At 34.3% G+C, this 72,089-nt stretch overlaps 4 protein-coding genes across 6 annotated transcripts; 2 read left to right on the top strand and 2 right to left on the bottom strand.

Annotated features, from left to right (window-relative positions):
* Positions 1-10,710: 10,710 nt before the first annotated feature.
* On the bottom strand, positions 10,711-12,200 carry LOC108326009 (P34 probable thiol protease). Its single transcript, XM_052872616.1, is given in 7 exon segments — positions 10,711-10,888; positions 10,890-10,998; positions 11,001-11,031; positions 11,098-11,235; positions 11,337-11,569; positions 11,752-11,953; positions 11,955-12,200. Coding segments are annotated over 7 exon segments (1,137 nt in total).
* Positions 12,201-29,338: 17,138 nt separating this feature from the next.
* LOC128195350 (uncharacterized) lies at positions 29,339-30,469 on the top strand. The gene is made up of 5 exons (XM_052872619.1): positions 29,339-29,435; positions 29,528-29,638; positions 29,738-29,819; positions 30,196-30,294; positions 30,374-30,469. The coding sequence occupies exons 1-5, from the start codon at positions 29,350-29,352 to the stop codon at positions 30,467-30,469; spliced, it is 474 nt and encodes a 157-aa protein (XP_052728579.1). The 5' UTR covers positions 29,339-29,349.
* A 17,734-nt stretch (positions 30,470-48,203) lies between these two features.
* On the top strand, positions 48,204-50,160 carry LOC108342066 (CBL-interacting serine/threonine-protein kinase 12). The gene has a single exon (XM_017580147.2). It carries the CDS (start codon positions 48,318-48,320, stop codon positions 49,845-49,847), a length of 1,530 nt encoding a protein of 509 aa, XP_017435636.1. The 5' UTR covers positions 48,204-48,317; the 3' UTR covers positions 49,848-50,160.
* A 9,520-nt stretch (positions 50,161-59,680) lies between these two features.
* On the bottom strand, positions 59,681-65,895 carry LOC108334117 (protein MALE DISCOVERER 2). Of its 3 annotated transcripts, none has more exons than XM_052871462.1 (14): positions 65,571-65,895; positions 64,954-65,364; positions 64,709-64,841; positions 64,438-64,509; positions 63,643-63,786; positions 63,436-63,567; positions 62,681-62,779; positions 62,520-62,581; positions 61,994-62,428; positions 61,071-61,261; positions 60,824-60,956; positions 60,586-60,743; positions 60,318-60,506; positions 59,681-60,224 (listed from the first exon to the last, which is right to left on the bottom strand). In XM_052871462.1, exons 2-14 carry the CDS (start codon positions 65,051-65,053, stop codon positions 59,964-59,966), a joined length of 2,109 nt encoding a protein of 702 aa, XP_052727422.1. In that variant the 5' UTR covers positions 65,054-65,364; positions 65,571-65,895; the 3' UTR covers positions 59,681-59,963. The 3 variants fall into 3 exon arrangements, with proteins under 3 accessions (XP_052727422.1, XP_052727421.1, XP_017425296.1); XM_052871461.1 differs by having other exon boundaries at positions 62,681-62,815; XM_017569807.2 differs by lacking the exon at positions 62,681-62,779 and having other exon boundaries at positions 65,571-65,894.
* Positions 65,896-72,089: the final 6,194 nt, after the last annotated feature.

Raw genomic sequence — 72,089 nt, forward strand, 5'->3', positions numbered from 1 at the left:
TGTTGGAGAGTCTTCCAAGCTCATTTTTAGCTACAAAATAAGGGATTATTGATGAAAGTACATCAAAGTAGCCAAAAACACAATTATTAAGAAAACAAGACAAAACAAGAGGATTAAGCAAGTTATAAGTTAGAAAGGAGTTGATTTTGCTACTAAAATGATGCTTAGATAATGGTAAGAATTAGCATTATCAAACTCCCCCAAACTTACAACTTTGCTTGTCCTCAAGCAAAAGTACTTCACCTAGTAAACAATTCAACCACAATGGTCTAACAATCCAAGAGTCAATTTAAATCAAATAAACAAAATCAATCATGCTTGCTCAACTTATAAATCACATTCAAGAGAGAATATAGTCTTAGCAAGCTAAACTTCAATCATGGTGCTCACAAATTCAAAGTCACATGATAGATGCAAATGATAGATCAACAAACATGGCAAGTTGTTTTCAATGAGTGCATGGAACCAATCCTCACCAAGGAAAGTGTCTCACTCAAGCACAATGGTGTATAAGGATGTGTGTCTAACTCTCAAATATCACAATGTTACACAAATCAACTTTGCCATTTGTTTCAACAATTTCAAACACATTTACAAGCAAGTTACATCACAAGGACTTTGATTGGCTTGTATTGTGGCTGGGCTAAGAAGAAAAATTGGTTTTTCTGGACAACAAAGCACCTTGAGATAAGAGACCAAACAATTTAATTCATGATATAACTTAGTATCTCTTTTTCTCCAAAATTGAATAACCCACTTCTCAACCTATTTCCCAACTCTTTTTCATTGAATTCATGTTTTTGTCTTTCTTCTTCTTTCTTCTTTTTCTTTCTTTTTACTCATCTTATTGTTTTTCTCAATGCTCCCCTTTTGACAAGAACTCCCCCAAACTTAGACCATTCTCCTCACTCTAACATATATGTTCATCTCAACTCAAGGTAAGGAGGTTAAGGATTTTTCAATAGGCTTAAGGTTTCGGGAATGAGAAAGTTTTCTTTAAGGTTCAAAGGTTATACATTGGCTTTTAGGTTCAAAATGTAGAAGAGGTGGAAGAACAAGATGGCCTTGATCATTTGTAACATGCAAGTAACTAGTTCAAATAGAGAAACTCAGGCAAAATCAACTGTGATTCCAAAGTAATAACATTCAACAATAAACTCTGAGGCACAACATCTCACATGTTTACTCAAGGTTCCAAAATTTGATAAACATCATGCCAAGAATATTGATCACAATTAAAACCAAGCATCTATCTAAACATATACAAGCAACCACAATCTCTGTTCAACAGGCTCAACCACATAATCTCAATTAGATTTTCAAAACAATTCTCATGGATAAAGAGCAAGCACAACAGATTTGTATTCAATTCAAGCATAGAAAATGATTCACTCAAATCACCAGACCAATTGCACAAGAACTATTCACAAGGCAAGTAAAAAAGAAATCCAAAACACAAATACTGAAAGCAAATAAAACTTCAAAATTAAAACTGAAAAACCGAATTTAGAATGGACTCTTTGCAGCTCCAGTAGTGTAGGATACTAGCTTCACTTTCATCTGCAACATCTTCCTCCCACAGTAGCTTATACTCCGCAACTGCTCCACCTCCCCCATCAGTAGGGGCCTGGCCCCCAGGCCATGCTACACGAGCAGCAAAATTTTCAAGTCATAGGTTGCTCTGCTCTAGCCTGGCTCATAGGTTGGCCAATGGTGGTTTCAAACTTGTTAAGTCCTTAGGAAGATCTTATCCTGTAACAACAAAGCTCAAAGCAAACTTAGTATCTCATAGTCAACAACTGGAGAGAAGAATCCATAAAACAAACTAAAAGAAATATGCAAAAGAAAGCAAAGAAACAAAACAAAGAAATCCAAAACAAACAAAGACAAAAGTACAAGAACAAAGAGGGAAGTCTTAGAATTAAGCTTCCCAAAGGTACCACAACACAAAAAGGTATAAAAACACAACAAAAGGAGTGTGTGAAAGAGTGCAAAAGAATGGGAAACTCATCATAATTCAAGAAAAACAAAAGTGCAGAACCAGAATTTTTGGTGCAGCTCGCGCCCGGGCGCCCCTCAGCAGGGGGCGCTTGGGCGCCACTCGGTCAAGTTGGTGCAGGATGGCCCTCGTGCAGCTCGCGCTCGGGCGCCCCTCAGCAGGGGGCGCTTGGGCGCCATATCAGTTTTCTGCATAAAGCAGATTTCTGCAAAATTGGCCACTCACCATGTGATTTTTGGTTCTAGACCTTCATTCAATGCACTCACACACCAAACAAGCTAAAACTAACCTAATACACTTATACAAACCACAAAAACAACATTACAACTCAAAAATCACAACAATGCAAAACTACACAAACATACAAAACATAAGCTACTAAAGCACATAACTCACAAATCACACAAACACAAGTAAAATAGGTAATAAAATTGGGTTGCCTCCCAAAAGCGCTTGTTTAACGTCATTAGCTTGACGGATTACTCAATGAAGTGCAAATGTTGATGTTGGTGTGCTCCTTCCACCAACTCCTCTTGAATCACAATCTAGCCACCAAATCAACTCTCAAAGCTTAATTCTCTTCATCTTAGTCCTTCCACTACCTTGACATCTTTAAATACTCGATCCTCTTGATCAACTTTGGCTTGCTAGGCTTGAGTTCTTTGTCTCTCATCCAAGGGTGGTGGTGACTAGTCTTTCTCTTTTCCTTCTCCCTTTCTTCATCTTTCACTTAGCACTTGGAGCATCTTCAAAGGAAGAAGAAGTTGGGGCAGCTTGTGATGCTCAACATAGTTGTCTCCTTGTGTCCTATAATTCCATCAATCTCAGGGTCTTCATGATGCTTTTGAGGCTGCAGTCCTCCATGTATGAACATCCCCTGCATACACTTAGACACAACTAGGCTAAAGCCACAAATTAGCCCAAGTAAAACTGAAAATCTATTTACAACAAAAGAGTTAGTTCTATATACAAAATCAAGTCTACATAAGTTAGAAACCTCACAAAAGTCTAGTATTGACACGAGTCCCCGGCAGCGGCGCCAAAAACTTGATGTGGCCCAATTTAACTTGTTAGCCGTTGCTAGGACTCGGGTTCAATCCCCAAATCCTTGGCAACGACACCAAAAACTTGATGGCTCAAAAATACTCGTTGGGCTCGATTTCGGCAAGTGCACCGAATCGTTCAAGTAATAAACCGGTAAGACCGGGTATCGTTTTCCCAAGAGACTCGTAATACTAGAGAATTGTGCGATTAACAACTCATATAGACTCAATAACATAACATCAATATACAGAACAAGTGCAGGAATGTAAATTCATACATAATTACAAGGTTGGACTTTGGTATTGAAGGCACTTGGAAATGGAAAAGACAATAAATGGTATGAAATGACATTGTTAAGGTTAGTTTTCACCAATGCACTCTTGTGTATAACCAATTTTCTCTCCTCTCTATCAATTTACTAAAGTCAATCCACTAAAACACTCTAGCCCTAATTCCTTAGGTGAAAGAGCCTAGGTTTTCCTTATCAAACCCCAATTCCTTGGCAATCTAACAAGCAAAACCCGCATTAAAGAGCTGGGATCTAAGACAACATGTGAATCATCTTCCATTCCTAGAATCAATGACCCACAAGGACTCCTATTTCAGTTCCGGGTTTCATCTTACGTTCCCATAATCCATAAAACCCCAAAATCAAGTCATGGACGTTCCCATTACATGCAAGCTTTAAGATCGGAAACAAGAATACTAGCAATTGATAGAAAAGGCATATATATATTCAAATCATTCAACAATTACACAAGAATTCAAAGGCTACAACTAATCCCAACAAGATGGGTTTGGTTCTCCATTTCCATGGAGAACCCTAAAGCTTACAACATGGAAGATGGAAGAAGAAGGAGAACCCAAGAGGAAGAAGGGAGTGTTCCCACGAACCCTAGCAGCCCTCCAAGCTCTCCTCTGAGTGAAATCGCGCCTCCAAAAAACCAAAAAGACCTAAACCCTTCGCGTTTCTGGGTTAAATAAGCTGGATCTGACACATCAGCAAAGTCGCGCCCGGGCGCCCTCTCAGTCGCGCCCGGGCGCGAGACTCTCGGAAAAAGTTGCGCCCGGGCGCCCCATTTCTCACACCCGGGCGTGGGCTTCTCGCAAAAAGTCGCGCCCGGGCGCCCCCTTTTTCACGCCCGGGCGCGACCAGCACACAAAACTGACACCTGGTCACAATTCTGTGCAGAAACTGGCCCTGGTGCAGTCGCGCTTGGGCGCCCCTCAGCCAGGGGGGCTTGGGCCTGACTTTTCAGCACTGCATATTTTCAATTTTTCTGCAGATCTGCTTGCTTCTAGTGGTTGGTTCAGCCTTAGACATTGTTGGAGAGTCTTCCAAGCTCATTTTTAGCTACAAAATAAGGGATTATTGATGAAAGTACATCAAAGTAGCCAAAAACACAATTATTAAGAAAACAAGACAAAACAAGAGGATTAAGCAAGTTATAAGTTAGAAAGGAGTTGATTTTGCTACTAAAATGATGCTTAGATAATGGTAAGAATTAGCATTATCAACTGGGCGCCCGGGCGCGACCCAGTAAAACTCAGAAGCTGGTGCATTGGCGCTCGAGCGTCCATGGAAAAAGGGCGTCCGGGCTAGCTTCAGCAGAATTCTAGTTGTCATTTTTGTTATTTTTCTTGCTTTCGTTGGGTTTCAGTGTCTTCATTTGATGCATAGACTTCTTCCAACTACTTTAAACACATAAGAGCAGTGATTAGTGAACAAAATATCAAATTAAAGCTTAAGGTGCCTCCACTTAACAAACTAAAAGAAAACTAGGATTGACAAGGGAAAAAGCTAGAAATAATTGATATTTTCTCTTAATTCAACATTGAAATAATGATAAACTATGCCATTATCAACTATAGTACCCAGCTGTGGGAACGTCACTCCCGAATTGCAATTTAAGTATTTTTTTCATATTTCTTCAATGGATGAGACTTTTTTTTAGTATTTAAGTGTGAGTAGACCTTGAAAATAGAGGTTTCATGGTAGAGGAAAGACACAATGTTGGTGTGATGACCAAGTTAGGTGAAGTCCTGAAACAAGTGTAGGCCATTTTGTCCCTTGTAATTGATTACAAGGACTCTGTAAACGATTACACGAAAAAAAATTTGGTTTTGTACAAAAACTTGTACTGTAGTACCCAATTGTGGGAACGTAACTCCTCAATTGCAATTTAAGTATTTTTTTTTTCATATTTCTTCAATGGATGACAAATGTATCTCATGTTTGAAGCTAAGAAGATCTTTAAAAGTGTGGTTTTCTTATATGGTTGATTGATTTAAGTATTCAACATAAAAGATTCGCAAAATCTTCACTTAAACATTGATGAAGAAAACTTTCAATAAAGCACTTGATTCTTAAGAAAGTATTTAAGAAGCAACACAACAATCATAATTTTCCTAATCAAAGTAAATAACATTATACTATCAAATCTAACTACGAGGTTGTTCATCAAAACAACTGCGCAAGTAATTCAATTGTTCCTCAATGTTCCTAACTCGCGTTTTCAACGCGTCAAATCTTGTCCCCACGTCAATGTTTCCAACTCGCATTTCCAACAGGTCAAATCTTGGAGAGCAGGAAAGATATGTAGGAAGAACGCGAGATTGGAAGAACGTGAGAGTGTCAAACAAAGCGAGACATTGTGCGGTTCGTTGGAGACAGTGTGGGAAAACACCCCAACCTTCGAAAAAGAAGAAACATTTAGGAGTAAAACGAGAGCTTCTTTGACAAAAAGCAATGGTACATGTGAAAAAGAGAGATGAACAATGGTGGTCATCACCGAAGAGACGAACAAGAGAACGAAAGATGAGAGGGGAATAAGAGAAACCACGAATGCAAGAGTAGAGTTGAAGGAAACCGCAAAAAGCAATTGGGTATTTCTCTCTCTACCTTCCTCTTCACAAAATACTCCTAATGTTACATTCCCCAACCCTAAAATTCAATTTTAAAAGCTCCAATAGACAATCGCCACGTGTTGTAAAAAAGTTGGCAACTTTAAGTTGTCAAACCAACGTTTTCCTTTTGTCTTTGATTTAAACTATTGTTTTATTTTGATTATTATAGATTATATTATCTTTTTCTTTCTTCAAAATTTGTCTCTTTCTTTAAGATTTGTTCTCTGATACCAAATTAATTTTCATTAACTACGTAGATGACAAAGACCAGATAATTTTTAATTATTTTGGATTATAATTCGGATACTATTCTCTTTCATTATTTAAAACATTATCTTTTCCTCTATTTTGTTTACTCACAATCTGTTTCCATTATAAAATAATGGTTTAATGTTTCGATAGGTCGTTATTTTCGTCCAAAATCTCAAATAGGTCTCTTACTTGTTCGGTATCTCAATTGACTCCTTATTTTGTGAAAATTATGGCAATTAAACTCTTGCCGTTAAATTGAACCTAATGGCGTTAATGGAAGGTTGATGTGGCATGGTGATGTATGTTTTAAATCACTTTCAGAGTACCCTATTTAGAGAATTTATTCTTTCCTTCTTTGAGTTTCGTTTTCGTAAATGGACACCATTTCTCTTTTGGTCAGTCTGTTGCAAGCTCCTCACTTAGGGGAGGAATTTCTTCTTCCTATTCGTTTTGGTTCAGCTCGCGACGCAGGGAGAAATTTCTCCTTTCTTCTTCTTTGGGGCTGGGTTTCGCGGGAGAGAGGCGAGCTCCAACGGCAACGGCGTTGCACTGGCACTACGATGACGTGACGATGGCGCATTCTCCCTTCTCATTTCGCAGTGAGTGTTGTAGTGGCGAGATTGATTTTTTGGTGATGTCGCGAAAAGGGTTTTGATTTGGGTTTTTTGAATCTTCTCTGCAGATTTTTTATTCTGTGATTTGGGCTAGGGTTTTAATTTGGGTTTCTCTATGCTTGTAATTTGATCTTGCAATTGGGGGTAGGTTTTCGAATTGAGATTTGGGATTTTGATTCGCATTTTGGGTTCTGTTTATCGCGATTACGGGGTCTTAGTGGTGGTTGATGGTGGTGGCGTCAATGGGGACGTTGGTGGGTGCGGCCATGGGTCATGGTGACTGGGGATGGCAGCAACACCTGTGAAGAAGAAAAGAAAAAAATGATCTTGTCTAAACCAACATCACTAGAAGCCGAGCGGAAGGTAGAAGCACCATTGACAACAATCTCCAAGTCACCAAAAACATCTTTTAACTAGTAAGGATGTTAACTCAGCCTGTAGAAATCGTGATGCATACTTCGCGATTGTATCAATGTTAGTTGTGAATAAACCCTAATTTTTCAAATTGAATCTCCAATCTGTACAATTGATTCCCAATCCATGAATCCCTACAATTTCAAAACGAAGTTTTCCCAATCCCAATCCCTAATTCGAACAATTTAAATCCCTAATTCATTCCCAATATTATTCATTCTTTCCAATTTCTTTTTTTTAAAAAGAAAAGAAAATATCCACATCAGAATCACATACATCAAGTGATACAGTCCACCTCAATTAAAACATAGTCCACCGTATCACGTCAATCATAAACTAACATCGTTGGATCTAATTTAATGGCAAAGGTTTAATTATTACAATTTTCACAAAATAAAAATCCAATTAAAACACAAAAGTATGAGACTTATTTAAAATTCTGGATGAAAATATGATCTACCGAAATATCAAACCTAAAATAATCCACTTGCATATACCCTTTTTCAAAAATTCTATTGACAAATATGTATTCAATCTGATTTCCACATTTATAACATAAACACGAAGACATTTTTCTAATTATAGCATCATTAACGATATTTTTCAAATTATAGCATCATTAACGATGAAATACTTTTGATCATGATGGCAAAAAAGACTTTATATAGATTATTCGGCAGGGTAAGAAAAAGTATAGTGCAATAACGGATATACATATCGCTGCATGTGATCGATCTTTTGTCTGAGCACATATGAAAAATCAGAAAACCATCAAATATTGCAAGCCAGCCACCTAAATGGTCCATATCCACAATGCATCGATAATGATGCGTATAATAGTGGCCGTTCGTTTTTAATCTGCACAGTTAACACAATTGTTGTGTAGTGAAAGCAGTTTTATTCTCCGTACACGTTGAATCCTTCAAAAGCAGCACATCACCCTCATCAGCCTAACGTGTTGTTATCATAACCTTACACATGTGCTATATGTGCTATAAAATTTATTATATTTTATACTCTATATGTACAAAAGTATCTATGTAGTTTAACAGTATAATATCCGAAAACATATACTTTTCAAGGTTTTGTGGGAAATCTGCCTCAAAATTACAAAAATTTAAATGAAATTACAAGACACAATACATTTTGGATTACATAATAATTGAATTACATTTATATGTGACCTTCATTGTCACATGTTAGTTTCTTAGATCGTTTTTGAGGTTGTTGCTTAGAGGATTTATTATCTTCATTATTCTATTCTATTCAGCTTGAGGAAAGTGGATATCTTGTGATCTTTGAAAAAACACTATTGGGGATAAAAAGACATTGATGAACTGGATCGTGTAGATGGTTTTGCCATATTTGAGGTGAAACATATGAGATGAACCTACAGCAAAGGTTGAATGAAGGACAAAAATGTGCATGAGGAGTAGACTTAGTGTGGAGGATACATATATCCAAATATTTGACTTTGGATCATACGAGATTAGCAAAAAGATTATTATGATGGTTAGAGTTGTCAAAATGGTTACCTAGTATATATAGGTTGGCGAAAAATTTGTATTAGCTTTTATAAACCAATCTAAACTTATACTTAATTTAAATACTCTCAATCTTAATATTTTTTATAAAATAAAAGATAAGCGTTAAGTTTTATAGTTTTGTACCGCAATCAATTTTTAAGAATAAATATTTTAATCAACTTGTCGTAAAATAATTTTATGAAAGCGTCTCCTTTGCTTTCTTGTTCGAAAGAAGGCATGATTTTATTATTATCCTTTGATATAAATTTGAAATTAATTTTAATTTTAATTTTTTAAATATGATTAGGTAGTTTAACATTTATATAACAATAAATTATATTAATTACCATCTACTTGTCTATGATAACCGAACACTTTTCATTCTAAATCTTTACACTTACATGTTCTTCGATTAAATCTTACAATTTTCAATATTACAATTATTTTACAATTCTTCGATTTATAAACGGAACACTTCATATATATTTATTTATAACTAGCACTACAACCAAGTCAATCATTTCTAGTTGGAAAATAATATGTTGACACTCCTAAAAAAAATACACTCGACAACTCTCTTTAATAATATAATAATATATATTAAAATTTTAAATTAAAACATAAAATAAATATCATTAAAATATCATTATTTTGCATTGTAATATAAGTAGTTTTTTTTTTTAAGTTGTGTCATCTTATTATCACACTTTCTCTCTTTTTAATTATTGTAATTCAAATGGAATAAAAGATAAGAGAGAGGGGAGGGGCAAATGAGAATAAAGAAAGAGAAAATGTTGAAGATTCTATATTGATTAGGGATAAGAGGAGTTTATAATATATAAATTGATGTCAATATCATTTTACAAGCTAATTTTGTAGGGTTGAATTAGACTAAAGTATATTTCTTAACATAATATCAAAGTCATGAGTTAGAGTGTATCCTACGAAATTTATTGTCTATTGGACTTATTATGTCACCCGCAATCGAGAAATTTGTTATTTGTGACCGCTTTGGACAACTCATTAATATGTAATTTCATGCTTGATATGTATATGTCTCAACGTGAGAATGAGTATTAGAGATTGCACATTGACTAAAGACAAGATGAGTGTGCAATATATAAGAGGATGTAAACCTCACTTTACAAGTCTATTTTATAAGGTTTAATTAGGTTTAAACATCATTTCTTAGTAAGAAAGAAAAAATATGAGAAAAAAAAATTACAAATAAAAAAAATGGTGTTAGATTGATTTGAATTTGCATTTAATTTGTTGATTTATTGGATTTGAAAATAGAAATAATTGAAAGGTTTATAATTTATCTCACATGAATAGGAATTTTTTGTTTAATGTTTTGGATCATGAGAACTTATAATCATTACTTTTGTCTTAGGAGAGTTAAATTATATTTGATCCGTTATGAAAAGAAAATATAGTATTAAAAAATTTTATAATCATTATTGTTTTTGTAGACCGATAATTGATGTATCTTAATGTCTTATTCAAAAAATCATATTCACTATTTATTTGTAAGTATACATTAGTTCATGATGATAATAAAAAAATTATCTTCTTTTATATAGTGTAAAGATGTACACAAGGCCTGCAAATGCAATATTAATGATTTCTGAATTTTGTTCATGTGAGACAAAAGTGTAATCATGCAAGTAAATTAAGGATGAAATACTCTGTACCTTTCATTTATGTGTCCCGTTTTTGTTATAAAAATAATAAATTATACATATTGCATTATTGCATCATATGTTTGACATGTAACAATATAAGCATTTTGAGAGACGTGAGGTTATTAATAAGACAACCTCAGAAGTTGTGCAAAAGTTCATACAGTGTCAAAGAGTGTTCCGTTCCATTATTGACGTTTAACATTATTATTCGAAGAAAAACAAGTTGTTTTATTTTTGCCTCTCACAATACAAGTAGAATGTGTAAGGCTTCACACAGAATCAAACATAGGATGCTTGTTTCTAAGCAAACAAGCACTGATGAATACGAAGTTCATAGTTCGAAGAGGAGAGTAATCATCCACTCTTTGATCAGGTTTAACGCGCGGAGAGACATGTGTCGCTGTTGGGAAAGCAACAAAAAAGTTCATCCCACAAACTCCCGCCACTTCTTTGAATCCAAATGTAACCATCCATTCCCCATGAATTTTTCACGATCCAATAATCTACACCATCCACTGAGCCATAACCCACAATTAAAACAAAGTGGTTTATCCCTATGGACTTGAACAATTTCCTCCATCACATACGCCCTGCACAAATCAATCAAATCAATAACAATAACAACACTGAAACTATATTATACTGTCACTACTTACGTCGGTGTAGAAAAAGAAATCCCTTCCGTCCATGGCCGCACTAATTGGTTGCTCAAAGGTGGCGCACAACAGTGCTGCTGAACTATAATTTGTTATTATTAGACCATCAAAACTGACAATTGTAACCGTGTTTTGTTCCTACTTCAAGAAAAGGTGCACAAACAAAAAAGAGATCAAAGGGTAATTAATGGTTATGTCAACACAATTTGTCAAAAGAAGGTAAAAAAGGATTCACAAACCAAATTGGCTCTGCAGGGGCCATTTTCTGCTGTATAAGGATAATCAACTTTTGTGGCAATCCCACCATTTTCTATAACCCATTCGAATGCATGGAAGTGATATCCACCCTCACAACCGCTGGCTTTATACACACAATCTATGATTTCTTGTTCAGAAACGCTAACAAGGTTGCCTGTAACTATTGCGTTTGTTGCTTCTATGGCTCCAGTAGCAGAAAAGGCCCATCCACTTCCTATATTCACATGGTTTCGTACTCCAAAGTCATTTCAGTGGGAAAAATAAACAAAAGTTGTTCTTCTATAAATCAAATTAGCCTAAGTTAATTAACAAAAATTTCTCATATAGTTTACGTAAATATTTATTTTTAACTCATACATATCTTAACTATTATTAACATCTACCGAAAAAGCGTACCGCAGTGCCCTTGGTTCTTTACTTCTGTGATGACACCCTTCTTTCTCCAGTCCCATGATGCAGGTGCATCGTCACAAGAGAATTTTTCCTTCTTCATTTTCTTGTTGGCCATGTTGACGTACACATCCTTCGGATCTTGCAAGTACATTTTGCTCAACTCTTCTAGAGTCATGTCAGCGAATTTGTTCAACCCCAAACGATTGGGAATGGGTTGATTTTCTGTTTGCATTCATTTGTCTGATGCAGTTCAAATTCTTATGAAAAACCTCAAGCCTTTTTGCATCTTCTTCTTGGCTCTGGTAGACACGTTCATGCTCCTTTTTCCACAGTTGGAAGAGTGTTGACACCTATTCCTGTGTCGTAAACTTGGCTAGGTCAAGGTCCAATATGGAACTAGAAGAAGAAGAGAGACCCAAGAGGGAGAAAAGAAGAAACACAAAGAAATCCATGATCTGGTTGAAAATTTTATGATATGTTTTGTTAATTAAGAGAGTATATACAGGGGTTAGTTGTAAAGATGAAGTTTCTACTGGGTGTATGCCTTTGGTTTGGATCTTTTATATGTTGCAAATTTTATATAAAATGAATCTGATAAATAAAACAAAGAGTTTAATACCGAAACAACTAGGTTGAAATTCAATAAAATTATAGATGAAGATAATGAAGATGTGATTCTTACGTTATTACTTCACCAATTCGCATAGATTCGGTGTTTCTTCCCACATATTTTGAATAACATAGATCTCCACGATTTCAAATTAACTTTGAATTTTACGTTATTTTCATATATATATCTTTTTCTAATATCTATAGATATTATTTGCCTCCGTAAGTTCTCGTATTTTTGTTGAACCAAGGGACCTAGACATCACTATAAAATCTTTCTTGGTGTTCTTGTGTGCGAGCGATGTGCTCCTTGTGATGCGGAGGACTCCTGACGTTCAAGTTAACAATTATCAAATATAATAATTCACAATAAATAAGTGAACCTTTTACCTAGTAAATAATGTCTCTTTTTACACATATTACATGGTTTTTTCCTGAATGGGTTAATATTAGGCCTAATCTTACGACACCTATGTAATGTTCTATTTAGAGTGTTTAATGTTTAATATTTTGATTATTTAAATCATGTTCTTTATCAAGGTTAACATGATTTTTTCTACTTGAAATGACATCTCATTTGGATAATATCCTGTATAATAAAGTATCTTTTTGTTAGCTTTTATTGGTTCTTAATAAAGAGATTTTAATTCTAATTGAAGGTGAGAGATCTCCAAGATCCTGTCATGCAAAAATATATACATATCAAGTATAAGACTAGAAATTAATGATGATTCAATAGCAGGTGACACATAAACCTAATAAAAGATAAGTTTCAATAAGATAAACTTTGGATGACTCAAATATTATCTTGAGTAGGATTGTTAAAGTGAGTCAACTTGGTTCATATGGACTAACTTACCATTGAGCTAAAATAGGTCAACTAAATCTGAGTCACTTTTTGGTTAGTCAAAAATCTTGTAATTTGGTGTAACCCATACGGATTGGTGTTAGTGAGTTGCATGCATACGAATATTTTATTTTTGTAATTTATTTTATAATTTTATTACAGTACAACAAAAATTGATTAAGTCGATTCATTTTGTTTATAATAGTAAAATCAAAGTTTTATCTAAATTTTCAAACATTATTATAAAAATATACTAGTTAAAAATTAAAGTATCGTATAACTTGACAAAAAAATAAATTAAATATTTAAACTATTCAAATATTATTATATTATTCTAATACTTAAAAAATCAAATCATAAATAATATAATTAGAAGTTGTAAATAATTTTAATAATAAATTTACGAAAAATTGACAAAATTCTGATAAAGTGTTGTTTGTGGGTTAAGGATTAATCCACATTCAACTTGGCTTAAACATGTTTAACCTATGAGTTAATTAAGTTGGACTCACTTCAACTCTAGTTTAAAAAAACTATAATTTTTCTAATTTAATTTGACTTGAATCCATAATGACTCATATTACAATCTATTTTAACATTTTAATCTTAAAATATGAATTTTAAATGTAACTCAATTTTACAAAACTAATTTAAATTGAAATGTGACTAGAAAGTAATCGATAGTTTGATAGTTAAATATATTAATATATAGTTTGTGTAACATCCCAAAAATATAGCTAAAAATGTGCTTGGAAGGGTCTCCAATAATGTCCAAGGCTGAACCAACCACTAGAAGCAAGCAGATCTGCGGAAAAAGTGAAAATGATGCAGTGCTGAAAAGTCAGGCCGGGCCCCCCTGGGTCAGGGGGCGCCCAGCGCCACCTGCACAGAAGCCAGTTTCTGCACAGAAGCCAGTTTTTGTGTGCTGGTCGCGCCCGGGCGTGACAAAGGGGCGCCGGGCGCGACTTTTTGGGAGAAGCTCGCGCCCGGGCATGAGAAATGGGGCGTCGGGCGCGACTTTTTCCGAGAGGCTCGCGCCCAGCCGCGATTGAGAGGGCGCCGGGCGCGACTTTTGCTGATGTGTCAGATCCAACTTATTTAACCCAGAAACGCGAAGGGGTTTGTGTCTTTGGTTCATTGGAGGTGCGATTCTACGACTAGAGCTCATGGAGAGCGTGAGGAGCTTGTGGGAACATCTCCTCCTCTTCCTTTGGGTCTCCTTCTTCTTCCATCTTCCATGTTTGTAAGCTTTAGGGTTCTCCATGGAAATGGAGAACCAAACCCATCTTTGTTGGGATTAGTTGTAGCCTTTGAATCTTGTGTAATTGTTGAATGATTTGATTATATATATTCCTTTTCTATCAATTGCTAGTATTCTTGTTTCCGATCTTAAAGCTTGCATGTAATGGGGACGTTCATGACTTGATTTTGGGGTTTTATGGATTATGGGGACGTAAGATGAAACCCAGAATTGAAATAGGAGTCCTTGTGGGTCATTGATTCTAGGGATGGAAGATGATTCACATGTTTCTTAGATCCTAGCTCTTTAATGCGGGTTTTGCTTGTTAGATTGCCAAGGGATTGGGGTTTGATAAGGAAAACCTAGGCTCTTTCACCTAAGGGATTAGGGCTAGAGTGTTTTAGTGGATTGACTTTAGTAAATTGATAGAGAGGAGATGAAATTAGTCTTACACAAGAGTGCTTTGGTGAAAACTGTTAGCAAAATGATGAAGATGAAGTTTTGATGATGTCCAAATCAAGTCAAGAACAAACAAGACTCATGAAGAATGATCTTTGAAGACTTGTAATCTTTTGTAATAATTGTATGAACATAGGAAAATTAGTAGTTTTATGTATACATTCAAAAGTGATGTAAAAATAAGCCATAAGCAAAATTCTGTGCAGTGTTAATCGATTAACAGAAGGTGTTAATCGATTTTTCCAGTGAGCCATGAAGAAGCCCAGCAATGCAGTGTTAATCGATTAACAGAGGGTGTTAATCGATTAACGTTAATCGATTAACAAAGGGTGTTAATCAATTAATGTTAATCGATTAACAAAGGGTGTTAATCGATTAACATAGTGAACGTTTGAAAAACTAGCCGTTTTTAGAGCCGTTGAACTATCCGTTGGGTTGTTAATCGATTAACCACTGTAGATAATCGATTAACACAGTGTGAAAGGCTGAAAACGAAAAATGGAAGAGTCTTTGGATGAGTCTATAAATAGACTCTCATTTCCTCTCAACAACAACTTGAGAAACTCTTCCCTTGTGCTCAAATACTCAGAAACTCTTGAGAATTGTGTGCTCTTGCTCAGCTAAGGAAACTCTGTCTGTAGAGTTGGTGATATACTGCTACGGTGATAGAGGAATAGCTGGTTCATCCTTGGTGTGTCTAAGGAGGTGTTTGGAAGAGGAAGTTCATCCTTCGTGAAGTATTCGGAGGAGGTGTTCATCCTTCGTGAAGTATTCGGAGGAAGTGTTTCATCCTTTGTGAAGATTCAAAGGAGGTGTTGTCTCATCTCTTGTGGCATCAAGAGAGGTGTTTTCTAAACTTTTACAAATTGTATCTTTGTGATTGTAGTTTGTAATTGTTTTGTGTTAGTGAAACTGTTTATCTTGTTTTGAGATAAGCGACTGGACGTAGGATTGGTAAGATCCGAACCAGGATAAAATCATCTGTGCAAATTTCTCTCAACCTTACTCTCTTTGTTTGTCAATATTAATTGCTAAGTAAGTTTAACTGAGTAGAAATTAAAAGGCACAAGTTAGTATTAAAAACCCTCTTGGTTTGTTATTCCACGCTAACCATTCCGCTGCAGCCGCTCCTGACAAAAACTAGCCTTAACAATGTCATTTCATACCATTTCTAGTCTTTTCCATTTCCAAGTGTCTTCAATACCAAAGTCCAACCTTGTAATTATGTATGAATTTATGTTTCTGCACTTGTTCTGTAAATTGATGTTATGTTATTGAGTCTATATGAGTTGTTAATCGCACAATTCTCTAGTATTACGAGTCTCTTGGGAAAATGATACCCGGTCTTACCGGTTTATTACTTGAACGATTCGGTGCGCTTGCCGAAATCGAGCCCAACAAGAGTTTTGGGTTAACAAGTTTTTGGCGCCGTTGCCAGGGATTTGGGGATTGAACCCGAGTCCTAGCAACGGCTAACAAGTTTTGGGTCAACAAGTTTTTGGCGCCGCTGCCGGGGACTCGTGTCAATACTAGACTTTTGTGAGGTTTCTAACTTATGTAGACTTGATTTTGTATATAGAACTAACTCTTTTGTTGTAAATAGATTTTTAATTTTATTTAGGCTAATTTGTGGCTTTAGCCTAGTTGTGTCTAAGTGTATGCAGGGAGATGTTCACATAAGGAGGACTGCAGCCTCAAAAGCATCATGAAGACCCTGAGATTGAAGAAATTATAGGACACAAGGAGACAACTAGCTTGAGCACTACAAGCTGCCCAAAATTCTCTTTCATTGAAGATGCTCCAAGTGTTAAGTGAAAGATGAAGAAGAAAGGGAGAAGGAAAAGAGAAAGACTAGTCACCACCACCCTTGGATGAGAGACAAAGAACTCAAGCCTAGCAAGCAAAATTTGATCAAGAGGATTGAGTGTTTGAAGATGTCAAGGTAGTGGAAGGGCAATAATATGAAGAATTCAAGCTATGAGAGTTGATTTGGTGGCTAGAATGTGATTCAAGAGGAGTTGGTGAAAGGAGCACACCAACAACAAAGTTTGCACTTCATTGAGTAATTCGTCAAGCTAATGACGTTAAACAAGCGCTTTTGGGAGGCAACCCATTTTCAATACCCCTTTTACTAGTGTTTGTGTGATTTTTGTGTTATGTGCTTTAGTAACTTATGTTTTGCATGTTTTTGTAGTTTTGAATTGTTGTGATTTTTGAGTTGTAATGTTGTTTTTATGGTTTGTATGAGTGTATTAGGTTAGTTTTAGCTTGTTTGGTGTGTGAGTTCATTGAATGAATGTCTAGAACCAAAAATCACATGGTGAGTGGCCAATTTCGCAGAAATCTACATTATGCACAAAACTGAAGTGGCGCCCAGCCCCCCCTGCAACAGGGGTGTTAAGGCCCAATTTAACTTGTTAGCCGTTGCTAGGACTCGGGTTCAATCCCCAAATCCCCGGCAACGGCGCCAAAAACTTGATGGCTCAAAAAATACGTGTTGGGCTCGATTTCGGCAAGTGCACCGAATCGTTCAAGTAATAAACCGGTAAGACCGGGTATCGTTTTCCCAAGAGACTCGTAATACTAGAGAATTGTGCGATCAACAACTCACATAGACTCAATAACATAACATCAATATACAGAACAAGTGCAGGAATGTAAATTCATACATAATTACAAGGTTGGACTTTGGTATTGAAGGCACTTGAAAATGGAAAAGACAAGAAATGGTATGAAATGACATTGCTAAGGCTAGTTTTCACCAATGCACTCTTGTGTATAACCAATTTTATCTCCTCTCTATCAATTTACTAAAGTCAATCCACTAAAGCACTCTAGCCCTAATTCCTTAGATGAAAGAGCCTAGGTTTTCCTTATCAAACCCCAATTCCTTGGCAATCTAACAAGCAAAACCCGCATTAAAGAGCTGGGATCTAAGACAACATGTGAATCATCTTCCATTCCTAGAATCAATGACCCACAAGGACTCCTATTTCAGTTCAAGATTTCATCTTACGTTCCCATAATCCATAAAACCCCAAAATCAAGCCATGAACGTTCCCATTACATGCAAGCTTTAAGATCGGAAACAAGAATACTAACAATTGATATAAAAGGCATATATATATTCAAATCATTCAACAATTACACAAGAATTCAAAGGCTACAACTAATCCCAACAAGATGGGTTTGGTTCTCCATTTCCATGGAGAACCCTAAAGCTTACAACATGGAAGATGGAAGAAGAAGGAGACCCAAAGGAAGAGGAGGAGATGTTCCCACAAGCTCCTCACGCCCTCCATGAGCTCCAGCCGTGAAATCGCGCCTCCAAATGACCAAAGACCCTTAACCCTTCGCGTTTCTGGTTAAATAAGCTGTCTGCCACATCAGTAAAAGTCGCGCCCGGGCGCCCTCTGTCAGTCGCGCCCGGGCGCGAGACTCTTTGGAAATATTCAAAACTGGCGAAAAGTCGCGCCCGAGCGCCCCATTTCTCACGCCCGAGCGTGAAACTCTCTGGAAAAATTCAAGTCTGGCGAAAAGTCGCGCCCGGGCGCCCCTCTGTTTTCGCGCCCGAGCGCGAGCCTCTCGCATTTGGACGAACGTCCTACAATCTGGCCGAGCGTCCTCCTTCCTGGACGAGCGTCCTGGACGAGCGTCCTCTTGGCTGGACGAGCGTCCACTTCTGCCTGGCTGGACGAGCGTTCTCTGCCTGGGACGAACGACCTCTCCTGGACGAACGTCCTCCTTCTGCATGGACGAACGTCCTCTTCTGCATGGACGAGCGTCCCTCGTGTCTGGCTGGACGAGCATCCTCTTCCTGGGCGAACGTCCCCTTTGGACGAGCGTCCTCCTGGACGAGCGTCCTCCTGGACGAACGTCCGCTCTCTTGGACGAGCGGCCACCTGACTGGACGAGCGTCCTCAATGTGGGACGAACGTCCTCCAGCTCCTGGACGACCGTCCGCTCGTGCTACCACTCTGGACGGGCGTCCACTCTTCTGCCTTCTGGGCGAGCGTCCGCTCTCCTGGGACGAGCGTTCTTGCACTGCTGATGGCATTTCTTCGTGCTAATTTCGTGGTCCAGTTCTATCGTTTGTTGGAGAGTCTTCCAAGCTCATTTTTAGCTACAAAATAAGGGATTATTGATGAAAGTACATCAAAGTAGCCAAAAACACAAATATATAGAAAACAAGACAAAACAAGAGGATTAAGCAAGTTATAAGTTAGAAAGGAGTTGATTTTGCCATTAAAATGATGCTTAAAATATGGTATAATTTAGCATTATCAAAATACCCCCAAACTTACAACTTTGCTTGTCCTCAAGCAAAAGTACTTCTCCTAGCAAACAATTCAATCACAATGGTCTAGCAACTCAAGCATAGTTTCAATCAAATAAACAAAATCAATCATGCTTGCTCAACTTATAAATCACATTCAAGAGACAATATAGTCTTAGCAAGCTAAACTTCAATCATGGTGCTCACAAGTTCAAAGTCACATGATAGATGCAATTGATAGATCAACAAACATGGCAAGTTGTTTTCAATGAGTGCATGGAACCAATCCTCACCAAAGAAAGTGTTTCACTCAAGCACAATGGTGTATAAGGATGTGTGTCTAACTCTCAAATATCACAATGTTACACAAATCAACTTTGCCTTTCGTTTCAACAATTTCAAACACATTTACAAGCAAGTTACATCACAAGGACTTTGATTGGCTTGTATTGTGGCTGGGCTAAGAAGAAAATTTGGTTTTTCTGGACAACAAAGCACCTTGAGATAAGAGACCAAACAATTTGATTCATGATATAGCTTAGTATCTCTTTTTCTCCAAAATTGAATAACCCACTTCTCAACCTATTTCCCAACTCTTTTTCATTGAATTCATGTTTTTGTTTTCTTCTTCTTCTTTCTTCTTTTTCTTTCTTTTTGACTCAACTTATTGTTTTCTCAATGCTCCCCTTTTTGATAATAAGAACTCCCCCAAACTTAGACCATTCTCCTCACTCTAACATATATGTTCATCTCTACTCAAGGTAAGGAGGTTAATGATTTTTCAATAGGCTTAAGGTTTCGGGAATGAGAAAGTTTTCTTTAAGGTTTAAAGGTTTAGCATTGGCTTTTAGGCTCAAAATGTAGAAGAGGTGGAAGAACAAGATGGCCTTGATCATTTGTAACATGTAAGTAACAGTTCAAATAGAGAAACTTAGGCAAAATCAACTGTGATTCCAAAGTAATAACATTCAGCAATAAACTCTGAGGCACAACATCTCACAGGTTTACTCAGGGTTTCCGAATTTGATAAACATCATGCCAAGAATATTGATCACAATTAAAACTAAGCATCTATCTCAACAGATACAAGCAACCACAATCTCAGTTCAACAAGCTCAACCACATAATCTCAATCAGATTTTCAAAACAATTCTCATGGATAAAGAGCAAGCACAACAGATTTGTATTCAATTCAAGCATAGAAAATGATTCACTCAAATCACCAGACCAATTGCACAAGAACTATCCACAAGGCAAGTCAAAAAGAAATCCAAAACACAAATACTGAAAGCAAATAAGAACTGGAAATTAAAACGGAAAAACCGATTAAAATGGACTCTTTGCAGCTCCAGCAGTGTAAGACACTAGCTTCACTTTCATCTGCAACATCTTCCTCCCACAGTAGCTTATACTCCGCAACTGCTCCACTTCCCCCATCAGTAGGGGCCTGGCCCCCAAGCCATGCTACACGAGCAGCAAAATCTTCAAGTCATATAATGCTCTGCTCACGCCTGGCTCAAAGGTTGGCCAGCGGTGGTTTTGAACTTGTTAAGTCCTAAAGAAGATCTTATACTGTAAAAAGAAAGCTCAAAGAAAAATTAGTATCCCATAGTCAACAACTGAAGAGAAGAATCCAACAACACACTAAAAGAAATGTGCAAAGGAAAACAAAGAAACAAACCAATGAAAGCCAAAACAATCAAAGACAAAAGTACATAAACAAAGAGGGAAGTCTTAAAATTAAGCTTCCCAAAGGTACAACAACACAAAAAGGAATAACAACACATCAAAAGGAGTGTGTTAAAGAGTGCAAAAGAATGGGAAACTCATCATAAATCAAGAAAAACAAAAGTGCAGAACCAGAATTTTTGGTGCTGGACGCCCCTGGTGCTGCTCGCGCTCGGGCGCCCCTCAGCAGGGGGCGCTTGGGCGCCACTCGGTCAAGTTGGTGCAGGATGGCCTTCGTGCAGCTCGCGCCCGGGCGCCCCTCAACAGGAGGCGCTTGGGCGCCATATCAGTTTTCTGCATAATGCAGATTTCTGCGAAATTGGCCACTCACCATGTGATTTTTTGTTCTAGACCTTCATTCAATGCACTCACACACCAAACAAGCTAAAACTAACCTAATACACTTATACAAACCACAAAAACAACATCACAACTCAAAAATCACAAGAATGCAAAACTACACAAACATGCAAAACATAAGCCAAGAATGCAAATAACACAAAAATCACACAAACACAAGTAAAAAGGATAAGAAAATTGGGTTGCCTCCCAAAAGCGCTTGTTTAACGTCATTAGCTTGACGGATTACTCAATGAAGTGCAGATTTTGATGTTGGTGTGCTCCTTCCACCAACTCTTCTTGAACAACTATCTAGCCACCAAATCAACTCTCAAAGCTTGAATTCTTCTTTTTAGCCCTTCCACTACCTTGACATCTTCAAACACTCAATCCTCTTGATCAAATTTTGCTTGCTAGGCTTGAGTTCTTTGTCTCTCATCAAAGGGTGGTGATGACTAGTCTTTCTCTTTTCCTTCTCCCTTTCTTCTTCATCTTTCACTTAGCATTTGGAGCATCTTCAATGAAGGGAGAAGTTGGGGCAGCTTGTGATGCTCAAGCTAGTTGTCTCCTTGTGTCCTAATATTTCCTTCAAACTCAGGGTCTTCATGATGCATTTGAGGCTGCAGTCCTCCTTGTATGAACATCTCCCTGCATACACTTAGACACAACTAGGCTAAAGCCACAAATTAGCCCAAACAAAACTGAAAATCTATTTACAACAAAAGAGTTAGTTCTATATACAAAATCAAGTCTACATAAGTTAGAAACCTCACAAAAGTCTAGTATTGACACGAGTCCCCGGCAACGGCGCCAAAAACTTGTTGAGGCCCAATTTAACTTGTTAGCCGTTGCTAGGACTCGGGTTCAATCCCCAAATCCCCGGCAACGGCGCCAAAAACTTGATGGCACAAAAAATACGTGTTGGGCTCGATTTCAGCAAGTGCACCGAATCGTTCAAGTAATAAACCGGTAAGACCGGGTATCGTTTTCCCAAGAGACTCGTAATACTAGAAAATTGTGCGATCAACAACTCACATAGACTCAATAACATAACATCAATATACAGAACAAGTGCAGGAATGTAAATTCATACATAATTACAAGGTTGGACTTTGGTATTGAAGGCACTTGAAAATGGAAAAGACAAGAAATGGTATGAAATGACATTGCTAAGGCTAGTTTTCACCAATGCACTCTTGTGTATAACCAATTTTATCTCCTCTCTATCAATTTACTAAAGTCAATCCACTAAAGCACTCTAGCCCTAATTCCTTAGATGAAAGAGCCTAGGTTTTCCTTATCAAACCCCAATTCCTTGGCAATCTAACAAGCAAAACCCGCATTAAAGAGCTGGGATCTAAGACAACATGTGAATCATCTTCCATTCCTAGAATCAATGACCCACAAGGACTCCTATTTCAGTTCAAGATTTCATCTTACGTTCCCATAATCCATAAAACCCCAAAATCAAGCCATGAACGTTCCCATTACATGCAAGCTTTAAGATCGGAAACAAGAATACTAGCAATTGATAGAAAAGGCATATATATATTCAAATCATTCAACAATTACACAAGAATTCAAAGGCTACAACTAATCCCAACAAGATGGGTTTGGTTCTCCATTTCCATGGAGAACCCTAAAGCTTACAACATGGAAGATGGAAGAAGAAGGAGACCCAAAGGAAGAGGAGGAGATGTTCCCACAAGCTCCTCACGCCCTCCATGAGCTCCAGCCGTGAAATCGCGCCTCCAAATGACCAAAGACCCTTAACCCTTCACGTTTCTGGTTAAATAAGCTGTCTGCCACATCAGTAAAAGTCGTGCCCGGGCGCCCTCTGTCAGTCGCGCCCGGGCGCGAGACTCTCTGGAAATATTCAAAACTGGCGAAAAGTCGCGCCCGAGCGCCCCATTTCTCACGCCCGAGCGTGAAACTCTCTGGAAAAATTCAAGTCTGGCGAAAAGTCGCGCCCGGGCGCCCCTCTGTTTTCGCGCCCGAGCGCGAGCCTCTCGCATTTGGACGAACGTCCTACAATCTGGCAGAGCGTCCTCCTTCCTGGACGAGCGTCCTCTTGGCTGGACGAGCGTCCACTTCTACCTGGCTGGACGAGCGTTCTCTGCCTGGGACGAACGACCTCTCCTGGACGAACGTCCTCCTTCTGCATGGACGAACGTCCTCTTCTGCATGGACGAGCGTCCCTCGTGTCTGGCTGGACGAGCGTCCTCTTCCTGGGCGAACGTCCCCTTTGGACGAGCGTCCTCCTGGACGAGCGTCCTCCTGGACGAACGTCCGCTCTCTTGGACGAGCGGACACCTGACTGGACGAGCGTCCTCAATGTGGGACGAACGTCCTCCAGCTCCTGGACGACCGTCCGCTCGTGCTACCACTCTGGACGGGCGTCCACTCTTCTGCCTTCTGGGCGAGCGTCCGCTCTCCTGGGACGAGCGTTCTTGCACTGCTGATGGCATTTCTTCGTGCTAATTTCGTGGTCCAGTTCTATCGTTTGTTGGAGAGTCTTCCAAGCTCATTTTTAGCTACAAAATAAGGGATTATTGATGAAAGTACATCAAAGTAGCCAAAAACACAAATATATAGAAAACAAGACAAAACAAGAGGATTAAGCAAGTTATAAGTTAGAAAGGAGTTGATTTTGCCATTAAAATGATGCTTAAAATATGGTATAATTTAGTATTATCAAGGGGCGCCGGGCGCGAGCTGCACCAGGGCCTCTGCACTAGATTGACTGAGTGGCGCCCACCCCCCCTGCTGAGGGGCGCCCAGCGCAAGCTGCATCAGGGGCGCCCAGCACCAAAAATTCTGGTTCTGCACTTTTTGTTTTTTCTTGATTTATGATGAGTTTCCCATTCTTTTGCACTCTTTCACACACTCGTTTTGATGTGTTTTTATACCTTTTTGTGTTGTTGTACCTTTGGGAAGCTTAATTCTAAGACTTCCCTCTTTGTTCATGTACTTTTGTCTTTGTTTGTTTTGGATTTCATTGTCTTGTTTCTTTGCTTTCTTGTGCATTTTTCTTTTAGTATGTTTGATGGATTCTTCTCTTTAGTTGTTGACTATGGAATATTAATTTCACTTTGAGCTCACTTTGTGCAAGATAACATCTTTCTTAGAACTTTAAAGGTGTCAAAACCACCAGTGGTCATCCTTTGAGGCATGCGTGAGTTGAGCAATCATATGACTTGAAGATTTTGCTGCTCGTGTAGCATGGCCTGGGGGCCAGGCCCTACTGATGGGGGAGGTGAAGCAGTTGCGGAGTATAAGATACTGGAGGAGGAAGATGTTACATATGAAAAGAGAAAAGTGAAGCTAGCACTACTACAAAATTGACTATAGATAGCGCTGCATAAATAGCGCTTTTTCTAATAAGCACTATCTATTAATGTGCAGAACAATAGATAACACTTATTTAAACAAGCGCTATCTATAACTATGATAATAGATAGCGCGTATTTTAAAAAACGCTATCTATAATTATTTAATATTATTTTTTTAATTAATAAATTGAAATATATCCATAGATAGCGCTTGTTTGAAAAAGCGCTATCTATGACAATTGAATAGATAGCACGTTTTTTACTAAGCGCGGCGCGATGTATTGTGACCCAATAGATAGCACGTTTTACAGTACGCGTTATATCTATAACGATTAAAAAATTTTCCTCTTCGCGCTACTAGGAGTCTTGAAATTTGACGTTCACTCACTTCATCACTGCTTAACGCTGTTCCAAGGTTTCATTTGCGCTGCTCCTTCGTTTCATTCGCGCTCCTCCTCCGTTTCATTCGCGCTGCTCCTCCGTTTCACCACTGGTTAGGGCTCTTCTCCTCTGTTTCATCAGCGTAGAGGGCTCCTTCTCCTCCGTTCATCAGTGCGTTAGGGCTCCTTCGGTAGTTCTCCTTCAATTTGACGTGTACGTCTTTGCTCACTCTTTCAGTGCACTCCCGTTTTCAACAGTGTGTGTGGCCTTTGCTCCTTCGTTTTAGGACTTTCGTTTTCAGGTATCACATTCCCTCTCCCTCCTCTTCTCGGCTTCGTTTCTCCTTTGCCTTATTTTCATGAAAACACGTTTTTATCAGGTGGTGATTGCGCCATTGGTGTAGATTCTGTGTTCGTGCAGTGGGTTTAGGAACCCATTGTCACTCGCTTCTGTGTTAGGGCAAACACTGAGGGAGAACGACAGTCCTCTGGTGAGTTTTTAAATTTTGCAATTTTGTTATAGTTATAGTTATTTTATTTTAGCACACATAGGTCGCGTGAATATTTGAGTTTGATGACTCTGTTTTGCATGAGTGAGAGTAATTCTTAGTGTAAGTATGGAACAACTTGGATTAGTGTGTGTTTGAGTGTTAGGAAGAGGGAATGTTAATGTAACAGAGGGGAGAAGGGTAGTTGTAGAGAAAGGTTGAGAGAAGGTGAGGTTCAATGTTTGATTGGAAGTGTGAGGTGAGAGAAAGGATTGGAGTGTCGTAGATCATGTTCAGTCAAAGGAATTTGGATTTTTTATTCAAATTTCAGCATTCAAAAATAACTATTTGAATGATAGTTCCAATAAAATAGAAACATAATGATAAACCATAGCTAGATGTTCTATTGTTGTTCCGAAGGACAATAATTATTAGTTGTGTAGAGGTGATAGATGATTCAAGCTATATAACTCTGGTCATACATGTTTGCTGGTATGTTCTCTACTGGTTTCAATAGGAGAGGATTAGAGATAAATGATAAAATAGTTTTACCGGGCAATTAAAGTAGTATGAGTTGTAGGAGGAACAAAGTCTTTAATCTGGCTGTGAACTTTTAATTGTGTGAAGCCAATGGTGTTGATTCTCGAAGTTGTCATGTGTTAGTAATAGAAAATGTTGTTCCTGAAATTAACAGTGTAAAAGTGTCACCATTTTGCTTCAAAATCAGTCATTGTACATCAACCGTAGCCTTCCACTGCTGTGCTCCTCTTCACGTTCCAGCCGTCCACTTCCACTGTCCACTATCCAGCTCTCTGCATTCTCACGGGCTGCTCTCCCCTCTGGAATGTCCCCCTCTATTCTACTGTATACTATACTACACTACTGCTACTGGAATCTAAATTACTCACACTTAACACTACACGGCCTTCTCCTTATATTCTTGGAAGTGCACACTTTCATTTGTTCCAGCCAGCTTTCCCATGTTTTTGGTCTCCCATTATCATCTTTTAATTAATTTCTTCCATCAATTGCTGCTCCTGGATGCCAAATAAAGTAAGGTGGGGCCCTTCATTTCTCATACACTTCCGCATGCTACTGCTTTGACCGAGAACACCACTTCTTGGATGGGTGGTGTTGTGTGCCACCGTGACAAAGCTTTCTCGCTTCCCCTAGTGCTGCTCTGTGCAAGCCGGACACCACTCCCCTTCTTGCTGGACGCTGCTTTTTTTCCATCCAGCCATGTCGTGAAAGCTCATCCAAGCTGCTGTTCCGTGGTGAAGGGCTAGACTTTGTTTGCTGGATTGCTTCCGCTTCTTGCCACTTCTTGGATGCTTGGTGCTGCACCTTATCTGGCCGTGATGTTCTTCTTCCAGCAAGACCGTGAGCTTCCTGGATGCAAGACTTGTTGGACATGCTTGCTGGATGCGTGAAGATGGCTGGATTGTTCCAACACGTCCCAGCTCTTTGTAGACCGGACGCTGCTGCACCTTAGCTGGCCGTGAGCTCCTCTTTCTTTACATGGAGCAGCTGGTTCTCCTGGATGTGGTTGGACATATTGAAGGTCTGGCCCTGACACTTTCTCTCTTCCAACATCATGGTACCTTCATGTGCCAAGCCTGTACCGTGAACACCGATGCTGTTGCTGTTGTTCCAGCCGTGAACTTCTCCAATGTGCTATTGTTTCTGACTTTAAAAGAAATACAAAACGGTGCTCTCCATTGGATGGCTGCGTGTTCTTTCCAAGTGCAGCCGTGACACCTCCATTCTTTCTCTTTGCCTCTCATTCCCGTGCTGCAGTTCTTGGACGTGTGAATCACCGTACACAACCAACAAAACACCACTTCTTCCAAATGAAATCAGCCATGCTTGGACTTGCTATTGCCTCTGCTTCCTAGCTGGAATGTAACTCATGCTGCACCAATTGTCCAATTGAAAAGCTCTTTTTCTGGACCACCATGCTGCTACTGGATGATAGCTGGACGTTATGCTCTTTTCCTCTCATTCCCGTGACATGCTAGATGCTCCAAGAGTGAGGCTGCTTGCTGGACGGTGTTCTCTTCAAGGGCCGTGAGTTCTTCAAGCTGGACGGTGCTGCTGTGTGGCTGCTGGACCGTGGAGTCCTTCCTCATGCAGCAGCCGTTCTTCTTCTCCAACCTCTGCATGTGCTGGACTAGGCCGTGGAGTGTGCTTGTGTTGTGTGCAGCTGTGTGCTCCCTGCTGGCAGCGTTGGACGTGGCTGGTGCAACTGCCTTCCTTTCTCTCCACCAAGAAACTAAGCATTTTGCTGCTGGAAAAATAAAAGAAACGTGTCCCCCTTTCCGTGACAGAGAGCCCTTCTAAGAAAGAAAAATTCCAAAACCTCCATGCAGTAAGCGTGCAGCTTTTCTCTAACGTGTTCCTTTGCTCAAGGTGGCTTTTGCTGGACGTTGTGTCTCCTGCGTGCTGCTGCCTGCACTCCTTTCATCTCCCACCATGCATCTTCAATTTATTTAATATTCATTGCCCATGGGCTGCCAAGCCATTGTAAAAGAAACCGTGAGTGGTGCCCACCTTTTTGTATTGTCTCCCACTTCTTAAAAGAAAGAAGATTCCCTTTTAATTGGATGGCTAGGCCGTGTGGTGTGATTCTTCAATTGCTAGAGTTAATGTGACGGTGTAGTAAGCATTGGCAGCAAATAAAATAGGAAGCCTTCACAATTAGTGTTTCATCCTTGCTGTTGTCCGTGTGAATAAAATTGTTCCAAGTAATACATATATAATCTAGATATTCCTTATTATAAAGAATTTGCTCCTCATTTCTATAATTACAGAACTTACAATATAAATTAGAGGAATGCAAGGAACTAAATCTTTTCAACACACCCTTTTCTACTGGTTAAAATTAACTAACTATAGAAGTTGTGAAACTAGCATTTCTATAAGCTAAAACTTCATATAATTATTATTAATAAAATAATATTATTAAATTTATACTAAAATTCATTAAATATTTTAAAAGAAATAAATTTTATTAAATTATAATTATTAAATTTTAATTATTTTGTAAATTAATAAAAGTATATATATATATATATATATATATATAATATGGATAAATAAATAAATAACTGTTTTTAAAGTTGTTTAAAAAGTTAATATAATAATTATTAAAATAAAATAATATTATTAAATTCATACTAAAGTTTATTATATATTTTAAAAGAACTAATATTGCTACTTTTTAATTAATCTTAAGGCTACTTTTAGGTAGACAAATACACCTTACCACACAATATTGACCTTACTGCTTCTATTTAATTAACCATCTTACTACACATTCTTCTTTGAATTTATAAGTAGATAAATACTACTACATTTTAATTTTAATTAACCTTACTGCTACTTCTAGGTAGACAAATACACCTTACCACACAATATTCACTTTGCTACTTCTCTTTTCTTAAGTGACCTTGTTTTCTTTATTCGGGCTCTGATAGAGTATACACTCAACATCAAAGCTGAAGCCTTAATGAATTGCTCTTTCCACAATCATTGTTGCTCCCAAGTAGGCAGATTGTAGTGTGATTTTTATTTGTTGAATTTGAAAGCAGGGTGCATTTTCATTTTCTTATGATCATCTGAAATTGGTTTGTTTAATTAGATTTATAAATACTTGATTTCATTTTTACTAATTGCATTGTTATTCTTTTTGTAAATTGCAGTTGTGAACTTTTCTTACACATACGGTGTGTTCAAAGTTGAGGTAGGATGAATATTATTTTATAGTTTGTTATTGCAAATAGTGTTAACTTGTATATATTACTAATACTATATTGACTAATCTTGATAGATTAATAAAATATGGAACGAAAAAGGATGTTTGCTAGTCGATTATCACCCCAAATCACAACACATGAGCTACCAATGAAAGACAGAATGCAAAAAATAGTTACTCTTTTTCTTGATAATGGGGTGATTGATAAGTTTGTTCTTGCACCTATTAATACCGGGTAATACTTTACTTTACAACTTTATCAACAATGTATTATTTTCAAAGTTAAATGTACGAATTCTAATTTTGTTGATTCATTTCAAATTGCAGCCAACATTGGGTTTTGCTAGGAATCAATCTTAAACTGGAGATAATTCATTATCTTGACCCAATAGCGGTAGACATTAATATGAGGCAAGATTTGAAAAAATTGTTTGACATGTAAGAATATATGTGTTGTATACTTTTACTTGACATATTCGTATACTTTTAGTTTTATTGTTGTTACTTATACATGCTTTAATTTTATTTATTCATTAGGGTTATACAAACCTATCGAGCTCAAACAGGAAACATGGTTTCAAAATCTAAGTCAAACAATATCAAGTGGACAACAATTAAGGTACATTACTCTAGTATGTTTTGTGTAGTATAGTCTTGATTGTGATAATTAAATTGTTGAATGACCTCATGTGACCTTTTAATTCACATTATGGCTGCTTGTATTGTACTGGTTAGGTGAATAACTTGTACTCTTGAATTATTGAAGACTTATTTCCTTGTTGCATAGTAATGGTTAGTTAAATAATATGTATTATTGTGAAACTGGTTGGAGGAGTATATGATTGTTATGAAAGCATAACCTTTTATTAATAGTTTAAACTTGTATATGGTATATAGTTATTTGTTATTTGCACTGAACATGTTTGGAGTATACTAGAGTTTTGAATCTTTTTATGTTCAAATTATAAAAATGCTTTTTAATTTTGAAATTCTAGTGCCCAAGACAACCCAACGGCAATGATTGTGGGTATTACGTGTGCCAATATATGAAGGAAATTATTACATATTGTGAAGGAGGAACAATTCCAACTGATGTAAGTTATCTTTATCGTCATAATTAATTTGTAGTAATATTTAATTAACTAATTCTATATTATTTTCTCTTTCTTGCAGTATTTTTCTAGTTGCAGATGTCAACAATATCATGAAAGTCAAATCATTGAAGTTAGAGAAAATTGGTGTATACATGTAATTAGTACATGCTTATAGGCTATGTTAAGGTGATGTGATTATAAGTATTGATAGGATATATATGTTATGACACGTAATAGACGACTTAACGATTAACTTTTGAATTATTAGTGTACCAATAATTTGTATTTATATTAATGAACATTCTTTTTGAGACATTTGTCATATTTTTCTCAATATTTTATATTTTTTTTGTATATAATATCATAATAGAACTAATATTTTATATTTTATTCTAAAATTTATTATTTTTTTTAAAAAAAATTTGAACCAATAGATAGCGCTTCTTTAAAGAAGTGCTATCTATTGTCAGCAATAATAGATAGCGCTTCTTTAAAGAAGCACTATCTATTGACAACCACCAATAGATAGCGCTTGTTTAAAGAAGTGTTATCTATTGGTGACTGATAATAGATAGCGCTTTTTTAAAGAAGCGCTATCTATTATTGCTGACAATAGATAGCGCTTTTTTTAGAAGCGCTATCTATTAATAGATAGCGCACGCATAGATAGCGCTTTTTAAGCGCTATCTATAATAAAAAAAAGCGCTATCTATGCAGTTTTTTGTAGTAGTGTAGTGTTCTACACTACTGGAGCTGCAAAGAGTCCATTCTAGACCGGTTTTTCAGTTTTAATTTCATGCTTTATCTGCTTTCAGCTTTTGTGTTTTTGATTTCTTTTTGACTTGCCTTGTGGATAGTTCTTGTGCAATTGGTCTGGTGATTTGAGTGATCATATGTTATGCTTGAATTGAATCCAAATCTTTTGTGTTTGCTCTTTATCCTTGAGAATTGTTTTGAAAATCTGATTGAGATTATGTGGTTGAGCTTGTTGAACAGAGATTGTGGTTGCTTGTATCTGTTTAGATAGATGCTTGGTTTTAATTGTGATCAATATTCTTGGCATGATGTTTATCAAATTTTGGAACCTTGAGTAAACCTGTGAGATGTTGTGCCTCATAGTTTATTGATGAATGTTATTACTTTGGAAGCACAGTTGATTTTGCCTAAGTTTCTCTATTTGAACTATTTGCTTGCTTGTTACAAATGATCAAGGCCATCTTGTTCTTCCACCTCTTCTACATTTTGAACCTAAAAACCAATGTATAACCTTTGAACCTTAAAGAAAACTTTCTCATTCCCGAAACCTTAAGCCTATTGAAAAATCATTAACCTCCTTACCTTAAGTTGAGATGAACATATATGTTAGAATGAGGAGAATGGTTTAAGTTTGGGGGAGTTCTTGTCATAAGGGGAGCATTGAGAAAAATAAAAAGTTGAGTTAAAAAGAAAGAAAAAGAAGAAAGAAGAAAAAAACATGAATTCAATGAAAAAGAGTTGGGAAATAAGTTGAGATTGGTTTATTCAATTTTGGAGCAAAAGAGAGACTATGATACATCATGAACTAAATTGTTTGGTCTCTTATCTCAAGGTGCTTTGTTGTCCAGAAAAACCAATTTTTCTTCTTAGCCCAGCCACAATACAAGCTTCAAAAAGTCCTTGTGATGTAACTTGCTTGTTAATATGTTTGATATTGTTGAAACAAAAGGCAAAGTTGATTTGTGTAACATTGTAATAGTTGAGAGTATGGCACACATCCTTATACACCATTGTGCTTGAGTGAAACACTTTCCTTGGTGAGGATTGGTTCCATGCACTCATTGAAAACAACTTGCCATGTTTGTTGATCTATCATTTGCATCTATCTTGTGACTTTGAATTTGTGAGCACCATGATTGAAGTTTAGCTTGCTAAGACTATATTGTCTCTTGAATGTGATTTATAAGTTGAGCAAGCATGATTGATTTTGTTTATTTGATTGAAACTATGCTTGAGTTGCTAGACCATTGTGATTGAATTGTTTGCTAGGTGAAGTACTTTTGCTTGAGGACAAGCAAAGTTGTAAGTTTGGGGGTATTTGATAATGCTAAATTTTACCATTATTTAAGCATCATTTTAGTAGCAAAATCAACTTCTTTCTAACTTATAACTTGTTAAATCCTCTTCTTTTGTCTTGTTTTCTAAATAAATGTGTTTTTGGCCACTTTGATGTACTTTCATCAATAATCCCTTATTTTGTAGCTAAAAATGTGCTTGGAAGGGTCTCCAATAATGTCCAAGGCTGAACCAACCACTAGAAGCAAGCAGATCTGCGGAAAAAGTGAAAATGATGCAGTGCTGAAAAGTCAGGCCGGGCCCCCCTGGGTCAGGGGGCGCCCAGCGCCACCTGCACAGAAGCCAGTTTCTGCACAGAAGCCAGTTTTGTGTGCTGGTTGCGCCCGGGCGTGACAGAGGGGCGCCGGGCGCGACTTTTTGCGAGAAGCTCGCGCCCGGGCATGAGAAATGGGGCGCCGGGCGCGACTTTTTTCGAGAGGCTCGCGCCCAGGCGCGACTGAGAGGGCGCCGGGCGCGACTTTTGCTGATGTGTCAGATCCAGCTTATTTAACCCAGAAATGCGAAGGGGTTTGTGTCTTTGGTTCATTGGAGGTGCAATTCTACGACTGGAGCTCATGGAGGGCGTGAGGAGCTTGTGGGAACATCTCCTCCTCTTCCTTTGGGTCTCCTTCTTCTTCCATCTTCCATGTTTGTAAGCTTTAGGGTTCTCCATGGAAATGGAGAACCAAACCCATCTTTGTTGGGATTAGTTGTAGCCTTTGAATCTTGTGTAATTGTTGAATGATTTGATTATATATATTCCTTTTCTATCAATTGCTAGTATTCTTGTTTCTGATCTTAAAGCTTGCATGTAATGGGGACGTTCATGACTTGATTTTGGGGTTTTATGGATTATGGGGACGTAAGATGAAACCCAGAATTGAAATAGGAGTCCTTGTGGGTCATTGATTCTAGGGATGGAAGATGATTCACATGTTTCTTAGATCCTAGCTCTTTAATGCGGGTTTTGCTTGTTAGATTGCCAAGGGATTGGGGTTTGATAAGGAAAACCTAGGCTCTTTCACCTAAGGGATTAGGGCTAGAGTGTTTTAGTGGATTGACTTTAGTAAATTGATAGAGAGGAGATGAAATTAGTCTTACACAAGAGTGCTTTGGTGAAAACTAGCCTTAACAATGTCATTTCATACCATTTCTAGTCTTTTCCATTTCCAAGTGTCTTCAATACCAAAGTCCAACCTTGTAATTATGTATGAATTTATGTTTCTGCACTTGTTCTGTAAATTGATGTTATGTTATTGAGTCTATATGAGTTGTTAATCGCACAATTCTCTAGTATTACGAGTCTCTTGGGAAAACGATACCCGGTCTTACCGGTTTATTACTTGAACGATTCGGTGCGCTTGCCGAAATCGAGCCCAACAAGAGTTTTGGCTAACAGATGCCACCCGAGGTTAGTCCGTTCCGTCCAAATTAACCATAAGGACGAGGACCTCCTGTCATTCCCACACATGACTTACCCTTTTCTACGTGAGAAACGAGTAATCACGAATATCAGGATGAACCGCTAGCTTAGCATGCCCACATTCATACTTTACCAATTCCAATATACATTCATGAGCTATTCCTCCCCGGAATACTCGTTCATAACCAAAGTCATTTCATCCATATTATATTCCATCATCTTTCATTATTAAAACCTCAACTGAACCAATTTGAATAAAGATCCCTTAGGATACCAAATATCGAACGTTAATCTTCAATCCCGAACGAGACCGAACACTTGGAGTGAGATTGAGAGGTCGCTAGTTCCAAAATAGATCAAAACCGAGAGAGTTACTATCGGGGTTGAGAAAGAGACCGATTACAATAATATTTCTCACAGACTAATAGAATCGAACGTTATTTACAAGGTGAGCCAATTTAATGAACCGACTCATGAGACTTTAGACCGAACACCAATAAACCTAGGTCGAGTACTAAGACTCTAGGCTGAACACCATAGAAACTGATATTGTAGGACATCTAATAATAATAAGTGACGGAATTATATGAAGAAACCGAACGCTATAAATACTTAGCTTATTTATGAATTTAACATCAAGGAGAACGAGTGTTGGTCGAAGACCGAGCACTGTAGAGACCGAACGCTATTGGTTTTGGCCAAATGCTCTTATTTAAAAATTAAATTACGGAAACGAGAACAAGCGCCTGGTGTAAGACCGAGCACCACTTAATACGAGTGCTTGGTGTAAGACCGAGCACTACTTAGTACGAGCGCTTGATGTAAGACCGAGCACTACTAAATTTATAGAAGAAAGGCTTGATAAATATCATAAGATACCATTTAACTAGTGTTCAAGAATGAATGAAATATACAAATACATATAGATATACTTGAGTTTATAACAGAATACCAAGGAACGGATATCCTTGGTTGAACGCTTATATATACAAATATTACTAAACGAACACGTTCGGTCCTCAGCTGGAATTTCATCCAAATGAAAGAATCCAGTTCCAACCGCGTCCACAAGAAAATCGAACGGTCAAAGACCTTCAGTGACAAACATCCATTTTCATATGGAATTACATACTTAGAATTCTTTATATCATTTCATTTCTCAAAATCTATCTTCATAATTTCATACATCCATATCATAATAAATATTCATATTTCATACACTCAAAACATAGCAACAATCATTTTTCATATTCATTCAGCAAATCAACGAACATGCATCCATTCAAAACGAACATAAAATCAAATTATATAAGTTTCCCTTACCTCTAACGTGACCGAACGTTCGCAGTTTAAACAGAATAGCTCACCACCAATTTCTTAGAAGACTACGATCGTGATTTACGAAACAGTCCAGAATCCGAAACTGATCGGTTCAAACGGATGCCCTCGACGCCGGAAGAGTAGAAATGGTGCCTGAGTGGTGATCGGAGAAGAGAAAATGAGTGTTTGTTAGAGAGAAGATGAAGAAATCTAGAGAGAAGGAGTTGAAAATGGAAACTCAGAAGGTTGAAGAAGATGGTTGCGTGCAGAGAGTGGCATAGATTTTTGAAAACTAAGTTTTACTTCTACCGTCAAAACCGAACGTTCAATCCTCTGCAGCCACTTGTTTTCTATTTTCTGAAATTCTAAACTCTCTTCTTGACACTTGGTTTCCACTCGAATGGAGTTTCTTAATGGGTATTTACTGGTTCTGAAAGTTTGATAACAAAATATTAATAGATGATAGGAAATCATTATTAATGAACATAATTTCGATATTAAATGAAAATTTATTTGTATAATCTTATTATTGAAAAAATATTGTACTTTTGTCTAAAAATAAATAATGTAATAATATTTTTAAATATAAAATGGTAACATTGTTACTTCTATTAAAAAAGCTGTTACTAAAAATAGGTTAATAATATTTTTATAATGTTTTATTTTATTTAAAAAATTACTAAAAATTTTTAATAATATTTTTATAATCACTACAGGAAAACAATAAGTTGTTAGCTAAAAGTTCACACAAAATTGAAAATGTTAACATTAACAAAAGAAAAGTGTTGGTTTTACATTCCAAAAATGACAACGTTAGTATGGACACTAATAGAGTAGAGTCAATCAAAATAAACGGAGTTAGATAAGCCGACTTAAACCACGTAAACACTTAAAAACTATATAATATTGATTAAACATTATTTCCGCTAGATGGACGTTAAGTAATTTTAATTTAATAGGCTAAATCAACGTTAAAATGAGTCAATTAAAATATTTAGATTATCTTGGTTAAATCAATTCTAATGTGAATATTGAAAAATTTAAGCACAAAAGTAAATTAGAGTATTATTTATATTGCTTTTTAAATTTATTTTCAGTTATATTATTAATTCTTTAATTTTAAAAGTAACATAAGAAAATATGATTAGATTTTGAAATATATTATAATTTCTCATCTTCCAAAATCATCTAAAATAACTACAATAATGATAATCATTTTAAGTAAAAGGCATTTTAGAAATTAAACAATAAAATTCAAAGTAAAAATTCTTTTTCAACTATTCCCACGATAATAAAAAATAATGAAAAAACGAATGAGATAAAGATTCAATATTATTATTACACAAAACAATATAAAATTACTTTTTTTTTTCCTTCAACCTTCAAATCAATAGTTAAACTAATACATAAACTAATACATGACAATTTCCAAATATCCAAATTTTTTATCCGGTGGCACCTCATCCAAACAAAATGAAATTATTCCCATTACATACACATTTCATGTTAAAAATATATATAAACGTTTTTTAACTTTATAAGAAAACACGTTAATATTATTCAAAATCAAATTAAACACATCTTTTTCATTAACCATTAAAAAAAATCACAAGCTCTAAACAAGAAAAACAATAAACTAGAAAAAAAATTCAATAAGTACTTGGACTAAACTAATAATGTCATAAGAAATTCTAATCAATTTAAATATATAAATATCAAAACATCTACCATTATTTCAAATATTAATTCAATTCCTCTTAACTAGTGTCTAAAAAATATTGTCCATATCAACATGATATATATCCTTAATATCATGTCTCATTAAAGAATATTTCTGGATAGCTAATCCTAAAAAATTGAATATACAAAAGTTATTAATATTTAATGTTGTAATGATAATAGAGAACAATTAAGCGTGTAAAACGGAGACCTATCAAAATTTTAGTAATAATGAAATCAGGATAATTAAATATTCACGTCAACATCATATTGACAAAGTTATACTCAATAGTGCGAAACACAACACACCCTTTACATCTGTCGATGAAAATTAATATTTCAAAATATACTATCACATGTTTATTGTTTTCGAAAATAACTCTTATTTAAATAATAATTTACAGGTTAGATTATTCAAAATATAGTTCTAAATTATATAAAATGAACATAGTTTATAATTTTACAATCTAAAATATAAGTTTAGATTTCATAATTCAACAATATATTCTAAATGATGTAATATGGAATATGGGTTCAAATTAATTATAAAATTTTATAGAAAAAAAGACATATTACTCATATTTTTTCCAATGAGTAAAAGAAGAAAGTAACTATGATGTTGTACAAAAAATTGTTTTCTTCTCTTTCTCTACCTCTCTCTGACTTGGTTAAGGCAATTGCTGCCTGCACCCCCATCAATTTTTACATGCACTACACATTTTTGAAAATCCCTTTTTTTGTTGTGTTTATTTGGAAGTTCTGCGACAGTGGTGAACTTGTTTAAAGTGTTTTGGTGTAGGGGATTTTTGGGAAGCTTTGGTGGGTTGAAGGCGGCGGTGAGTGCTAACGCATAGCAAAAGCCAGACAAGCTGTGGAGTAGTAAAGTATCATTTTGAAAAGTCATTCCGAAAGTAGTTGAGGTGAAACATACATAACTCTCTTGGAAATAAATTCTGATATTGTTGGAAATGTGTTCCAGAATAATGGTTCCGGGGTATATTTGGTGGTTTGGTTTCCGGAAACAGAGATCAGGAAGCCTAAATATGCTTTCCGGAAAGGTCATTCCAGAAGCGTCTATGCAATATCCATTTCTCTTTACATCTGCAACTCTAATCTCTCTGCATCAGCAACTCCTTTTGGGTATCTCTTACTCTTTTTCATGAATTTCATGGATGTTGATTTCAGAGTACAGAACAACAATTTGTGAAGGTGGGTGAATAGGGGAACTCACAAGTAGCTTCATTGTACAATGAGGAAGAAGAAGAAGAAAAGGATACAAAAATTAAGTTTAGATAACAAAAAACCCATAATATTAATTATGATATTTCACATATTTGATGGGGTATGGGCTGAAATTTGAGAGGTGCAGGAAGTAATTTCCATTGGTTAATAATGTCAGGGTGTTGCTCCCTCCACCACCACCCTATACTTCCTCCACCTCTCCACATTATTTTAAATACAATTATATCTTTAAGTTAAAAAGATTTTTACTTTTACCTTATTTTAAATAATTTGAAACCCTAATTTTACTTTCCTAACACCCACCCACGAAACTCTCTTCCCCTTTTCCCATTTTCGTTTCACCTCCCCACCTCCTGCACTTCCATTACTTTTTCTTTCCAGTTTTTTTTTTTTGGTTTGAAAGCTTCCATTGCCGCCATGGTGTGAAGGAGCGTCGCCGCCGTGGTGTGGAGGAACATCGAGGAGCGTCTAGAGCATCAACCAGCATGAGTAAGTATATATCAACGGAGGTGACATCCTTCAACGGATGTCCCCTAATAAAACAAACTCTAAAATAAAAAACGTAACCTTTAAACGGAGGTGACATCTTCAACGGATGTCAACATCCGTTTAAGGTAAAACGAATGTCGACATCCGTTTTTCCTTAAACGAATGTTGACATCCGTTGAAGGATGTCACCCCGTTTAAAGGTTAAAATTTTTATTTTAGGGTTTTATTTCAAGGTTTATTCGAATACGAGGAAGCACGACACGCACTGCACCACTCCACGCACTACACCACGAGAGCGACACTACACCACGAGAGGGAGATTGCTTGATAATTCTTTCCACCACCACCAACCTTTGCAACTTGTAGTATCTCACAACGACGAAAGAAAGAGAGGAAGAAATATAATGTTAAAATGAAAGAAAAGTATTTTACTCATGTATGGGACTAGAATAGGTTATTAGTGAAATATGTTGTGAATGGGTAAAAGTAAAAAATAATAACCCTAAAAATAAAATTTTACTGAGGGACAAAATAGTAAAGGGGAGGTGGAGGGAGAAAGGTGTGGTGGTGGAGGGAGCAACACCCTAATGTTAGAAAAGAAGTTGGGTGTTACTCCCTCCACTTCCCCAACTTTCTACAATTTATTTTAATTATAAAAATAACATTTATTTACCTTCTTTTACTCTTAACCCTATTTAATTATGAAACCCTAAATTTTTACCATCGCATCAGTACCACCTCTCTTTCTCTCTTTCAGATTCTCACCTCCAACTCCAGATTCGTAGGTTCTCACCACCCCCCTCCCCAACTCCAAATCCGTTTTCTCCTAACTCTTACTTTTCTTTTATTCGCCCAGTCCACCCTAACTCTTCCAGTCTTGGTTCCTCTGTTCCCACATTCCCACCAGTTTGCTTTCATTCGTGTGTGCGTCGTTCTTGGGTTAGTTCTACGAGAGCACTTCGTTTCTTGCTTGCATGATATGTTTATAATTTTTTTTTGTAAATGTATGTAATATATTGTGTTTGCGGTTGATGGTTGATGGTTGATGCTGTGTTGTGGTTTCTGCTTTTTGTTTTCTCTGTTTTCTGTGTTGTGGTTGATGTTTGAGGTTCTCTGTGTGTGCATGTGTTCAGAGGAGGAAGAAGACATCCAAGCCTGAACGAATGTCGCATATCTGTTTTGCCCTAAAACGAATGTGGATATCCATCGAAGTACAAACATTTGATTTAGAAACAGGATAATAGTTTCTCTAAACGAAATTAACTGCATTAATTGGTGCAAGTACATAATTTGTTGATTACCCCTTTTAGTTTTATAAAATGTTATTGCTCATGATGGTATGATAGACACTTCCTATCGTTTCATAACTTCATAAACAAAATTTTCCTAACATATAAAATTTTCCAATGGGATTACTTGGTCTAGGGACCAGCCTTTGCCAAAGAACCAAATTATATCAATTTAGAATCATGGTATGAACATATGTAGATATCTACAATGTAACTATGTAATGAATTAATTTTGTTTCTCACCAACTTAAATTGTTCTTCTTCCATAAGGTTTGAGGACACAAAAATCTGAGATCCAAAGCCTGCAAAGCAGAACCAAGTAGTTGTTTATCTGATATTTGTTTGTTTGACTTTGAAGTGTATTGTTCTGGAACAAGAGAGAGTAAGCACATCATGGGTTGTATTGTGTTTAAGAGTACAATTCTGATGTGAGAGTGACATAGTTGGAGTAATTGTTGTAGTAGTTGGTAATGGTTCTGGAGCTGGTGTTAATTCCTCTTCACACTTGGTTGCCTTTGATGTTGTTTTCATGATATAATTTTCGGTGTGCACAATCATTCTTCCTAGTTTCACTCCCTCAATTATATTCCTTGTAAGTTGTCGTCGCCACTTTCCTCAAAAGAAATTTTGGCAACTTACAAAGTGATATGTTTTGTTTTGTCATAGGTGGCAATGTGGCTTCTCTAGCCAAGACTGAATATTTGTTTTGTACTTTCATTTAGTGAAACGGATGCTCATATCTGTTGATTACCTACCTCGAGACGTAGTGCACCTTGCACCTTCAAGCACCACCGAGACCGACACCGCACCACCACATGAAACCTCTCACTCACCACACTCTCACACCACAAGAAAGAGAGGAGAAAGAATTCGTACGTGAAGAAGAGCACAATGAAACACAAACAATGAGAGGACAAAGTAGAGAAGAAGAGGTTGTATGTCATTGCATGCCCAGGGGATTGGAGTGGGTAGAACTTAAAAATATTAACCTTAAAAGTAAAATTTTACTTAAGGATAAAATAGGAATAGAGAGATGGAGAGAAGCGTAAAAGAGGAATGGGGAGCTGGAGGGAGTAAGTGGTGGTGGTGGAGGGAGCAACACCCAAAGAAGTTAGATAAATGGGCCTTAGAAATTGGACCTTACCACAATGAGGGTGTTGCTCCCTCCACCACCCTAAGTGCTCCTGCACCTCTCCACTATTTTCTTTTATTCCAAAAATACTCTACACCTTCTCACTATTTTCTTTTATTCCAAAAATACCCTACACCTCCCCACTATATTCAACAATCTTTCTCTTTCTCTTTCTATATTAATGGAGCATTCACATGGCTCGGATTTAAAGTTGTGATATATTGCAAAATTTTATTTATACTTTCCCTTAAATAAGTTTGATTCAATCTTATTTTCACTGTTCAATATATCTTTTTTTCTTCAAATTACTTAATAAATGGTAAAATTTTGTTCTAAATTTCTAGAAAAATGTTTATATATATATATATATATATATATGTGTGTGTGTTTTTTTTTTACATTTAATATCTATAATTTTTAACATTATATTATGTTTTAACTTACTGACATGTTTGACTCAGATAACTTGAATAAAGTATTTAATTTATTAGATAAATAATATAAAAATATTATTAAATACTTAAAATATAAAAGAAAAGTTATTTGTTAAAGATTTAAAATTTATTTAGTTCTTTCGTCAGTTAGTATATAATAATAATAATAATATATTATTTACTATTAATATTATTATGTTTACTATTTTATATTTGCATTAACTTTTAAGTTTATAAAATGAAAGTGGTAGAAGCACTAATATTGAAGTTTTTTCTGAATTTTATATTTTGCAATGTATCACAAGTTTAAATCTAAGTCATATGAATGCTCCACTAATGCAGAGAGAGAAAGAAAAAAATTGTTGATGATAGTAGAAAAATGTAAGGTATTTTTTAAAATAAAAAAAATAGTGAGAGGTGTAGAATATTTTTGAAATAAAATCGATAAAATTATAACTAAAAACAAGTTATTCCTACACTTTTTTTTTAATGAATTTCAGATTTGGAAAGAAATATATATTTTAGAATATATTTAAAAAATACAAAACGTGTATTTTTTAAATCTAAAAATATCTTTTAAATTGTACACTACGAGATGCATTGATTCTAAAATGCACAATTCTTTCTCTCCCATACACTTCTTTTTCTCCTATAAAAGTATCATTTAATCACACTTATTAACAGTACAGATTACAGGAAGAAAAAGGGAGATGCCGCCAGAAAAAACACAATCCTAAGTATCTCATAATTCAGGTACGTGTCTTCTTTTAATTCGAGAATATGCCATTCGAGAATGAGTGAGCTGTGGTGGCAATTATATTTTTCAATATTAATATTTTCTTATGTATTTTCTGTAAAGACCAATAAAATATAATTAATAGTAGTAGTGATTTTTAAAATATAACATTAGATTATTTTATTATTAAAAATATTACATTTTTCTAATTCTTTAATATAACTTTTAATTTTTCTCATTTGTATATTTTTATTGAATCAATTCTATTTTACTTTTTAATATTTTTTTCATTATTGAGATAATTTGAGTGTTAAGTTTTTAAATAATAATTTACCCTATTAAATTTTAAAACAATATGTTATTTTTATATGATTACATTTATTATATATATATATATATATATATATATATATATATATATATATATATATATATATATATATATATATATATATATATATATATATATATATATATATGGGGTTTGCTAACGCGCGTACATCTGTTCTGCAGTTGACAAAAATATCTTTATATATATATCATGAATTCTAAGTTTTAAGGTTAAGGATATTTTAATAATTTTCATTCTCAAAACTTAAAAAAAAAAACCCGAAACCCTTACTCACCTATCTGATTCCTCTCAATCCTTTTTATTTCATCTCTCTCACTCCAACCTTTTCTTTGTCATCCCTACTGTAGTTCCAATTGAAAAAATCAGAAACATTTGCCTTTAAACAATTTGCCTTTGTAAAGAGTTGAGTCATTGACATATTCACCTTCAGTCAAAGGTTCATTCAAGATCTCTTCAATTTCACCATCTTCACTAACCTCTCTAATTTCATCATCTGCATATGTTAATCATCATCTCTAAAAAAACCCTCTAGGCCAATTACCAATTCTTTTGGATGTTAGATAAAATTATATATGACAAAGATTATAAAATGAAAACTCATTATAAAGTCATTTTTTATAAGAAATTGTTTAACAATGAGTGTTTCGAATTTTTTCTAGGCCAATTACCAATTCCTTTGATGTCATTATGCTTGTGAAAATTAGATAAAATTAGATAAGACAAAAATTATAAAATAAAAACTCATTATAAAATCATTTTTTTTTAAGAAATTGTTTAACAACGAGTATTTCTGATTTTTTACAGGTCAATTACCAATTCCTTTATGCTTGTGAAAATTGGATAAAATTAGATAAGACAAAAATGATAAGATGAAAACTCATTATAAAATCATTTTTTGTAAGATTGTTTAACGGCAAGTGTTTTTGATTTTTTCAATTGGGGCTACAGTAGGGATGACACAGAAAAGATTGAAGTGAGAAAGATGAAAGAGAAAGGGTTGAGAGTTGATTTTTTCAATTGGGGCTACATTTTTTTTTTTTGTTTTGAGAATGAAAATTATTAAAATACCCTTAACCTTAAAACTTAAAATCCATGATATATAAGGATATTTTTGTTTACTAAAAACAGGCGTACGCGCGTTAGCAAACCCCTATATATATATATTATACCTTGTAGGAGACAAATAAAAATACTAACAACTTTTTTTTGTTGTAATTGTACAATTATTTCTACCATGTTTGAATTTAGTAATTAAAGCATTAATGTGTGTCTTCTATACTTATATGAATGTGAATTATTATTTTTTTTGTGTCACGTTTACTTTTAAGTTTATCTTTTAAATATTTTCTTTTAAATTCAAATAACTATTTTATTAATTTTACCGTTTTTAAAATTTAATTATTTTTTTAATTTAAAAGTTTTTAAATTTAACTATTTTTTAATTATAAAACTAACTATAAGATAAATAAAAATATTTATAATAAAATAATAAATATTATTTATATTTAATTTCATAATTATGATAATAATAATAATTTTACTTTTTATATCATAATAAAATAACACATATATTTTCACTACTCTCTCTTACTCTCTCTCTCTCTCTCTCTCTCTCTCTATATATATATATATATATATATATATATATATATATATATATATAAGTTAATAACACTAAAATTATTATACGCACTTTATATTATAACCATATTAAATTCATATGTATTATTATTATTACTACTCATGATTAACTTTTACTGAAAGAAGTAATTTTTTTTACTCATTCCCGTCAGCGAATAGCGAATCAGAATCTTACTAATTATAATACCTCACCATTGATTTTTCTAACCCAATTAATCAGCAAACTAATCATTATTACTTGTTATTAGTTTTTTTATTATACTATTTTATTATACAAACAATTACTTTGCCAATATATAAAACAGTTTATTCAAAATATTTAATAGTCTTATGGACTATATATCCCAACAACCAGACAACAGATTTTTGAAAAATGATTAGGTTGGCTGTTGCGGTGTCGTTTAATCACAACTAGAAACACAAAGAAAGGACAACTAGTAAATCTAGGTTAACACTATTTTTATTATATAAATAAATATACAACATTACTATCTATTTTATTTTGTTGATAAATATTTTAAAAATTAAATTTTTTCAGTCATTTATTTTTTTATATATATTTATTTTACTATCACATGTAAAACATTCCAAAATATAGCATTTAATTATATAATAGTCATCACAGATTTAATAAGATAGATAAGTTATAGACAATATTATAAAGTGGAATTCACAGTCATCCAAAAATAACTATAAACTTAAATTTTATACACAACCAGGTTAAATAAAACTATTTACAAAACTACTCATCTTCCTCTGCTTACACTCATAGGATGATCATAGCAGAGAAGAGAACACAAAACATACAAACACAAACAAAAAGCAGAAGGGTAAGCTAAATTACAAAGCATGTAATATATCATTTACAACATCACACTTAAATCAAATATGTAACATCCAACAATCCAAACATCTTAATATGCAAAGACCTAAATCGACTATCCGGACTTAGAATGAATGTCAAGCTATAATGAGTTGTGCACTTGTGGTGGCCTCTACTGCTTTGCAAAGCATTGCCAAGGGGTTTCACCCTACCACCCACTCCAGGTTAGTCTGTTACTCGTCATAGACTATACTGGAAGCACATAGACTAAAACCTCCTCCTACTCTCACTACATGTGTCAATCTTCTCTACTTGAGAATGAAAGACCATTAGAGCGTTAGGATAACCCCCAATGTTGAATTCCCTGCATTCATTCTAAAGATACTTGAAACCATACCGAAGAAGTCCCTCTGTGGAACCCATTTTACCAACTGTGAAATCATTTGAATCCATATGAAACCATATACCTATAATCTTTCACTTTTATATTGCATACAAACATATATAACACTAATTATATTTCAAAGGACCATAAACAACCCAACAAGTCATAAAAAATCACATGAAACCATTTTATATACATTAATACACAATAATAGTCCAAGAAGAACCACTAAACAACACAAAAACCCCTTCAAACTCATACTTAGGCAAGTAAAACAACTTTGAAACCCCCACCAACAGCTCTGAAAAGGTTCCAAGCCCCCAAAACGACTTAAAGAACGTCTAAAACTAATACCCGGAACCCCAAATTTGGTATTTCCAAAACCTGAAAAAGAAACTAAAACTAGTGCGGTAGCGCTCAGTGCTCAGAAGCTACCGCTCAACGCTAGAGCCACTGGAATAGTGGCGCTCTGCACCAGAAAGCTGGCACTCAACGCTGGTGCCCCTGGAATGGTGGCGCTTAACGCTAGAAACTAACCCTCAACGCCATATCAGTTGATAACACACTGTTTTCATGGACTTTGATGCACTTGAGACTTGTTCTAATGATCAAAAGGGTTTCTTACTCACTAGAATTGATATGAAAACACATTTATAACTAAAACAAGGTATCTCTTTTATCATTAGATCCAAACTAGGTGCATTAAACCCATATGACAACTCCAAAAGTACCCAAACTCAAATCTACACTTTCTAACCCAAAACTCTACAAACTAAAGGTATGAACAAGTTTTAAATGACTCAAAAATAGATCCTAAACTCACTAATTTACCCTAAACCCACTCCTTTGAAATTTCACTACTCAATACGCCTTATTTAAACCCAAATCATGCAAATTCACCATCACAACTCTCTCCTGCATAATACTCCAGATTTTACTGGTTTGACAGTTCCCACAAGTTCAAAATAACATCAAAATAACATTAAAATAATTACCCAAACATCTATTTTGCCTAACGAGCCCCTTATTCAAAATTTCACTTATAAAACCTCAAAATTTCACTCTAAAATAAGCATTAGTTGCACTCAAATTCTTCCTCTCAACTTAACACCACGAAGTTGACCATCTAATGATACTAACCAATCTCAACAAAATTACCAAACTATAGATTTTACATTATATTTATTACAAAATTACCCATATCATCAATTTGAGCTACGATTTGTACTAAAATTTCATTATTTTTCACATCCATCATTATTTATATAATTTTTATCTCCACAACATTTTAAGTTCATCATGCAATAACTCATAACAACAACCATGCCTTCATAATTCTCCGAACACATCATAAATTTATAAGCATTCAACATTTTTCCCCAATTTAACATCATCAATTTCCATATAATCACATACACACAATTAACAGATTTCAAACATCTTACCATACCTATGAAAAGAAAATTAGCTTCTCTTACCTTAGGAGAATTATAACAGCTCTAAAAACACTCGCCTTAAGCTTCCACTACAAAGAATTTTAGGAAAAACCTACAATTAACAGAATGATAATCGGAATGAAATCTTGGGACTCAAGATTAATAAAGAATCAAAGAAGAAACTCAATTGATACATACGAGACATATTTGGTACACATGATCATAGATCAAAGATAGACTAAGAAAAGGGGTAGAAACTTACTTGCTTTAAACAGAGAATCAATCGGATGAAAGTGGAGAGTACTTCATTATGATCCTCTAGGAACCTCTTGATCCTCAAACAAAAAATCACTAAGTAAGAAAATAAAGATCATAATATCACTAAGTAAGAAAATGAAGAGAGAAGGTAAAGAGAGTTTATATTTTTAATTTTCATAAATTTTTTATTTAAATCATAATCAATGTATTTTTTAAAATATAATAAGAAAAAAGAATATTATTCTATTAAATCATAGGAAAATTAATGTCATTTATTAAAAAAATACAGAAAAGACAAATGTCCATTTAAGTTTAAAGTTAAAGGAGATATGACTATCATTATATTAAAAGAAATTAAGTGTTTATTTTCAAAATTAGAAAAATATGAAGATAAGTAAATGCATCTATTCTTATACTATTTATGCTATTTTTCGATCTTTTATTATTTATTGTAAACTTAGATTAATAAGAAAATATCATTCAATACCTGAATTTGAAATATCCATTCTATTAACTGTGAACTTGAAATACCTTTCAAACAAATTTCAATATGTAAATGATTTGTTGTCAAGACTAACATTTAAGTACTTTTGTCCAATTTAAGACATTTGTTTAATTTAATTTAATTTAGCTAATTTCACCTAATAAAACTAAATTTTACTTTTTTATTCATAAAAAGAGCTTAAGAAGTTTAAATAAAACTTAAGAAAAAGGAAAAAAACTGATTTAGATAAAATTTTGAAGAGTAAAACTAGAGCATATTTCCAAGTGATAAAACTTGTATTATAATTATTTTTTGAAGAAACTAAAATTGAATTTTTTTTTATAATTAATTACATTTTCCAGTGACATTACTTTATGTTTAAATAAGGAATAAAGTATATATGAAGGGATTAAAAAAAAGTGTTTTATATATTTCAGGGTAGAGGGTTACTAAAATGATATTTCAACCTCTTTATAATTTGACCTACCTATCAGGTATCTGGAAAAAAAGCATCAGCTGGAACCGTGCTGTTCGTTGGCAGGGTCAATGATTAAGAAACTACGTCACACACTACCAAAAATATCAATTACTAAAATACATTTTAAAATTACATTATTTATTTACTTTAATTTTCCTACACACAACACAAAATTACCATGAAATGCAAGGAATTTAATAATAGAGAGCAGAACAAAGACTTGAGAGCTTCAATGGAGGTCCATCACTAGAAAACACTTCCATTGTTTTGGCGATAGGATCAACGAACACCATGGCAGAGCTCACTCCGAAGAAGGAAAATCCCAACCTTCTGCTGGGCCGGTTCGAGCTGGGAAAACTCCTGGGGCACGGAACCTTCGCCAAGGTCCACCATGCCAGGAACATCAAAACCGGGGAAGGAGTGGCCATCAAGATCATAAACAAGGAAAAGATCCTCAAGGGCGGTTTGGTGTCCCACATCAAGCGCGAGATCTCCATCCTCCGCCGCGTCCGCCACCCCAACATCGTCCAACTCTTCGAAGTCATGGCCACCAAAACCAAGATCTACTTCGTCATGGAGTTCGTGCGCGGCGGCGAGCTCTTCAACAAGGTCGCCAAGGGAAGGTTGAAGGAAGAGGTTGCCAGAAAGTACTTCCAGCAGCTGATTTCCGCGGTGGAGTTTTGTCATGCGCGCGGCGTGTTCCACAGGGACATCAAGCCCGAGAATTTGTTGCTGGATGAGGATGGGAACCTTAAAGTCTCTGACTTCGGACTCAGTGCTGTGTCGGATCAGATTAGGCAGGACGGGCTATTCCACACGTTCTGTGGGACACCTGCGTATGTTGCTCCTGAGGTTTTGGCGCGGAAAGGGTACGATGGTGCCAAGGTTGATATCTGGTCTTGTGGGGTTGTTTTGTTCGTTTTGATGGCGGGGTATTTGCCTTTCCATGACCGTAATGTTATGGCCATGTATAAGAAGATTTACAGGGGTGAGTTTCGGTGTCCCAGGTGGTTCTCTCCTGAACTTACTAGACTTCTCTGTGGGCTTCTTGATACCAACCCTCAGACCAGGATTTCTATTCCTGAAATCATGGAAAATCGGTGGTTCAAGAAGGGTTTCAAGCAGATAAAGTTCTATGTGGAGGATGATAGAGTTTGTAGTTTTGATGATAAGTTGCAGTTGCAGCCCCATGATGGTGGTGGGGATGATGATTTTGCAACATCGGATTCTGAGGTTGAAATTAGGAGGAAGAATAGTCATAATGCTTCCTTGCCAAGGCCTGCTAGTTTGAATGCATTTGACATCATATCGTTTTCTCAGGGATTTGATCTCTCTGGATTGTTTGAGGAAAAGGGGGATGAGGCCAGGTTTGTTTCTTCTGCTCCAGTGTCTAAGATTATATCCAAATTGGAGGAGGTTGCTCAGTTGGTTAGCTTCACGGTGAGGAAGAAAGATTGCAGGGTGAGCTTGGAGGGCTCTAGAGAAGGCGTGAAGGGTCCTTTGACCATTGCAGCTGAGATTTTTGAGTTGACACCTTCCTTGGTGGTTGTGGAGGTGAAGAAAAAGGGAGGGGATAAGGCAGAGTATGACAGGTTTTGTAACTCTGAATTGAGACCCGCGTTGGAGAATTTGGTTAAGGAGGAATCTGCTTCTTCGTCTTACCAATCTACACACATTGATTCTGAACTTCATCAACGAACACTCTCTGACTCTGCCCTTAACATTCATTCAGATAGTGAAAGTTTGTATCGACAAGACTTGCCTGAAGTAGAAAAAACTAGTATCCGAAAACATGGTGAATCAATATTTGAAATCTCATAAAAAAAGATACTAACATTTAGTATCTGACTGTCTTTGGGAAGAGATCGTTTTTTAAGATTGAAACATGAGAGAAAAAAAATGCATGTTTGTATTAGCTAAGGTATCTAGAAGAATGACAGATGATAATAGGATACTACTTTTTTCTTGTAATTTTAGATTGTGTGCATGTTTTATTTTTCTTCTTTTGCCACAAGAATTGTCCATCTTCTTTTAGGTTTGCTCCTTGACTGGAGTATGTCCAAATGTTGTCCAAATGTTGTATTGCAAAGCTAATTTGATTTACACACAGTGAATAAAGAAATGTATATGTTCACATGTCTTGCTACATTACTGTGTAATTTGTATGAACTTGATTTAGTTCTTTATTGCGAGCAATGAGAAAATAAGAATGCATATTTCTTGTGAACCCCCGAGGTGTTGCACTGGATTTGAGTATCCAGTTTTTCAAATTAGCAGGCCTTATTTATTATCAGCTTAATTCGGAATTGAAAACTGGGGAAGCCATTCCAAGAGAATAAGATTCTGAGCACAAAACAGAATGTCACAACAGGTCAATAACAACACAGATACCCTGTGTTTTTTGGCGTTTCGTGACATTGAACATACGAGAGAATGATTGTGTCAACATGTTTGGGAAAGTGGGTTTTGTTGAACTAAATACATGAAACTTAATCAGGCTGAGATTTCAGAGATCCTTTCTCCCACACTTTACAGATGTAGAGGGAAATGAAAGCATACTAAATTTGATTGTTCAGCAACTACATGTTGATATTACATTTTAAGCAAGGGGGGTTGAATATGCTATGGATATCCACTCAAATCTGAAAGCATTTGACATCATTGATAAACTGATAAATGCTCTGAAAAACCTATGTACAAAAATAAGCTTGTTAATTTCACACCGGCCCTACACATACACAAGTGGTGCCTATTATTTGAACCAAAATGCTTCAGCAAAACAGACACCACAAGTTGTTTGTAGCGTGGTCCCACACACATAGAAGTGATGCCTAAGAAACAGGCGTATCCACTGAACATAGGATTAAAAAGTTGTAACAAAAACCCGTGGTTTTATATTCATTTTGAGTTGAACTTTGTTATTTACATCGTGGATCGACTTTTTAGGTGTAAATTGACTTGTTAGAAAATGTACAGTTCCGTAATATGAAGTAGGTGTCAACATATCATTTGGTACTTTATGCTGATGCAATGAATAGGCGGTTATCTACTTGTATTTTAACAAGTATAACTCATCCTTCACTCATTTCAAACCTTGTTCCTTTCTGTGGTTCAGAACAAATGGAAAACACTGCTTCTAAATAATTCAAATTGGAGGGACCCTGCTACCTAATGGTAACAACTGTTGGGGACTATTTTCATGTTCAAACACTTTTTGTTGTCTCTTTTTCTGCTCTGGCTTGTCTTCTTCTTCTTCTTCTTTATATATATATATATATATATATATATATATATATATATATATATATATATATATATATATATATATATATATATATATATATATATATAAAATTAAAACCAACCTGTGAAGTGGAAGGCTGAAAAAAATATGCTTAATCTGGGAATTTTATTCATTTCCCTCTGTAGGGAATCATCTCAAACATAAAATTTTCCCTTATTGGTGGGGATTTGAATAAAGAAAAATTTATGCCTAAACTATATAAATGATTTTTATTTTTTATCTTTTATGTTTTTATTCCATTTGTCTTTATAAATGTTCAAATATTTTGCTTTTAAAAAGTGATTCGCAAGTTGACATTTAAAATTAATTATTTATCTCATACTTCATTTTTTCTTCACCACTCACTTTCTTCTTCCTTCTTCCGCCATATCACATCATTAGAAAAAAATAATCTATTTTCTTTACTAGGATATTCTATATTACTTATATTACCGTAGAAAACGAAAGAATTTTTATATCGATTATCAACCACATAAAATATGGATATACCACATTGTTTGATTTCTAAAACGGAAGTAATGCATTTCATGTTTGATTTAAACATAGTATGGAACGACATTTTTTTTTTAAAATTGGATGTTAGCCAAAATCAATATAAAAAGTGGATGTACCACATTCTTTGATAGAGCACCAATGTGGTATATCGTTTTTGTATCAGTCAAAATCTAATGTGAAAAATACATTTTTCTTAGTAAGGATGGTTTAGTTTATCTTATATCACACTTGTGTAATTGTAAAAAAATTAAATATAGCTACACATGATATCAAATATATATTATTCTCAATCAAATCAATTCAAAAAATTCTCTTAAATCAATTCTAAAGAAACAGGTGTGATGAAATAATAAGTTAATAAGAAGGTTTGACTATGATAATTGTTCTAAAATCATGTAATTGAATAATAAGAAAGACAACCAAAATTCACTCTCTAATTATAAACTAAATACTCATAATTGTAAAGGAAATTGGTCAATCTGAAAAATAGAAATAAAAACTTGTAAAAAATGGTATTTTTTTTTAAGTTCGATTCCAATCCAATCCCCTTTATGAATTGGACATATATAAACTTTTTATAATATACATAAAATATGTTTTGGTAGCTTAAGTATTATATAAAATTGAAAATAATTCCTAATCAAAATTTTGATACTGTTTAGTTTTTATATACTTTTAAAAGTATTGATTTTGGTTTTTATTTTTCAACTATAACAAATATATATATATATATATATATATATATATATAAATTTTGTTTGTGCATAATTTAATGTTTTGTATATGAATCTTTTTGTTATTTTTGTAATCTTGTTGAAGAACAACTTATGTAAATTCAAAATTCTCACATTGGTTAAACTTTTTTTTTCACATTCAATAATAACATTTACATTAATATTATTGTTCTCTCTAATGAATTTCATATGTTCTTTCCATAATTATAAACTTATATTATTAAAGGATCCTAAAGATCTTGAGAATACTTAAAAGTGATTCTCATAAATGTGACTTTACCTCATAACTATCTATCCTTTTCAAAATTCCCTCCTTTAAAAAACTTTATAAGTGTGAATCATTTTTCATTCACTTTATTATCATTTTCTCAAAAAAAGAAAAGAGAATACATATTAAATTGTAGTAAAATTTATGGTCTATTTACATGAACAATTTATTCAAAAACTTATTTGCCCCAATTTTAGAGACTAAATTAGGTATTTAACAATAAAAAAATCTTATCTTCTATATTTGATGTGATTTTAAAAATGAACTTTTCACTTCAAGAAAAACATGAAAGATATAATTCAAAGATAAGATGGAGAATATAAATGTTGTAAAAATATAGTAAAAAATAAAACATATAATAAATGTAAGTAATGATATAAGTTAACTAGATGTATATCTAATTTGTTTGGATAAAAGATTAAGTCTTAAGATAGAATGAGGAAGGGTTGACATCTAAACACTCATTGAATTTCCTTAAGAAAGGGAATCAAATCTCATATTCTTTCTTACCTTGGTTAGCTCTTGGTTAGCTCATGGTCAAAGGCCTATATAAAGTAACTGAAGTGAATCTTGTAAATATTTTAGTTAGGATTCAATAAATGAGTGTTTGAATTTGAAAAAGAATGTGAATTTTTCTTTCTTTAAAGAGTTTTTTGTCCTAACATAAGGTTTAAGTGACGACTCTCCCCCTTGTATTCTCTTGGTGGTACTCCTTAACTTATCCAAGTAGGAGCTAGGACTTTCTTAATCTTTTAATGGTTCTCATTAGTTTATTTGAGAAGATCAAATTCATCTCCTTTATTTGGCTTAAGGAGGAAACCACAAATTAGGGTAAGATTTTAATTTCTTTTCTTATTCAATTACTTTTCCATTTTTGTTCTTTTCTTCCTTTTAAAAATAACATATCATAGTCATCTCCAACCTATGCCACTATCATACACCAAATTCTTCAAGAAAGCAAACTATGAAACTAAACACATTTCAATTTGTCTTTTCTCCTTTACACCACCAAATCATCATCATAAATTCAAGTAACATACATCATTCATTACACGACAAACCTCAACTAAAGAACCATTAAAGAATCCAATCTTCAACCTTATAAACTTTAATCTATCTTAACCATAACTTTTATAAATCTTTATCAACTCAACTCCAAAATCATCCAAGATTTGTCCTAAACTTTATCTAACCTTTTATCCACCCTTACTCTTCCATAAGCACACAAATTGCAACTTCCCTTGTCCAAGAATCACCTACACCAACTTAAACTAGGTGATTGTTCTTTTTTCTTTCATATCTTTGTATCTTGAATTGTGAAACTTACAAATGATAAGCCCTTATCGAGGATTTTCCTAGCCAAGTCACATCAACACATCAACCATTCACATCATTTTCCTTCTCCTCAACACACTCAACAAAACTAAAGTCCACAAACAATAATCTCAAATAAAAAAATAAAACATAATCATAACTCCTTACGACTATTAAGTACAAAAGGAAAAGTCAAACATATCTCCATGAAATTCATGAAAAACTCAACAATTATAACAAAATCATGAATATAAATAAAAAAAACAACATAAGGAACATGTAAAGGGGATAAAATATTAATGTTTGACATAAAAGTACAATTTCATAACATAAATTCCCAAAGGATTTTTTCACACTTATGTTTGGAAAAGAAAATGAGTATTTCTCTCACATCAAATAATAACATTGGAATCCTTATGAAATAAGACCAAGTTCTCTAGAGACAGATTTTGGTGATTATTCTCTTATTAGAAAAATCAGATGCAAACAAAAACTATTACTAGATGAGGTATGAACTGAAAAGGATTAATTTAAATCACCAAAGAAAGAAGCATATGTCACAAATCAAAGAAAACCCTAAGTTTGAATAGGATGAGATTTTCTAATTTCTAGAGTTTTCAGAAGAGGATAGGGGGATGGAAAAGGGAATTCAAACGAGGTTTAAGAGACGAGAGAATTAGGAATTGTGGGAGAAGATAACTTAACTATGACGGACGAAGCTCAAGCGACAATGGCGGGACAAGGAATGAAGGCCCAAGCGAACGACAAAGACTCAACAATGGCCACTGAAGTGAAGAAGAGGTGAATTGAAGAAGAATGTCTAGTGAACTGAAGAAGCATAACGAAAATAGATGAGTGCGATCTAAAAAGGAGAAAATTAGGGAATGAGAAACCTGCTAATATTTCAACTCCTACCGGCAATTTCCTTCATAAATCGCCAAAATTTCTTCAAAAAAATTTTCAAACTTAACTGCGATTTTAATAAAATCGCTAAACATTTACGAAGGTTTCCGAAATTGTCATAAATAAACCTCTCATATTACATTATTTTTGTAGTGTAAGTTTTGAAAATAAAGTTTATTATATAAGTTAACTTTTTTTAGTATTAGAAAATAAAATTTATTAATATAAATAGTATGATATCATATCAATTAGGATTGTTTTTAATTTTTTCATAATAGCTATGAATTTTTTATATTTAGAATTGCCTAACTTATTTTGGAAGAACACTAGTGCAAAAAAAGTTTTTAATGTCACCCTTTAGACGTCCGACCACCAAATATCCAACATAAAAAATGACCAATGACATTTTTGTAATTAAAATCACTATTTAAACGTCGGCGGGGGGAGGGGGGTCCTCGACATCTAAAGAATAATACACGTCGGCCCCTGCAATTGGACGCTAAAAATAGACAAATGAATAAAAAATATTAATATTTTAATTGGCTTTAGACGTCCGGGTTCAAGGTGTCCGACGTCTAAAACCTATTTAAAAGTCGGGGCCAACCATTGGACGCCAATGAGGTAGTCAGAATTCCAAAAGTTACCATTTAGACGTCGATCCCGCCACACCGACGTTTAAAGTCTTATTTAGACGTCGGTCCCTCCTAACCCGGACGCCAAATGTGTCCACTAAAATTATATTTCAAACCCTTTAGACGTCGGCTAGAAGGGGGCCCGACTTCTAAACGTCTGCTATTACCAAAACCGCGAACGTGAGGCAGCAGTTACGCACATTCAGTGTTCATCATCTTCCTCGCGTTTTCTCTCCACGGCCAAAGCTTTTGAGGTTCATTTTCTCTCTTTTTGCACCGTTTAAAATTAGTTTTACTCCGATTTCATTACTCTTTGATGAATTATCTTCCATTTGAACCGGTTATAATGTGTTTTCGTTGCGTTTTGATGCAGTTTTGCGCGTGTCCTTGCCCGACGATTTTTAGTGTTTTTGGCTGGCGATTCTTGCGTTTTTAACGGTGCACTCCTCCATTTCCCTCCATTGTGTTTTTAAATGGTGCACATGCAGACGTCTAATGGATTACAGAGCCAAGATTTGTCCAAGACATTAAACGTTGGTCTCCCACAGTCAGACGTCTGTATAGACGTCTAACATGTACTATCCGATGTCTATATATATCTCTGACCTTTACTATCCGACATCTACATTGACGTCTCCCAATAAGATGTGAGTGCGGGATGAGGCATTAAAAGCCTTAAATAACAGATGTTAAAAGTCTTTTCTATACTAGTGGAAGTTTTTATGTATTTTTTATGCATGAATTTGGTTTGATATTCTTCTTTTTTGTTATTATTTTTATTTTTAATAATAGCTTTTATGTGATACCAAATTATTAGTGTGTTTTGAGATATAGATATGTGATAGTGTATAAATAACTTAATATTTTTTTTTTATAAAATCTTGTTATACAAAAGTGTGATTAGTGGTCGACCTTATAAAGGACATGTATCCTAGACCTTTCATCCTCGTTGACACATCCACCATTTCTCAAACTTTTTTTTTCTCCGAGAATAGAGTATAAGTAAGTTATAGTAACTTCAAATGAAGATTATAAATCAAAATTATGTTTAAATTGAATACATTATTTTGAATCCAAAATTATTAATCAAGATTCGCGACTACTTGTGATATGCATTAAATTATAAAAATTATTTAAATAAGTTTAATAAAAACTTGGTTTAATAGATTTTACCAAAAGCACTGTAAAAGTAAACCTAAAAGGCTTACAACCAATTGCTATTGTTTAAAATAAATAATATAGTAAAATATAGCAAATGCAAACAATCCTAAAAATTTTAGCGCTCATTTAATTGTTTAGTGTATTAATCGGTTTTAATATATTGCTTTTAATGGTGTTTGGCTGTATTTACTTTTAGGCTTAAATGCTTACTTTGTCTCAGGTGAAATTTTGTTTAGTACCTAATTTTAAAAATAAAGACATTGGGTCCCTATATTATGAAAAATATATGAATAAGGTCCATAAAGAAAGAACAAGTTCAACAAATCATCAAAGAAAAAGCTGAACAAGAGAGAAAAAAGTTGGACAACAGAAGAGAGAAGAGAAAAAGTACGGCAACATCAGCATGGACTTAACGCCGTTGTTGTCAACTTAATGGAGTTATTCATACATTTTTCATAACATAGGACCCAATGTCTTCATTTTTAAAACTGGGTACTAAGCAGAAATTCACCTCTTAACATGAAGACGAAGTAAGCATTTAAGCCTTACTTCTTTTATTATCATATGATAGATAGATTTATGGATTTGTGTTTGACTTTATATATATATATATATATATATATATATATATATATATATATTAATTTATTCAACTTTTTAAAGTGTATTAAATTTTAGTTAACAAAAATATTTCTATTAATAAAAGAAGACATATTTTAAATATAGAAATATTTTAATAATTTTTACTTTTAATTTAAAATAAAAAATAAAAAATTATTTAAATATCCTTAAATTAAATCTTAGAATTCATAATAAATAAGGATATTTTTGTTAACTAAATTTGGTATACTTTAATAGGTTACGTAAATTAACAAACTTATCTATCTATTTATATATAGGGGTTGCTGACGCGCGTACGCCTGTTTTTCAGTTGGTACATTTTAGTAATGTGTACCGGGTTTTAGTAGACAAAAATACCCTTATATATCATGGATTCTAAGTTTTAAGGTTAAAGGTATTTTAATAATTTTCATTCTCAAACCTAAAGAAAAAAAAAACCCCAAACCCTTACTCACCTCTCTCATTCCTCTCAACCCTCTCTCTTTTATCTCTCTCACTTCAACCTTTTTCTCTATCGTAGCCCTAATTGAAAAAGTTAGAAACACTTGCCGTTAAACAATATAAAAGGGGTTTGCTAACGCGCGTACACCTGTTTTTCAGTTGGTACATTTTAGCAATGTGTACCGGCAAATATTTTTGATTTTTTCAATTGCTATAATGTAACAACTAAAAAAACAGACGTACACACGTTGGTAAACCCCATATATATATATATATATATATATATATATATATATATATATATATATATATATATATATTCGACTATTTTTGGCTGTTTTGATATGGTATTTATTGGATAATGAAGGAGGTTGTTGTTTGAATTGTTCAAACTTTTTCCATCATACTTCTCTGAATGTTCGTATATATTTTCCAACTTTGTGAACTGTGAATTAACTGTGATGCTTGAAAGCACACGGCTTTTCAATGACAAATGTGAAAAGATGAAGAAAAGTTAAAAATAAAATGTGATAAATCAAGAATTAATGTTTCAAAGTCAAAGTGACCATCCATGCCATCCATTACATTATAAACAGTGACAAGACAACCTTAAATATTTTAAGTTGGGGTGTGCAGAATACTCTTAAAGCAACCAAATTGTTTACCATATACTACAAGTGGTTTTTCTTAACTGTTAAATAATTTAGTCAGGACCAGAAAAAAATACACAACAGTAAACTGATTTTATTTTATTTTTAATTTAATTAAACAATGCTATTTTTTTTCATAGCATATAAATACATATAAGCTAACGCACAATTGAAAGATGAAAATTGTCCAGGCATACTAAATATGCGTAAACAAAAGTACATTATGATAATATTTGAGCTTGGTACGGAACACAAACTAAAAAACGAAAAACCTTTCCTGATCGACCTCAACTAATATAGAATAATTTATGTCAAGTAAGCCACCCATCATTGACTTAATTTGAAATAGCAAATCAGATTTAATTGACAGCCCAATTTAACTCACCTCTGTAATCTGATTTTATATCTAATATACGTGAAAATCATATATATATATATATATATATATATATATATATATATATATATATATATATATATATATATATATATATATATAAAAGATAAGATTAAGTTAAATTTAAAATTTATTTTTTAATACAGTATCAAAAGCTATTCTAACAAAATTTGTTATTTGATAAATCTATTCTTCCATTCACTGTCATACTACCAATTAATATCTAATCCATACTCAAAATATATATGTCTCAACCTAAAGAATATATTAAAAATTTCATGTATATTAGATGGAAATAAAATCAATTTACAATATATATATATATATATATATATATATATATATATATATATATAAAAGGATACAAATATCATCTTCCAAATTGATTTTACGAAATTGAATAATTTTCTTTTTTTGGGTGAAATCATACTTTTCTTTAAGTTCATAAAAGTAGGTAATATTAATAGGTAAATGGTACATAGGTAACTAGGGATAAGTACTAAAAGTTTTCGTCGTAGTACTAATCATGCAAGAATTATCCCCAAAACGAAAGAAATTACTTTGGAAGTCTATCCTCTTAATAATATACGTGACCGAGCAAGAGTTAAAAAGATTATACCATACTTACATGGAGAATGTGTAGATAGGTGTGTGTTTGCAATTGGTAGACATTCTAAATCAAGGAACGGTAACAAGTTTGATTGATAATTGTATATTTGTATAGAACTTGCATGTTCATTGGAACTTATATTAATATTGCCAACACTTTTTACATCCCAATCTTCATCAACAAAAGTACAATTTACAACAACCCACCTTAAAATGACAACACTCTTCCATTGGGACAAGAATTGCTATGGTATTAATCATAAGAACTTATAAAAGAACAAATAGAATTAAAGAATTTGAGCAGCAAATACCACAGCATTATCCAAAAGGTTTACTCTGGTAGCAACATGTTAAAGGTTGGCCATAGAGACTTGGCATGCAGCACAGAGATGAGAGCGAGGTAGAACTTTAAGAGGTCTCCAATGATAAGATCTCCAGTTCAGCCCACCAGAGGGGAGAGAGTCTAGGGACAGCTTGCTCAGGTGATACATGCAGCACTTCCCTCAATCTGGGAGCTATGTCCTTCATCGTTGGTCTTAGCCTTGCATCAGATTGAAGACATTCTTTGATCACCTCACAGATGACATCAAGTTCTTCTTCTTTGAAGGATTCCAACGAGGGATCAATCAGATTGCTGACGCTTTGCTTATTATTCAAGTGCTCAGCAGCCTGAAAGGTTTATCAGGATTTATCTTTTAAGTGACATCCAGGAGCAATGATGTTGCACTTGAAAGTACTAGGAAGCACAAATTTCAAACTTACCCAGTCAGTAATGTGGCCATGTTCTTCAGAGTATGGTAGTTTTCCGGAAATGATTTCAAGCAACAACACTCCAAAGTTATAGACATCGGTTTCAGGATCAGCATGGGGTGGCAAGTCACATTTCTGTGACTCATGTCCAGGTGTGTTGGCTTGTGATGACACATTCTTGCCAAAAGCTATTTCTGATATCTGATAGCAATAAAATGGAGATATGTTACTTGATGCCTTACACATTAAAAGGAAAGAAGGAATAGAAATGTGCATATACCTTAGCAGCAAAGTCATCTGTCAACAATATAGCAACGGAATTGAGGTTGGAATGAGCTACTGGTGGATTCAGATCATGGTGCATATACTGAAGACAATATGATGTGCCCATAATAACCCTCATTCTTGCGCTCCAGTCAAGAGGTTCAACTTCCTTAACTGAAAAGAAACAAAAACACAAAACTTAGCATGTTTTTTGTAAAGAGAACCTAAGCCTTCAATCAGATCCGCTGTGTTACCATGCAGATGCTCAAATAAGCTTCCATTCGGAGCATACTCAAATACCATCATCCTGGTGAATGGTTCTTCTTCATCACAGTACCCAATAAGATTGGTAAAGTTCTTATGGTTAACACGGGATAATGTGGCAATCTGAAGAAAAAGGGACAAAATTAGCAACAGGTAATTAAGAATTGACAGTCACTCAATTGAGTTGGGACACCCAAATCAACTTTTTCCTCTCCATTGACTAGGGAAAGAGAAAACCTTTTTGCGATAGGCCGTCTCCATTGTCTTTGACCAATCACGGGCCGAAGTAACAATAGTTGAATCAACAGCAATCTCGACTCCACTGGATAGTGTTCCCTTATATATGGTGCATTCATCAAAAGTATTAATAATATTGCTGAAATCTTCACAGGCTGTTTCCAGCTCTGCCTGATTCAACTTGGGGACCCCTACATTACATACAAGTACAAAACACAGTCAACATATGTTAACATTAACTTCTATTTTCTTTTTATCTACGGAGCACATTGGGAACTTTTTACCATTTTGTTGGCTATAACCTCTTCCAGAGTCCCTAACCCTGGTAATAAATCTAAGCCCAGATAGCACTTAGCAGGAATTTTGAATTGAGCTAATAACTTATGGAAGAGATTAGACATAATCGATTCACAGTTTGACACTTCAGATGGTATATATATTGCATAACAAAAAGATAGAGTCCATTTTCTTGCAATTGGCTGACCATAAACTAACAAAAGATTTCATAAAATTGTTGCTATTCAAATTAGAAAGATGATGATGGTTGAACAAGTTGAACAGGAGAGTCTCCAACATTTAATAAAAAATGGTTATGGACCTATTGTGACTTCCATAAAGAAATGAAAATAATCAATCGCATTATTACATACTAAAGAACATATATGAGGGAAGTATGAGGCGTTTAAAATTTGGCAAGCTGCCATTAGCCAAGTTAAAACTTCATTTTCAAATCAATAATTTATTACCGTCAAGTTCTTTAAGGTATCTGAAATTCTTTGGTGAACACTAATAATAATGCTGTTCTAAGTTGTGCTCAAAAAATTAAACATGCCCTAGCTTCCCTTGAACAGGTTTAAAGAATGAATTGAAACCAAGATAAATTGGGTTTACAAACACAGCCTCATATTTACTAAAAATAATACCTGTTATAAATGCTTTCTGCAGCTGTCCACTTATTCCTGTTTTCCATGGCTTTATTACTTTTGCTGCTCGTTTTCGCCAAACGCAAAGCATGATCAAAACAATAATGACCAAGACAGCTACACCTGCTATTATAATAATATACTCCCATAATTTTCCAGAAGCAACATTAGCTGAACTTGGTTGACTTGTTTGATTCGTAGGTGTCAAATTAGAAGTTGAAGGCAATTGTCCAGGTGACTGATTCTGTTGCTTATTGGTGTCTGGGAAGGCTGGAAAAGCTCCACTGCTCTGGGTAATTGGAATATAACTGATCTGTATAGTAGGCCCACCACTGAAAGGTGCAGCTGCAAGGTTACTAGACTGATCAAGCAACTTCCGTCGTGCTGAATTGACTACATTTTCTACATTCTGGTCAATCTCTGAATCATCAGAGCCTACATTACGGAAGGTATGTCTTGAAAGTCAGTTAAAAGCATAGATATCAATTTCTCACAGGCCATAAATCAATCAAGGTTCTCCACTCACCAGTCAGAATGCCACACCATTTCTCTGCATGGGCATGAGGGGTGGCCTTTACTAGCTTGAGCCTTCAAATAACAGCAGACTATTTTAGTAAGGTAAACATGATGCAAGAACAAAATATAAGTAAATCTTCAGATTGAGATGGTAGAAAGTTATCAACACACAGTGGAAGTGCCATAGCAAAGACAGCATTGGCGTATTTTTTTAGTGCTCCTTTAAGTGGAATAAAAGATGAATCTGCCCCATTCCATTGCTTATAATTTCTGTGCCATAAAATTTTCACGCCATGTTGTTGTATACTTTTCAGATATGCATCGAAAGGTAAAAAAAATAAGAAACTCATCCCTTCTTGTGAACCATAAAGGATGAAGCAAATTAGGAATACAATCCCATAGGATGGTACTGTCAGTTTGATACTGCAACATCTAATCTTACCAGCATAAAACAGAGCCATACAACATTAAAATTTCAGTTACTCATATAACAATACGATAACTATGGTGATCAAATTTAAGAAAATCAAATAAAATAAAAACACTGAACACATGCAATTCTGCAAGTCTCTCGAGTTTATACGCTAAAGTACACCAAGAATTTCCAATAGACAACAAAATGATTAACAGCTTGCTTTTCACCAATCATTAGGATATCAAATGACAAATGATAAACAGGTTGCTTTTATTGTTAGTTAGATGAATTTTAATCTTTGCAGCACATGTAATTTCACAAGAACCAATCATAATTAAAGAGAGTGTGACTCCTGCTATCAACGTGTAACCAAAAACAAAGTGAAAAACTGGTTTTTCAAGAGTTAAAATAACAAATTAAAAAACTGAAAAAAAAAAAACACATTTCAGTTTGTCTTTACCAACATAGACCTCCATTCAAGAAAGAATATACATTGTCACTTTCTCTTTACCTGGGTGCAACCTTTCGGTTCTTTCCAAGCAATGAAGTTGTCAAACGAGTTGAAAGATTGATACTACAGGGCAATCTGAGCTTTCCAATCCCTTGAGAATCACTGCTTTCACATTTCTTGTCACAAATGAACCTAGGGAAAAAATAAATTCATTGTAGGTAACCCACAAATGTAACCAAATAGAAAAAAAAAATAGAGTTAACTTACAATTGTTCTGACAACAACAAATGGCCAATTTCTGCTGAGACACATCCAGTCATGTTATTCCCCCTTAAATCCAATAACTCCAGCTTGTCTAGATCACCAAGTTCTTCGGGAATAGTACCAGAAAAACTGTTCTTGTATAATATACTATTTCAAAGAAATAACGGTTTATCTGAATTAGAAATATATATTAATATAAATAACAATATTAAGTAAAATGAGCTGTTGGCTTTTTAAACTTTTGGAGAAATGGCCCATAATTTAGTCTTTCATTAAAAAACAACATAAAATTAAGTTACAACACAACAAGAGCTAAAATAATTGTACAGAAGGGCTCATCATAATCTGTCCTACAAAGGCAAAGAATCATGATGGACGCTAACATGGCCTTATAATGCAGCTGAGAGGAAATTAACTGAAAATACTAGAGAATATAGCCACTTTCAGAGTTTTTTATGGGAAGCGAACTGCTATATTGCAGGCAAGCTTACAAAACTAGCATTGCATAGAAGATAGAAGAAAATAGAAGAGTGATAAAAATCATACACAGAGAGACAGAACATTTATTGCTACCAGTCTCTTGAATTATCGGATGCATTCCAGACAATAACAACATACAAAACAAGTATCACCATTTCATTCTTCAAGCATATCCTGAAATTTAAGAATGACCTCCATATGACAAATATTGAGCTCTTGGATTAAGTTAAATTATTATAAGATAAAGTTCAATCAGCGCTTTTACCAGCATAACGTGTTTTACTTTTGAGATAATGGTAACATGGCAAGAACCCTTACAGGGATTTTAGATGACTAAGTTTCCCAAGCTCAGGAGCCAATGTGCCTTCCAAATATAGTTCAGGTAGGACCCTACAAGAAACATTGGAACGTGCAAAAGCATATAAGCATAAAAATTCTGCACTCACGTCAATCAAAATGGTTGTTTTCTTTAGGCGTCAAGATCAGTTATATCATTATATGCATTATAGTTTGCCTTGGCAAAAAGAAAAAAGTAAAAATAATACAGTCTCAATGGAAGATTAGAAAGAGGAAATCAAAAGGAACTTACAGCATTCGCACTTTACCACCTACACAACGAACACCATACCACTGGCAAGGATTACAATCATTTGGATTCCAATTTGACAGAGCATGAAAAGGATCACAAGTTATTCTTCCCCGAAATTCCAACAAGGATAATCCTGTATATCCATTCCAAATGCAACAACAAAAATCAAACACCAAGATACAAGGAATGCATTAAACGATTCTCTGCAAATTAGGGAAACTAAAAGGACAATCCATGAAAATCACCTTCATCGTTTAGAGACAAACAATGTTGAGTTCCCCATAGAGAAATCAATCCAACATAAATTCTGAGCCACAATCCATATGGGCCCCATATGCTTTCCATTGATATATGAAGGCAATGTCGCTTTGGTAGAGACAAGACCTATATGTCGTTATGAGCAGTACATATCATATGTACAAAATAGGAAGGTTTTTTCTGTACATAGAAACCCTTCCACCTATGTGGATGAAGCTGAGGAAATTTCACTAACTAGACAAAACTTGTATATTACAATCAAAAGCTCTTGGGTCCAAAGATCATTTGAGGGTCTCTCATTTTCTATTCAATCTTTTCCTTACAACCTTTTGCTCAACAACGGCATACCCGGCTCACGATCTTCCTCCCAAATGATCTCCCACCAATGGGGGCTGGGGCTGTAAGAAATTACATCCAAGGAAACAAAAAAAAGAAGTTTTTATTCCAACAATAAAAGAATCAATGAAAAATGACAACGTTGACAGACAATCAAAACCATAAGAAAGAAGAAACAAGGAATAACCCCATCAGCAAGCAAACTTTGTGGGTGTGTGCCATCGCACCAATGCTAAGAAAAAAAAGGGTTAAAAGGGCATTGAATTACCATGCAAATGGGAGAAAAGGGTGTAGGAAAAGATGCCCTTTGTTGGATGTAAGAGAACGATCAAGAATGATTGATGATGAAATCTAATGCAAGTTGGTGGTGATAGGTGGGGGGGGTAAACTGAGACAGGGAATCAGATAAAGGAAGCAAAAGATTCAACGATTTGATATATGGAATATTGAATGTTTGGCTCAATTGCTCCCTTAGAGAGGTGTCTCAGATGACCCTCTCTCCGACCACCTTCATCCTCTTACAATGTTAAGGTTGTTTTGTCTCTTGTCTCAGTTTCTCTCTCATCACCCCCCACCACCCACACACACAATTCCCCCCTCTCATATTTTCCTTTTTCCTAAAATTCGCTGTAGGTCCCATTGGCCACCTCTTCCGAATTACTCGCACGCGCTTTTTGTTTCTGCCGGTTCACTATTAATGATAAATATGTATCTGTTTTCCATTTTCTGTTAACAAAGTTTATATTTTTACTATATATCATCAAAAATTTTCTTGGAATAGATTGTCTTCTTAATATGTGCAATCTATTCTTCAATTATTAAAAAATAGATACTGTCATGAACAAAATCAAAACATATTAGGAATTGCTTGTCACGATCTGTAGCAGAGACGAATCAACAAACATAATCTTGGTGTCTGACTATGCAAAATTGACCTCTAACCAACATTTCTGAATCATAAATGTCTTGCTATTGGTTGCATTTTGCTCATGCTATTTATTCCTTTTGAGGCTGTGTCCAAACTTCAATAAGAAAAATATTCTCAATAAGAAAAATAGTTAATGTGTGCTATGTATATAAAATAATAAATACGAAAAGAAACTTTAGTTAACCGTGTAATCTTATTGCTAACATGTTTTTAAATTTATTTTTTTATTTGATTATATATTTATTTATAAAACTTAAGTTTATACTAATTTAACAATTTTGTTTTAGACGGAGAGGAAACATTTAAAATAGACATAGACTATTTTCATACCTTTTTAAAACAAATGATACTAGTATACTTGTGTACATATTTTGAGACATGTTCGTAAAAATAAAAATAATAGCAAATAATAAATCATTTCAACAAAGTTATATATCAAATGACTGTTTAAATTAATAATAAATATTTTGAGACATAAAATATTTCGAAGTCTTAACTAATTACTACCCCATGTTCTTTCCAATGACAGTGAAGTGAAGGTGTTGGAATCTTTAGCGTGAGTTAGAGAAACACGACAAGGATCTTCTTACATGGAATTTATATAGATCTTTTTTCCTTCAGCATTTTACACAAAAACTGCCAAAAACTCTCTTTATTAAGCTCTACAAACGAATATACTTTGCCCTGAAAAAGATGAACATTTTTTAAGAGTAATGTCATATCTTAAAGGTAAAATATATAAGTGTCTAATTTATTAATTCATAAAAACCATTTTATATAATTAATTAGATTTGTTGTATTTATTTATACATTTTATATGATTAATTAAACTTGTCATTATAGATAATCATAAAAACCATTAAATAAACTGTTATGGATGTAGAAGTTATAGTATTTCTTGCGAATGTGAGAGGGTTGCGCAATGTTATTTTGTTGCCATAAAAGGAGGAAGAAGTTTATACAATCTTTCTGTATGATGTTCTGATTAGTTTCTTTTTTTGCTGTCAAATGATTCGTTGTAATGCTATTAATATGTATAATATGGAAGACAAAGTCATATGTTTTTCCTAAGAAATCTGTGAACGTGCATCCCATTTTGCATTGGAGTGGATAATAAGAACGAAAATAAGAAGAAAATTTTGGAAAGTGATCTAATGAAATAAAACTGGCAACATATTCTTTTCAAATATTTTATCATTCTAGATTGAAAATATAAAACAGAGTAAATGATAATTTTTCAAATAAGACTTAAACCTCAATTTTTTTTCTTCCAAAATTCTATTCAAATGTCTATCTTTTTTAAAATATTGCATCATCATTAATTTTTATATTACACACACACATCTCATTAAATTTTAATATAATAATGTTTTTATACTGAAAAACAAAATATATATCAAATGGTTAATTCATTACATAGCACAATATTAGTTAATTAATCATTATTCTCATGTTTTTTAGGCAGTTTTTATTATGCTAATAAATTATACTTATTTATGAACGATATATTTAGTTAAATATTATGTAAGTTTTAATACTATAAATTATTTTTAGTAGTATAAATTTAAATAGATATACTATATATAATGACTTACAAATGAGATATTTTAAATTATTGTTATTATATTTAATATATAACTTATCATTTTATTTAATAATATTTTAGAAATTAAGACTAACACTCAAAATTAATATAGTCCAGACGGCATTAAAATGGAATAGACTAAAACAACACACTCGACAATGAATTAAGAAAATCAAAATGAATGAGCGGAATGATTTTTCGTATAAACCAATCAAATTTAACTACAACGAAATTATTTTAGTATACGACCGAAGCATATGATAAAAAAAAATTTAAATTCTCAAATTCAATTTATAATTATTTAAATTGATATTTTTTTATTCTATTTAAATAAATTATTCTGAAATTTAAATTTATATTATGTTTGGATTTTAAATGTAAATTATTTAATTAAATTTTGAACTGGATATTTTTAAAATTTTGAAAACCTAAATTCAAAGTGTGTTTATATCAAGTCAATTTGAACTTAGTTAGACTCGAGATGGCCAAGACCTACGATTGAGCTTAGTAGGTTTGGGTTAGGTATACTTGAGTTGGCTTGTACTAAAGGTTAATTCAAATCGATCCAGACCTAGTTTGAGGTCAATCGACCCAGACCCTCTATCAGATGAGTCAACCCAAACTCATTTTGAGCCAAGTTCCCTACATAGTTAAGGTCAAGCCGAATCGACCCAATCCTAAGTTGAGTAGTTGGCTTAGACTAGTTCAACATAAATTGGCCTAGGCCTAAATCCAACTAAGCCACCTTAGGCCCAGGTCAAGTCAAGCTAACCCATACCTAGGTTAAGTATAGTCGGTACAGATCCAAGTTGGGTTGAATCAATCCAAGCCCACTATTAGCTAACTTGGTCGAATTAAGGCTGAGGAAAGTTATTCATATTAAGTTAATGATTCAAAACTACTCTAGTTTGAATGGTTGGACTAGTTTGAATGGCTGGACCAATACATTTCTAGATTTGTAAAATGAGATATGTGTATGTGTGCCACTATTAACTGAGTCGGTTAAATCAAGGTCGAGGAGAGTTATTCAAATTAAGTTAATGTGAGACCTGAGTTCAACTCATGATTTAACACCACCTTCAACCTAAAATCTTAAGACAATGAGTTTATGAGTCTTCTTCCTTATATGTTACTCAACTTTCACATATTTACGTGAGACTTAGATTTACACTTGAATTTTCAACAATCTTTTGTTCAAGTGTGAGCCCCTTCACATTGGTACATACCCTCCTAAAGCAGAAATATTTCCCACCATGAATACCTCGATGGTGACCTTCTTATATTGTCATTTTATCACAAACAAGACATTTGCTTGAAACCCTATCAAGAAGACTTTCAATACAAGAAATCCTTACATTTATGATTTTTATTTACCTATGTTATACTTGTCTAAGTTGGTCAGACCCTTAGCTCTTATACCATTAATGGAGGAAACAAAACATAGCAATAAAAAAAATCATAGTATGCAACACAAATAATTTTCTCGAACTTGAAAGAATTTATGAGTAGTAACAACAATAGAAAATGACGATAATAATTACAACAAAGAACACCAATGTTTTTCATATGGGAGAACTCTTTTAATGTGAGAAGTAAAAACTCAGGTACAATCTACTTAATTAATCTCTAGTAAAATTTAAAGAGTTCAAGAGAGTCAAATTAAAAACATAAACAAAAATCAGTCAATACAATATATACTTGCTTAAGTCTACATCTCACCTAATCCATATTTGAAAAGGGAAACTTCTCATATTAAGTTTCGAATGACTTTGTCATCAACTTTGTATTGTCAAGCTATACTTCGCATGGATTGCAATTTATATTGCTCCAACAAGGTAAAAATCTCCTGGAGCAATAATGTGATTTTTCCCCAACAAATATAGGGTTTATTATATAACCCCTTATATTCCATAATTACATGAACCCTAATATTTCATAATTATATGATCCATAATATTTCATAATCATATGACCCATAATATTCCATAAGGCTGCATCCCAATTAAGTCCAAATCAAACTCCCTAGATGAAAATGCGGACTTAAGTAGAGCAACAATTTGAGATTGATTTCTCTAACCATAGATAAAGTAAAGAACCATGTGTCATGAACCATTTGTCAAAATATAAGCCCAATCCCTGTTAAAATTTAAGTTCAATCCAATAGTGAATGAAGTGAAAATCACTATTTTATTGAGATGGCTTAATGAATATGCCAATAAATTTTCTCTCTCATATCTCTCTTCCAAAGGTTGCAAAAACACTCTCTCTTAACTTGAAGACCCCTCTCCACTTAGATTTAGGTTAAGTAACACAAAATGAACTTGATTATTTTGAACTTTCTAGACATATTATTGGGAGCCAACCCAATAATTGGTTTATGGAAAAAGTGAGAAATAAAACAATTTTATTTAGGTTAAGGTGTTTGAAGTGATTTAGAGAAACAAAGAGGAAGGGAGGGCCAAATTTATTATCCCCCGCATCCATGAAGAGAAATGAGTTAATGGTAAGCCAAAGTAATCAATATTCAATCGTTTTGCCTTTTATGCTTTTTGTAAACATTGACTTGCAATACATAATTACTATTCATTCTCATAGTTTTCAAAATAACTCTATCATTGGTGTTATATGCTTTTTTTATTTATCACATATTGTATTATCTTGCATAAACATCAATCTTTTATGTTATGATTCAAGTTTACATCTGTGTTTGCCAAGTATTATCCATCTACATATAGGGTTAAATATATTTTTGGTCCTTAACTTTCAGTTAAATTTGAATTAGTTTATCTTTGAAACTTTGGCCCAGTTTAGTCCCTCAACTTTAAAAATGTATGAATTTAGTTCTTTCAATCAAATTTTGTTAAGTTTATTTGACATTTCAAATGCATTTCATGATTGCATTTAGTTGTTTACTCTATTTGACACATTTGTTTCTTCAATGTTAGTTGAAAAACACATTTGAAACGTCAAATAAACTTAACAAAATTTGGTTAAAAGGACTAAATTTACATATTTCGAAAGATGGGGAACTGAATTACTCCAAAGTTTCAAAGAGAAACTAATTCCAATTTTCATTGAAAGCTAAGGGACCAAAAATATATTTAACCCTCTACATATATGTTTTTCTGATAGAAAATTATCTGTTTATCTTTTATACTACTTAACCTTATGTACCTGTGATACCTAATCTGGTATCTCCCTAGTATGTAGGTTCTTTTATACTAGGTTAATAAATGATTAAGTGTGTATATATATATATATATATATATATATATATATATATATATATATATATATATATGAGTTTGCTAACTTGCGTACGCTCTTTTTTCAGTTGGTACATTTTAGCAATGTGTACTGGGTTTTAGTAGACAAAAATATCCTCATATTTTATAGATTCTAAGTTTTAAAATAAAGGGTATTTGAATAATTTTCATTCTCAAACTAAAAAAAGGAAAAACAAGAACCCCCAAACCCTTACTCACCTGCCTCATTCCTCTCAATTCTTTCTCTTTCATCTCTCTTACTCAAACCTTTTCTTTGTTATCCCTGTTGGGTGATTTCGGCAAGTGCACCGAATCGTTTCAAGTAATAAACCATGGTAAGACCAGATATCGTTTTCCCAAGAGACTCGTAATACTAGATAATTGTGCGATTAACAACTAATCTAGACTCAATAGAACAACATTCATTTACAAGCATGTGTAAAGATAAATTCACAAATATACAATGGTTGAAATTTGGTCATTAAAGGCACTTAGATATGGACAATACTAGAAATGGTATGAAACGACATTACTAAGGTTAGTTTTCACCTATTTCACTCTTGTGCTTACCCAATTTCATCTCCTCTCCATCAATTTACTAAAGTCAATCCACAAAAACACTCCAGGCATAATGCCTTAGGTGAAAGAGCCTAGGTTTTCCCTATTAAACTCCAATCCCTTGGAAAATCTAACAAGCAAACCCGCATTAAAGAGCTAGGATCTTAAGACAACATGTGAATCATCTTCCATCCCTAGAATCAATGACCACAAGGATTTTTGTTTCAGTTCTAGGTTCCATCTTACGTCCCCATAATCCATGAAACCCCAAAATCAAGTCATGAACATTCCTATTACATGCAAGCTTTAAGATTTGAAACAAGAATACTAGCAATTGATAGAAAAGGCATATATAAATACAAATCAATCATCCATTACACAAGAATTCATAGGCTACAACAATCCCTAACAAGATGAATCCGATTCTCCACTTCCATGGAGAACCCTAAA

This window comes from Vigna angularis, chromosome 1 (assembly GCF_016808095.1).
Source record: "Vigna angularis cultivar LongXiaoDou No.4 chromosome 1, ASM1680809v1, whole genome shotgun sequence".
NCBI classification, from domain to species: domain Eukaryota; kingdom Viridiplantae; phylum Streptophyta; class Magnoliopsida; order Fabales; family Fabaceae; genus Vigna; species Vigna angularis.

Excerpts from the sequence above, each read along its gene's own strand:
- LOC108334117 (XM_052871461.1), bottom strand. The coding sequence starts at position 65,053 with ATGGAAAGCATATGGGGCCCATATGGATTGTGGCTCAGAATTTATGTT. Across the intron at positions 63,568-63,642 it reads TTGTTGTTGTCAGAACAATT|GTTCATTTGTGACAAGAAAT; the intron begins GTAAGTTAACTC and ends TTTTTTCCCTAG. Across the intron at positions 60,957-61,070 it reads AGACGGCCTATCGCAAAAAG|ATTGCCACATTATCCCGTGT; the intron begins GTTTTCTCTTTC and ends CTTTTTCTTCAG.
- LOC128195350 (XM_052872619.1), top strand. The coding sequence starts at position 29,350 with ATGAAAGACAGAATGCAAAAAATAGTTACTCTTTTTCTTGATAATGGG. Across the intron at positions 29,436-29,527 it reads CTTGCACCTATTAATACCGG|CCAACATTGGGTTTTGCTAG; the intron begins GTAATACTTTAC and ends TTCAAATTGCAG. Across the intron at positions 29,820-30,195 it reads TCAAGTGGACAACAATTAAG|TGCCCAAGACAACCCAACGG; the intron begins GTACATTACTCT and ends TTGAAATTCTAG.
- LOC108342066 (XM_017580147.2), top strand. The coding sequence starts at position 48,318 with ATGGCAGAGCTCACTCCGAAGAAGGAAAATCCCAACCTTCTGCTGGGC.